At 31.2% G+C, this 72,089-nt stretch overlaps 1 protein-coding gene and 1 long non-coding RNA gene across 2 annotated transcripts; both read left to right on the top strand.

The window, feature by feature from the left end:
- The first annotated feature begins 26,640 nt into the window (after nt 1–26,640).
- Nucleotides 26,641–30,273, top strand: LOC141045346 (uncharacterized). Its single transcript, XR_012217410.2, has 3 exons — nt 26,641–28,977; nt 29,438–29,496; nt 29,808–30,273. It is a non-coding gene; the product is annotated as an uncharacterized LOC141045346 (long non-coding RNA).
- Nucleotides 30,274–33,853: 3,580 nt separating this feature from the next.
- LOC112281611 (stellacyanin) lies at nt 33,854–35,859 on the top strand. Its single transcript, XM_024518265.3, has 2 exons — nt 33,854–34,221; nt 35,233–35,859. Exons 1-2 carry the CDS (start codon nt 34,038–34,040, stop codon nt 35,580–35,582), a joined length of 534 nt encoding a protein of 177 aa, XP_024374033.1. The 5' UTR covers nt 33,854–34,037; the 3' UTR covers nt 35,583–35,859.
- The last annotated feature ends 36,230 nt before the right edge of the window (nt 35,860–72,089 follow it).

Raw genomic sequence — 72,089 nt, forward strand, 5'->3', positions numbered from 1 at the left:
TCTTCTAATTTTATTTGTGGATTTATTAAGTTTTTGCAATAGAAAGAAAAATCATAAATGCTACACACATAGAAGTGAAAATAAATTTGTAACTATCATAGATCTTCATAAGTTTATTGACACTCTTAATGTAGAAATTTTATATATTTCACGAATATCAACTATGGAAGTACAATTCCTACACCTATGAAAGAAGTCCAAAGTCTATGCTAAGAAGTTGTGCAATTGAAATAAACAAGTAGATTGGCCTTATAACCAAATTGAAGAAGTATTGCTTCTATAAGTATAAGAGAGACAAGGATTAATATATTTTAGAAGTTTGATAGAACAAGATTAAAATTTTGAGGATTTCTACAACAAGTCAAGTTTTATTCGAATTTGCATCTTTTTCGATACCTTCCTAGATTTACTCAAGTTGGATTTAATAGTGCACTTCTATCTAGAAGTACTCTCTCTTAGTTTTTACTTTTGAAGGAAAATGATTCACAACTCTTTTATAATTTGAATTTATTCCTAAAAGTATTTATGTCCACATTTAAAGAAAGTGATTAAGAGAGAGTAGCAAAGATAAAGCTCTTATATTTATAAGAAAGATCATAATCAGCTATCATATATGCTACTAAATTCTAAAACCTCACTTGCAAAGTGGACTAGAATGACAAAATTCTTATCAATTAATTTTGATATGGATTAAAAGCTAATGTCCAGATTTATTATTAATAATATCTAAAGCAGATTCTTTAAAATAATTTATTACTCAAGCGATAGCATGCAATATTTGACTATTTAAAAGATGTCAAAAATAAAGATTTGATTAGAGACAAAAAAATCAAATAGTGACTTCAATTCCTAAATTTTCATAAACTTTATTCATTAAGGTTGGAATCAATGCAAATTGATATTGTATATTTTCAATCTCTCACAAAGTAAGAAAAGACTTCGCATTACCAAAAAGGTTTGTACTTATATTATAGAAAAGCTAAGCACATTATTGAATATTATCGAAAGAAGTAATGCAATCACAAAATGAGAAGCATGATTGCAAAAAAAGACAATGTATTGGAAAACAAGTTTTTTTAGCCACAATAGGGACTGTGTAGCTAGAATCATGTGCAATATCTAATAAAGGTCTTATTTTCTTGTTAGATCCTTCACCTTGTTTTACAATAGATGTATGTTGAAGACTTAAAAATGACAAATTCTTTGCATTATTAGATGCAAGAATCTTAGCCTATTTTATAGACAAAGATTTTATCAAAAAATAAGAAATATCTTTAGTTAAGAAAACTAAATCCATACATATAAAAGTCATAGATAGTTGTTTGTTGTCTTTTAGAGATACTATCTATGAAATTATTTCTTTGGATATAAAAATTAAAGATTATAATAGCATAATAATATCTAATATGATAAGATTTTTTTTTTAATTTAATTTTTTTAGGATTATCATGGTTAAAATATAATCTTCAAATAGATTAGATCTTTCATAACCTAAATTTTTTAATATTTTAATTCAAAATCGTATAGTCAAGTAGAAATACGTAAGTCTAGTATATCCAAATTTTTCCTGATATGTGCAAAAGCTTTCATGTATGTTGCAAAAGAAGAATCATCTTTTGTTGTATATGTTATATTTATTTTTAATGATAGAAAGACATCAAGTAGTATTTTTAATTAGTATCAATATTTTTACAATGTTTTTTAAAAAATAATATAAATATTCTCTCAAAGCATCAATCTTATGATTATTTAGTTGATCTACAAGAAAGAACTTAGCCACCATTTAGACCAATCTATAGCTTATTGCAAAATGAGTTGGCTACACTTAAGGAGTATATTAATAAGAACTTAGCTAAAAACTTCATACACGATTTGAAATCTCTAGCAAGAGTTCCTATCTTATTTGTGAAGAAAAAAGATAGATCTCTACAAATGTACATAGACAATCAAGGGCTTAATAAGATCACCATAAAGAACATGTATCTCCTACTTCTAATTTTAGGACTTCTAGGCCAATTCAATTAAGCAAAGATCTATACAAAAATAGATCTACGAGGAGTATACAACTTGGTTTGCATCAAAAAAGAGATGAATAAAAGACTAATTTTTAAATTAGGTATATATATTTTGAATATAATGTCATACCTTTTGGAATCACAAATGTATTAACTACTTTTGAATATTTAATAAATGATATTTTTTGTGAGTTTTTTAATAATTTTATTGTCTATTATTTAGAGAACATCTTAATCTACTCTAAGAACAAAAAAGAACATGAAGTTTATATTTATTGTGTGTTACAAAAACTATAAGATATACGATTATAAAGCAAGATAGAAAAGTATATATTTTACTATATTTAAATTGACTTCTTAAAAATATCTTTTTGTCACGGACACAGAAATACAGACTCGAGATCTAACAAGAAGTTTAAGAAGAATTGGCAAGAACTAGATTAATCAGATGAATATAAGAACAACACCAGACAGGTGAGCTAGAGCTCCAAGAGATGTGTTGTCGAGACTGAAGAACTCTTCAGCCTCGATTCCAATATATACTCTTATTTAAGAAGCTTCTCAAGCAACTTCTACCAACTAGAAAGCTTCTAGAAGGTTCCAGAGACTTGCTTCTAGAAGGTTCTAGAAACTTATCTCTAGAAGGTTCTAAGGACTATGTCCCTAACATCTTCTATCAACTAAGAAGCCTCTAGAAGGTTCCAGAAACTTGCTTCTAGAAGGTTCCAGAAACTTGCTTCTAGAAGGTTCCAGAAACTTGTCTCTAGAAGGTTCTAAGGACTATGTCCCTAATATCACCCCCTCCTTTAGCTTCGAGGTCTCTGAGAAGTAATGTTGTTGTTAATCAGTACCAATGCAAAAAAATGAAGATTTGTCACATAACGTCTGCTATGAACTCTAACTATTGTTCAGGAGGCAAGTGATTCATCGGCCCTTGAAGCCAACGGTAGTGGCCTACTCCTTCAACTTCTGACCAAGCATGAACTTCCGTGTCCTCATTGTGAAATTGTCCCACAAACATACCTTCTGGCTGACCATCGTAAGCAAGCTCGGACTCAAATACAATCACTAGTGATCGGTTACTCGGTATCCTCCATCGTCATCGTGGTGTAGGCGGTTCTTCATCTTGGAGTCGCCTTCGTGAGCTAGTTGATTGAGATAATTTGACTGGCATAGTATCTATCTCTTGGCTATCCATATCAGAAGACCAAACTATGGCTACTGAAAAAATTCTATTTTATCTTGGAGAAAATAACTACATCAAGTACGAATTTTGGTGGTGCTCTCCCCCTTTCTTATATTCTTGGATGAGCAAGCTTCAGAAGAAAGCTATCGTCGAATCGACTTAGGTTTATGAGGATGTTATTGATAAAATTCTTGTACCTTTTGTGGCGCATTGGCGAGATTTTTAGCTGTCTCCCACGTTCGCTCATTAATGTCGTAGCCGCACCAATGAACAAGATACTCCAACTTGCCCCACCTTCATCATGAATCCAACACCTTTTCAACCTCGTATTCCTCGTGGTTCTCGATCTCAATACTAGGTGGTGGACATTGCACTCTTCCAGGAAAAGACGACTCTCGATAAGGCTCCAACAGAGAAACATGAAAGACTGGATGTACCTTCATAGAAGCCGGTAATTCCAAACGGTATGCCACTGGATTGATTTGCTTCTGGATGATAAATGGTCCCAATCTTAAATAGTCCAACTTATCACATGGTCGCTTGGTCTTGATATTCCATCGAAGAAGCCATGCTTTATCTCCAATTTTGAAAGTAGGTGCTTGATTCCAAAATCTATCTGCAGACGCCTTGTAGGATTCTTGAGCGGATTGTAATTGAAGCTTCAACGTATTTTGAAGCTCTGATAGTTGTTTCGCAAATCCTTCAGCTACTGGATTGTTATTTGTTGACGGGCTCAATAAATCAAGCTTTGGATGATACCCATAGTTGGAAAAGAATGGTGTGTATTGAGTCAACGCATGGAGGGTGTTGTTATATGCAAACTCGGCTAGTGGCAGATATGTGGTTCAATCGTCTTGCTGATAGTTGATACTGCATCGTAAGTATTATTCCAAGACTTGGTTCACTCATTCCGTTTGGCCATCAGTTTGAGGATGAAAAGCCAAAGAAAGCTTGATATCCACCTTTAGTATCTCAAAGAGAGATCTCCAAAACTTTGATACGAACTAGGTTCCTCGATCTGATACGATATCATCTGGTAGTTCATGATATCGATACACATTATCGAGAAAGAGCCTTGCTGTGACTTCACTAGACGATGTCTTCTTGCAAGGGACAAAGTGTGCCATTTTTGTAAGCCGATCTACCACGACAAAGATGCTGTCAAATGAGTTCGATGATGGTAGGTCCGTGATGAAGTCCATGGAAATTGAAGACCATAATCGATGTGGAATCAGCAATGGCTGTAGGAGTCCATAAGGACAATGCCAAGGATTCTTGGATCTTGAACAGATGTCGTAGGAGAAGACAAAATCTTTCACATCCTTCCACATTTGGGGCCACCAAAAATCTTGAGAAATAAGCTCTAAGGTCTTGTTGAATCTAAAATATCCTACAGCTGGAAAATCATGGCGAGATTGAAGAACTCGGAGTCGTGCTGGTCCTTTTGGGATATATAATCGCTCTTCAAAGTATAAAAAATCTCCCTCCACCTTGAACTTATTGTCATTGGCAAGCTACTTAATATCAATGGTTACTGAATCTTCAATGGTCACGGCACATACCTGATTCAGGAAGTCAGCATCAATTGGCACAATAGTAGCGCAAAGCTGAAATTGCTCTGGCTTCAACGATATTGTACATTGTTGATCAAACGCTGCTTCTTCAACCTTTGATACAAGATAGGATCTCCTCGATAAGGCATCAGATAGTCCTTGTTGCTTTCCAGGTCGATAAGTGATAACAAAATCGAACCTAGATAGCAACATACTCCACCGAGCTTGACGTCGATTTAGAACTCGAGCTGACATGAAATACTCCAAATTCTTGTGATCTGGGTATACGATCACTGGATGTGCAGCTCCTTCAAGAAAGTGACGCCATTCTTGGAAAGAATCCACTATAGCAAGAAGTTCCTTATCGTGGATCTCATAATTAATTTCAGCAGCAGAGAACTTTCGAGAATAGAATGCAACCAGATGGAGCTTCTTGTCTTCTCCCATTTGTGAAAGTACAACTCCCAAAGCAAAATCCGAAGTATCAATTTCTAAATAAAAGGCCTTTGTAAAGTCTGGATGTATGAAGATTGGAGCCGTAGTAAATGCAGTCTTCAAGTCTTGAAACGCCTTCTCTGCTAGAGGTCCCCATTCTAGCTTATCCTTGCATGTCAACCGAGTGAGAGGAGCAGCAACTTGAGAGTAATTCTTGATGAAGATCCGATCGAAGTTGGCAAAACCAAGAAAGCATTGTACATCTCTAACCGTCTTCGAAACCTCCCAAGACACGATTGCTTCCACCTTCTTGGGATCCATCTTCAAGCCTTCCGTAGTCGCAACGAACCCAAAAAACTCCATCTCTATTTGGTGAAATAAACACTTCTCTAACTTGGCATATAGTCCTCACTCGCATAGTTTCTCCAAGACCAAACGAATGTGCTTTTCATGCTCTTCCTCGTTTTTGGAGAATATCAAAATATCATCCAAATAGATGACAATGAAATCATCAAGGTGCTCTCGAAAAATATCATTCATCATATGTTGAAAGACCGCTGGAGCATTGGTAAGACCAAAGGGCATGACATTATACTCAAAATGGCCATACCTTGTACGGAACGCTGTCTTTTACTCATCTCCTTCCTTGATTTGTATGAGGTTCTAAGCTCCCCTTAGATCAAATTTTGTAAAGATCCTTGCACGTCCAAGTTGTTCTAAGAGACCAAAAATCAAGGGTAACGGATAACAATTCTTCTTTGTTACCTTGTTGAGGCCTCGATAGTCCACGCACATCCGCAACGAGCCATCTTTCTTCTTTACAAATAAGATGGGTGCTCCAGCTAACGATTTTGAATGACGGATGAAATTCTTGGCTAGATTCTCGTCGATGTACTTCCCCAACTCCGCCAACTCCATCTACGATAGATTGTAGATTGGGCCAAAAGGCGGTTGTGCTTCTTCTTGCAAGTCTATGGCGCAATCATATGGTCGATGTTCCGATAGCATGTCGGCATTCTTCTTTTGAAACACGTCTTTAAAATCCTTATATTGCTCAGGTATACTTGTTGTCGAGATCTTCTCCCCGGTAGTTGGAGCCGCATGAATGACAAACGGTGTGCCTTCTTTGGACGATCTGATAAACGCTCTTGCTCCAATGAATAAGGATTTCTCTATTCGGGGTTTTCTACTAGGTTGCTCTTGGGTGGTTTTGTAGGAAAGGTCATCTTTCGCAACTTCCAATCTATGGATGGGTTATGCTTTTCCAACCAAGAAAGACCAAGAATAACAGGATTTGATGGGATTCTAATAATATTGAAAATAATATGACTACTATGACCCTTAAACGTCACTTCTATAGGTTTTGATTCATGGGTGACACTACCAGACAATAAAGGTCGCCCATCTATGACCTCAACGTGAACAGGTTTGGATTTTTGTACTAAAGGGATCTTATGACACTTCATAGATTCTTCGTCTAAGAAACAAGCAGATGCTCCTGAATCTAATAATGCTAAGATTTTCAGTTTCTGAGGGCCAATAAGAAAAGGGATTGTAAAGCAAAGGGCAGGTTGAGTGGAAAGAAAGGAACCTGGTTGTTGTTGCGATATTTCACTATCCAGCCGCACGATTCCTATTGTATCTGGGCATCCTCGTTTTCCTGAATAAATGCGCCCCTAGTCCTGACAATACGTCGATTTTGCTTCTTGGGGCAGTTTCCAACTTTGTGGCCTTCTTCACCGCAATACAAGCATAGACCTTCCTCCATACACCGCTTTTTTTCTTCTAGGGTAAGGAATTTGACACGTACCACATCAATTTGCATGTCTTCTACCTCTGAATGTGAATTCACACTGCTTGCCGACATACTTGGGGCGTGGCAAATCATATGTTGTCTTGAATGTTGGTCTTGGCGATGTTGGAATAGGCGATTATCGCACTTCACAGCTTAGCTGATAGCTTCGTTGAGCATTTGTGGATCAGGAAGAGTTAACAACAAATCCTTCACATCATCCCTTAAATCCCAATAGAATTGACTCATCAACGCTTCTTTGTCCCAATTGATGTCGCATGCTAATTGCTTGAAGTTCGATGCATAGACCGATGTAGAGCGCATCCCTTGTTGTAGTGACCAGATCTTTGTTGTAGCCCATCGAACCTTGTCGTGTTTACCAAATGCTTCCGTAAACGCCTCCAAAAAGGTTTCAAAGTTGTTTAGTATGGACAATCGTTTCTCAAACAAATGAGCAAACCATGATAGAGCTTGTCTTGTAAGTAAGGTTCCAACAAGCCCAACACGTGATTCCTCCGTTGGATAGCGTTCGGGCTGTAAAACTGTTATCAACCTGATTTGATTAACGAATCCTCGAAACTTGGAACGCGTACCATCGAACTTGTCTGGAAGGCTAACTCAGGGCTCCTTATGTTGTAGAACCAACGGTGCTTGTCGAACTTGAGGCAAAGTTGTTTCTCCAAGTACAGAAGTTTGAGGCTGGTGCAAGCTAGATTGTGCCATCCTAGATGTTCTATCATTATGAAGCCTTGCCACGACTCCTTCAATCTCTGCAGTTCTTTGTGATAATGTAGCGAGGGCATTCATAATAGCATCCAACTTGGACTCTGAACTTTCCGTCATACTAATGTCTTGGCCTCCGGCCATTTTAAGAGAAGGACAGAAATGACTCTACAAGAAGACAATATTGGTTTAGAGGAGGGTACTCCGCAACCTCTAAAATGCCTTAAGAGCTTCAAGAAAAGAGGTAATCGACTCTCTCTAAGAAGAATAAGACTCCGATATTGTAACAAAAGAAGTATCAGTTTAGAGGAGGGTAATCCACAACCTCTAAAATGATAGTACACTTCCAAGCAAAGGAATAATCTATACTCTAACGAGGAAGAAACTAACTCTGATATCTGAGGTGAGTGAAGTCTCGACAAACTGTCACGGACACAAAAATACAGACTCGAGATCTAACAAGAAGTACAAGAAGAACTGGTAAGAACTAGATTAATCAGATGAATACAAGACCAATACCAGAGAGGTGACCTAGAGCTCCAAGAGATGTGTTGTTGAGATTGAAGAATTCTTCAGCCTCGATTCCAATATATACTCCTATTTAGGAAGCTTCTCAAGCAACTTCTATCAACTAGGAAGCTTCTAAAAGGTTCCAGAGACTTGCTTCTAGAAGGTTCTAGAAACTTATCTCTAGAAGGTTCTAAGGACTATGTCCCTAACATCTTCTATCAACTAAGAAGCCTCTAGAAGGTTCCGGAGACTTGCTTCTAGAAGGTTCTAGAAACTTGTCTCTAGAAGGTTCTAAAGACTATGTCTCTAACACTTTTCAAATGATAGCCTTATGATAGATCCTAAGAAGATTCAAATTATCTTAGATTGGAAGATTTCAAAAACAATCAAAGATGTGCAATGTTTTTTGAAATTTGTTAATTATTATTAAATCTTCATCAAAAACTTTTCTCAAGTTGTAACTTTTTTTATACATTTGATGTGTAAAAAAAAACTTGAATCAAGCAAAGAAGTTGAAAAATCTTTTGAAGCCTTAAAGATAGCATTTATTTTTGCATCAATCTTATATTAAATCAACTTTTCTAAGGCATTTTTCATGGAAATAGATGCATCGGAATTTGCAATGGATGCAATTTTGTTATAAATGGAAGTACATGACAAACTCCACTCTATATCTTTTCATTCTAAGAAATTTTTAATAGCCAAAATTAACCACAAGATCTACAATAAAGAGCTTCTTGCTACTATGGATTCATTTTAAGAACAACATCATTATTTAGAAGTCGCCTCAAGTTCTATCACCATATGTATGGATAATAAGAACCTTGAATACTTCATGTCGATATGTGTGTTAAATTTTTGCCAAGTCCATTGGAGCATGTTCTTATTAAGATTTGATTTCAAAATCACTTATCTATTAAAAAAACAACAAGGTTTATTAGATGTCTTTTTTAGACGTTCTTATCTTATACCAAAAGAAAAAGATACAACTTTTCATCAACAAAAAATAATTCTCTTGAAGCTAGAGCATTTTCATCTTTGAACAATGAAATCAATATTGACTATTGATTCAACCTTTCTCAAGCAACTTCAATTGAGTATGTCCTTTAATTCTCTTCTTCATGATATTAATAATAATTCTTCTAAGTCTCATGATACTTTTAAATTTGAATATAATCAAGACTATTCATTCTTATGACAAGTTGGACTATTGTAGGCTTGGATCTTTTTGAATTTGTAAACAAATCAATCCTATTGCTTATTAATTATATCTATTAAAGTCTATGAAGATCCACCTTGTATTCCATATATCTCTTTTTAAGCCAAATAAGATAGTGAATATCTTAAGAAGAAGTTAAATGCCACCTCTTCCTATAGAAGTAGATAATAATCAAGAGTTTGACATAGAAGAAGTCTTAAATTTAAAGCAATGCTTAAATAGATTGGAATATTTTGTTTATTGGTGTAGATATGATATTACTAAATTCTTTTAATCAATGACATTAATCAAAATTAATGAGGCTTTTAATCAATGACATTAATGAAAATCAAGATAAAGAATATCAAAATCCATGAAAGATGATGATTACTCCTCATAGAACCATTTCCAAAAAAGTAGATAATATCATAAATAAATATATTTTTTTAAAAAATTATCTATATGATTAGTTAGACATCAATAAATATAAATTAATCTCATAATATCTTCTATAAAAGATTTGTAAAAGCTTCATATTTGTAATTTTGATTGTACACATGTTTGTACTTGATTGGTAGATTAAAAACTTCATTAAGAAGTTAACTACTTATCATACATGTTAATAGCTTGTAAAATATGTGGCATACATATAGAAAACATGCCTTATAAGTTAAGACATATATCTAACAATATTAACATATGTTGGAGATCCTATAGAATATAGTCATGTAGCTCCTAGTTAGATAGTATATATGGAGGCAAGAGTGAAGCCTTCTTCACTCTTTTCAATGCCTTTTTAGTCTTTAGTCTTACTTCAAGACTTTCTAGACTTTTTGTCTCTTGCAATAGCTATTCTAATTCAATATAGTACCATCTTTGATTGACTTTTTAATCTTCTCAAGTGACAAAAGAGTGTATTGAGTTTTCTTTCTTTGAAATTTGTATCCTTATATGTATAAAAACTATAACATGTGAAGTATATATCAAGTACATACATATATGTATAAAAACTATAACATGTGAAGAAATAAATAAACTTTTCTTTTTTTATAATATTTATTACTATTATAGATTGTCAAAGCATATCATATTAGATAGAGGGGCTCAATTTGTACTAATATTTGAAGAACTTTTTTAAAATACTAGAAATGGATATAAAGTTATCTTTAACTTTTTATCTTCAAATTAATAATCAAAAAAATAGGTGAATTAAGTTTCGGAGCAAAATTTGAGATATACTAATAAATATCATTAAAATAATTAGATAACTTTTTTTCTATTAAAAAAATATTATAATAATATAATAATTTTTTTTAATCAACACTTAAATATACTAATTATAATTATCATCTATAATTTTATATTTTATATTTTTTTAAATTGATATCATAAATCAAAAGATTTTAAAGATTGTTAATGAAAGCTATATGTAATAACAAATATATAATTAAATAAAGTTTAAGAACAATAAAAGATCAACAAAGGTGCCCTTGTTAAGGATATACATAGATATTTTAATAAATACCTATATGATTAAGTAGAAGTAAGTAAAAGTATATAAAAATAGGTTAATTTTATAATATCTTCTACAAAAGTTTCCTAGAAGCTTCATAGATGTTACATTAACTTTATATGTATTTGTAGTTGATTAGTAGGTTAGAAACTTGATCAACAAGTTAACCACATGTTGGTAGGTTGTGGAATAAGCTAACTATGTGGTACATATATAGAAAACTTACCTTACAAGTTAAGATATGTGTCTTGCAAAATCAACATGTTTTAGAAGTTCTATAGGACATTGTCACGTAGTTCCTACTTAAGAATATATATGGAGGTAAGAGTGAAGTCTTCTTCATTCTTGTCAATGTCTTTCTAGTCTTGAGTCTTGTTTCAAGATTTTTTAGTTTTTTTTTTTTTTTTTTTTTTTTTTTTTTTTTTTGGCAATAACTATTTTTGTTCAATATTATCTCATCTTTGAGTGACTTTCTAGTTCCTTTTAGTGATACAAGAGTGTATTGAGGATTTTCTTTCTTTAAGATTCATGTCCTTGATAATTTGATAAGAGTGTTAATTTTTTATTTTATTTTGTTTTAGAAGTAAGTAGATTAATCCACTTCTATTGTTATCTTTTGAAGGTTGTGGACTACCTACCTTTAAACAAAAAATCTTATTTTTTTTTTTTAAAGAGAGTGGATTATTCTTCTTTATAAAAAATTTCATTTAGTATTAGAAGTTGCAGATTATCCTCCTTTAATTTAATTTTTTGAATTTATTTGAATTATCTATGAGAGAAAAGATTATGAATACTACTTTAAATGGAAGTAAGAATAGATTTACAACTATTATAGATCTTCATAAGCTTGTTAATATTCTAAGAATAGAAATCTCACATATTTTCAACCTGAAACTTGGAAGTACTATTCCTACGCCTATAAAAGAAGATTAGTGTCTGCGATAAGTAGTTGTGTAATTGAAGGAAGCAAGTAGATCAACTTCACAACCAAAACTAAGGAGTTTTGCTTCTATGAGTAATTTAGGGATAAGGATTAATATGCTTGAGAAGTTTGATAGAACAAGATCAAAATTTTGAAGATTTTTGCAACAAGTCAAGCTCTATCTTAGGTTGCATCTCTTCTAATATCCCAATGGATTTACTCAAGTACGATTCATAGGTGCACTTCTATCACAAAGTGCTCGATCTTAGTTTTCACTTTTAATAGAAAATGATTCATGACTCTTTTATGATTTGAATTCATTCTTAGAAGTGTTTATGATTACATTCAAAGAAAGTACTTGAAAAAGAGTAGCAAAGATCAAATTCTTATCTTTACAGTAAAGATCACGGTTAGCCACTAGATATGCTCTTGAACTCAAAAATCTTACTTGCAATATAGACTAAAATGACAAAGTTTTTATCAATCGATTTTGATATGGGTTGAAAGATAATGTCAAAGATTTGCTATTAACAATAGCAAAGATAAAATCTTTAAAATAGTTTATTGTTCAAGCCATTACATGCAACAATCAATTATTTGAAAGATTTCAAGAATAAAGATTTGATTAAAGAGAAACAAATCAAATAATGACTACAGCCTGCAAGTTTTCAAAAACACATTCATCAAGGCCAAAATCAATGCAAATTGATATGATACATTTTAAATTCTTCATAGAGTAGGAAAAGATTTGATGACATCAAATATATGCTTATATTGTGGAGAAAATAAACATATTGTTCAACATTGTGTAAAAAAATAATACAATTACAAAATGAGAATCATAGTTATCAAAGAAGATGAGGTATTGGAAAAAAAAAAAATCTAGCTACAATACAAATTGTGGAGCTAGAATCTTATTTAATTCCTAGTAAAGGTCCTATTCTTACCTCAGATCCCTTACCTTGTTTTACAATAGAAGTTTATTTAAGACCAAAAAATCACAAAATCTTAGCTTTATTAGATTCAAGAGCCTCAACATATTTTACAGACGAAGATTTTGTCAAAAATAAGAAATATCATTAGTCAAAAAAACTAAACTTGTACATGTAGAAGTCATAGATAGTCATTTGCTATCTTCTAGAGAAGTTATGTATGAGACTATTCCTTTAGAAGTAGTAATTAAAGATCATAATGACATAGTATTATTTAATGTAATAAGATCTTTGTTTAATTTAATTATTTTAGGATTATTTTAATTTAAAAAGTATAATCCTCAAATAGATTGGATTTCTTATAACCTTAATTTTTCTAATAATTTAATCCAAAATTTTGTTACTCAAGTAGAAATATATAAGTCTAATACGTTCAAATCTTTATTAATAGGTACGAGAGCTTTTATGCATGCTGCAAAAGAAGGATTATCTTTTGTTTTATATACCAAGCTTATCTTTGATGGAAAGAAGATGTTAAGTAGTATTTTTAGCTAATAATAAGATTTTTAAGATATTTTTGAAAAATAAAAATACATATATTTTTCTAAAATATCATCTTTATGATTGTTCCATCAAACTTTACAAAAGAGCTCAACCACCATTTGAACCAATTTATAGCCTAGCACTAAACAAGTTGGTTGCATTCAAGAAATATGTTGAAGAAAACTTGGCTAAAAATTTCATATCTCATTTTAAATCTCTAGATAGAGCTCTTATCTTATTTGTGAAGAAAAAAGATGGATCTTTGTAGATGTATGTGGACTATTAAGGACTCAACAAGATCACCATTAAAAATAGGTATCTTCTATCTTTGATTTCAAAACTTCTTCATTAATTGAATCAAGCAAAGATCTATACAAAAATAAATCTATAAAAAATATATAATTTGGTATGCATTAAAAAAAGAGATAAATAAAAAACTACATTTTGAACCAAGTATAAGCATTTTGAATATAATGTCATGCCTTTTGAACTCACAAATGCACTAGTTGCTTTTCAACATCTAATAAACGATGTCTTTTGTGAGTTTCTTGATGATTTTATTATTTATTATTTGAACGACATTTTAATCTACTCTATAAATATAAAAGAGTATAAAGTTCATATTTTTTGTGTGTTACAAAAACTTAAAGATGCAAGACTATATGCCAAATTAGAAAAGTGTGTATTCTATACTATTCAAGTTTACTTCTTAAGATATATCATTTCCAATAAAGGGCTAATGATGGATCTAAAGAAGGTTCAAACTATCATGGATGGAAAGATTTTAAGAATAGTGTCAAGGACAAGAACTCGATGAAAGCTAAAGAGTAAGTGAGACTCTTCTCAAAAAGAAATAGGACAAAATAGAAATATGTATATTAAGAAAGAAACTGGAATGGCTATTGCCAAAATACAAGAAAACTAGAGACCCTTGAAACTAGACTAGAAGCAAGAAAGGAGTTGACAAGAGTGAAGAGGGCTTCACTCTTGCCTCTATATATACTATCTAACTAGAAGCCACGTGGCGATGTTCTATAAGACCTCCAATATATGTTGACTTTCTAGGCCACATGCCTTTGCTTGCAAGGCAAGTTTTCTATGGATGGACCACGTAGTTAGCTTGTTCTTTAAGCTTCCAACATGCGTGGCACATGGCTAACTTGTTGACCAAGTTTCTAACCTAAAAGTCAACTATAGACTCCTATAAAGTCAAAGCAGCGTCTATGAAGCTTCTAAGAAGCTTCTCTAGAAGATATTACACAATTAACCTACTTTTACATACTTTTATCTATTCATATACGTAATTATATGTATGTCCGTGACATTACCCCCCCTTCTAGGGACGAGTTCCACGAGGAGCGGTGATTATATATTGAGAAAATCTAATATGCGGCGAATTGTATTTGCTACATACTCTGATCTTTGTTCTCTTCGAAGATAGTTGATGGGTCCTCTTAGCCATCGATAGTGTCCCATTCCAGGGCGAGAAGACCACCCTGTTATTTGATCACTGTTGAGGCCTTCATAACTTCCTTCAAATAATACATTTGAAACACCATCAGGAGTCGTTCCTATCTCCAATAATATCACCAAACATCGAGAATCTCTTCCAAGGTCGTGATACCAAACGCGTTGTATCTCACCATCTATTCGAGGAAGAACATGTCGTTCTTGAGGGTCTTCATCTCGGTTGCGTCGTCTTGAAGGTTGTGACAATCGCAATGTCTCATCCGGTAAGTCAGCAAACGAAGGTTCTTGAGTTGAATCCGCTGGTTGTTGGCTCTCCATCTAATTAGCGTCACAAAATGTAAAGAATTTATAAACAAGGATAGGAAATTGAATGTTATCTTGCCTCAATCTTGTCTCTTTTATAAGAGAGGTTTTCATCTTGGTTTTGATGGATGTCGTTGATGAAAAACTTTGACTTTAGCTGATGCATTTGCTAGATTCCTGGATGGCTCCCATGTGCGCTCACTAATATCATATCCGCACCAATGAACAAGATATTCCAGCTTATTTCGGTGCCGCCTTGAGTCTAATATCTCTTCCACCTCAAATTCTTCATTATTATCTACTTCTATAGGAGGCGGTGGCATTTGTCTTCTTCCTTGTATATCCACTGTCTTATATGGTTCAAGAAGAGACATGTGGAATACAGGATGGATCTTCATTGACTCCGGTAGATGTAACCGATATGCAACTGGGTTGATCTGTTCAGAAACAGAAAAGGGGCCAAGCCTACGATAGTCCAATTTGTCACAAGGTCGAGTGGTCTTGATATTGCGACGAAGTAGCCATACCTTATCACCCACGTTGAGTTGTGGTTGCTCTTTACGATATACATCTGCATTTATCTTTTGTCGTTCTTGAGCTTTCTTCAACTGCGCCTTCATTATTGCATGTAACTCTGACAACCGATTTGCCATATCTTCTGCTGCAGGATTATCAACTTTTGAAAAATCAAAAGTATCAAGTCGTGGATGATAGCCATAATTGGCAAAGAAAGGTGTTTGTTGCGTGGAGGAATGTACCGTATTATTATAAGCAAACTCTGCCAATGGCAGAAGGTTTGTCCAATCATCTTGTTGGTAGTTGATGGTACACCTTAAATACTGTTCCAAGACTTGGTTTACGCGCTCTGTTTGTCCATCAGTTTGAGGATGGAAAGCTGAAGATAGCTTTATGTCCACTTTTAAAATCTTGAAAAGAGTCCTCCAGAATCTCGACACAAATTGAGTTCCCCTATCCGATATGATATCTTTAGGTAATCCATGATAGCGATAGATATTATCAATGAAAAGCTTAGCTGTTTCTTCACCTGTGATAGATTTTGTACATGGCATAAAATGTGCCATCTTGGTGAAACGATCTACTATCACAAATATAGAATCATAAGATCTTGAGTTTGGAAGATCTGTGATGAAATCCATAGAAACAGAAGACCATGGTTGTTCTGGTATAGGTAATGGCTGAAGAAGTCCGTAAGGTCGATGTCGAGGAATTTTTGATCTTGAACAAATATCACATGATTGTACAAAGTCTTTGACTGACTTCCACATTTGTGGCCACCAAAAATCTCTTGATATGAGTTCCAGAGTCTTATTATATCCAAAGTGCCCTGCTGCTGGAAAGTCATGACGTGCTTGAAGAACACGCAAACGTGCTTTTCCTTCTGGAACATATAGGCGTCCTTCAAAATATAATAGATTATTCTTGAACTCGAACTTAGAAGAATCATGAGACTTGGAAGAATTATTCTCGATATCATGAACAAGAGGGTCTGAGGACATACTGGACTGGATTTGCTTGAGAAAAGTTGAATCAACAGTCAATGTTGATTTCACTGCTCGGAGATGAAATTGCTCCGGTTTCAAGAGGACCGTTCTTTGTTGCTCAAAAGCTGCATCTCCTTCTTTTGGTGCAAAATAAGAACGTCTAGACAGGGCATCGGACAAACCTTGTTGTTTTCCTGGCCGATAAGTGATAATGAAGTCGAATCTTGACAAAGACATACTCCAACGAGCTTGACGACGATTCAACACGCGTGCTGACATGAAATACTCGAGGTTCTTGTGATCTGTATACACAGTGACTGGACTAGAAGCACCTTCTAGATAATGACGCCATTCTTGAAAGGAATCCACGATTGCAAGAAGTTCTTTATCGTGGATCTCATAATTGATCTCGGCTGCTGAGAATTTTCTTGAATGAAAAGCTATCGGATGAAGTTTTTCATCTGTTCCCATTTGTGATAAAATTGCACCCAAGGCAAAATCCGATGCGTCTGTTTCCATAAAAAATACCTTGGAAAAGTCAACACGATATAAGACTGGTGCAGAGACAAACGATGTCTTCAAGGCTTCAAATGCTGCTTCCGCTTCTTGATTCCATTGGAATTTATCTTTACTAGTCAAGCGTGTAAGTGGAGCTGCAACTCGTGAGAAATCTTTGATGAAGATCGGATAGTAATTGGCAAATCCCAAGAAACATTGGACATCTCTTACAGTCTTTGGAATCTTCCAATCCATGATTGTTTGGACTTTCTTAGAATCCATCATAAGACCATCATTTGAAATGATGTATCCTAAAAAGTCAACTTGAGTAGTGTGAAATACACACTTTTCCATCTTGGCGTACAATCCTGCATCTCTGAGTTTTTTGTAATACTTGACGAACATGTATTTCATGTTCTTCAACATTCTTAGAATAAATCAAGATATCGTCTAGGTAGCAGACGACAAAATTGTCTAAGAATTCATGAAATACATCATTCATGAGATGTTGAAAAGCAGCTGGTGCATTCGTGAGTCCAAAAGGCATGACATTATATTCAAAATGCCCGTACCTGGTTCGAAACGCAGTCTTCCATTCATCTCCTTCTTTGATCCGTACTAGATTATATGCTCCTCTTAGATCTATTTTTGTATAGATCTTAGCTTGATTCAACTGGTCAAGGAGTCCTGATATCAAAGGTAATGGATACCTGTTCTTGATTGTGATCTTGTTGAGTCCTCGATAGTCAACACACATTCGTAAAGATCCATCTTTTTTCTTTACGAATAAAATTGGAGCTCCTGCTGGAGATTTTGAATGGCGTATGAAATTCTTTGCTAAATTCTCGTCAATATATGTCTTGAGTTCAGCCAACTCATCTTGCGATAAACTGTAAATTGGTCCAAATGGTGGCAGAGTTCCTTCCTTGAGATCGATTGAACAATCGTATGGGCGATGCTCAGGAAGAATATCTGCATTCTTTTTCTCAAAAACGTCTTGATAATCCTGATATTGACTTGGAATGCCACTTGAAGTCTTTACGCTTTCAGAAATAGGTGCAGCATAAATAGCAAAAGTTGATCCTTCTTTTGCTGCGTGTATAAATGCTTTTGCACCTATAAGTGCGGGTTTTACTATACTAGACTCATGGTTTTTTACTTGATTAATAGAACTGTTACTAATGCTCTGAGGAAAATCAAGTTTACGAGAAATCCAATCTATTCGAGGATTTTACTTTTCTAACCATGATAAGCCTAAAATTACTGGATTAGAGGGAGATCTAATTATATTAAAAATTACGCAACTACTATGACCATTTATTACTACATCTACAGGAAGTGTTTCGTGAGTTACATCTCCAGAAGACAACGGACGACCATCTATGACTTCTACGTGTACAGGTTTAGTTTTTTGTATTAATGATATTCTATGACATCTAGCAAATTCTTCATCTAAAAAACAAGATGAGGCTCCTGAATCTACCAAGGCAGAGGCTTTGTAATTATTAGGTCCTAAACGCACATCTATTATAAAACAAGGAGATGGTTCTGAGGAGAGGATAGGACCTTCATTAGAAGTTGTACAAGATTCCAGCCGCACGGTCCCTATTGTAGCTGGACGTACTCGTTTTCCGACATACTGTCTTCTTTGACAGCCGTACTCCTCATTTTGTAGTTGCGTCGCTTCTTTGGACAATGTTGAGCAGTGTGCTTAGGTTCTCCACAATATAAGCACAATCCTTCTTGTCGACGACGAGACTTTTCTTGCTCAGTAAGAGGTTTGAAACGTACCGCATCAATTTGCATATCCTCTATTTCTGAAGGTATGTGTTGAGGAGACGTCGGTGTTGCCATTGAATTGTAGTAACGTTGAGGCCCACTTGTGCGACTCTCGGATCGAAATTCAAAAAGTCGATTGTCGCACTTCACAGCAAAGTCAATTGCTTGACTCAATGTTTGAGGATCAGGTAAATTAAGCATCAATTTCTTTACCTCATATTGTAATCCGTAGAGAAATTGACTCACAAGTGCGGCATCATCCCACTTGATATCAGTTGCAAGTTGTCGAAATTGCGAAGCATATAATGTTACTGATCGATTGCCTTGTCGCAAAATACGGATCTTGTTGGTTGCAACACGAATTGCATCATGTTCTCCAAACATGGATCGAAACTCCGCCAAAAAAGCCTCCAGATTATCCAATATTGGATCTCGTCGTTCAAGAAAAGATGAAAACCATGACAATGCTGAACCTGAAAGAAGTGTACCAATGAATCTAACTTGTGACCCTGGAGTTGGATAGCTCTGGGGTTGAAGTTCAATCACTAGTTGGACCTGATTGATGAATCCTCGAAACTTGGATCTGGTACCATCAAACTTCTCGGGCAAGGCAACTCTCGGTTCTCTAACACTCGAAGGGTGTTCTATTCTGGGAGAAGGGACATGGTTTGGTGCAGATGTTGAAGCAGCCCCAATCATCTCTATATCTTCACTTCCTACCATTCTTGTTGCTCCTTGTGGTGGTAAATTGAGTTGATGCATCGCAAGCATTAACTCCCTCAATTGTTCTTGCATCTGTGCCATTGCACTCTTCATTTCAACAAGCTCTGCCATAGTAGCACTTAGAAAAGAGAAGATGTCTAATAACGCTCAAAATAGAAGAGAGGAATTGATAACAAAGAAAATACTAAGAACAATATCAGTTTAAAAGAGGGTAATCCGTAACTTCTAATGCGCTTATGTCTTATCAAGAAAAAGGGGTAATCCACTCTTAATCAAGAAAAGACAAAGCTCTGATATTGTAAGTGTACTCTTGTCAATCTGTCAAGGACAAGAACTCGATGAAAGCTAAAGAGTAAGTGAGACTCTTCTCAAAAAGAAATAGGACAAAATAGAAATATGTATATTAAGAAAGAAACTGGAATGGCTATTGCCAAAATACAAGAAAACTAGAGACCCTTGAAACTAGACTAGAAGCAAGAAAGGAGTTGACAAGAGTGAAGAGGGCTTCACTCTTGCCTCTATATATACTATCTAACTAGAAGCCACGTGGCGATGTTCTATAAGACCTCCAATATATGTTGACTTTCTAGGCCACATGCCTTTGCTTGCAAGGCAAGTTTTCTATGGATGGACCACGTAGTTAGCTTGTTCTTTAAGCTTCCAACATGCGTGGCACATGGCTAACTTGTTGACCAAGTTTCTAACCTAAAAGTCAACTATAGACTCCTATAAAGTCAAAGCAGCGTCTATGAAGCTTCTAAGAAGCTTCTCTAGAAGATATTACATAATTAACCTACTTTTACATACTTTTATCTATTCATATAGGTAATTATATGTATGTCCGTGACAAATAGTAAAGAACATGCAATGTTTTTTGGACTTTGCCAATTATTATCATATCTTCATTAATAATTTTTTTCAAATTGTAGCTTCACATACATGTTTGACTTGTAAAGACAAATTTAAGTAGAATAAAGAAGTCGAAGCATCGTTAGATACTTTCAAAAAAGAATTTACTTCTACATCAATCATATATTGTGTTGACTTCTTATAGGTATTTTTCATGGAAATAGATGTATCATATTTTGTTTTAAGTGTAATATTATTGCAAATGGAAGCAAATGACAAACTCCATCTAGTAGCTTTCTATTACAAAAAAAATTCAATAATTATGAGATCCACAATAAAGAGCTACTTGTAATTGTAGATTCATTTGATGAATGGCTTCATTATTAAGAAGGTGCCTCAAGTCTAATCACTGTATATATAGATCATAAGAACCTCAAGTATTTCATGTCAACACATTTCTTGAATCGTTGCCAAACTCATTAGAGTATGTCTTTATCAAGATTTGATTTGAAGATAATTTATTGACTCAAAAAACAACAAAGTTTGTTGAACACATTTTTTAAATGTTCTTATCTTGCACCAAAAGAAAAAAATGCATCTTTTGATCAACAAAGAATGATTCTCTTGAAGTCAAAATATTTTCACCTTCGAGCAACAAAATCAACATTGATTGTTGATTCAATGTCTGCCAAGCAAATTCAATCAAGTATGTCCTTTGATCCTCTTATCTATGATAATAAGATTTTTTTTCTAAGTATTATGATACTTCCAAGTTCAAATTCAAGAGTAATCTACATTATTTTGAAGAATGATTATACATTCCAGAAGATGGAACATGATTGTATATTCTTCAAACTTGTCTTGACTTTCCAACAGTCAAACATTTTGGATATAATAAGACTTTGGAGCTAATATCAAGAAAATTTTGGTGGCTTCAAATATAGAAGGTAGTGAAAGACTTTGTATAATTATGTGATATTTGCTAAAGATTCAAAACTCCTTGCCATTGATTTTATGGACTTTTTAGCTACTATCTATTCTAGAACAATCATGGTCTTTTGTTTCTATGGATTTTATCATAGATCTTCTAATCTCAAGTTCATATGATTCTATATTTATGGTAGTAGATTATTTTATTAAGATGGCACATTTTATACCATGTACAAAATCTATCATAGGTGAAGAATTGACTAAGCTTTTTCTTAACAATATCTACCACTATCATAGATTATCCAAAGATATTATATTAGATAGATGGATTCAATTTATATTAAGATTTTAGAGAATCCTTTTGAATATTTTAAAGGTGGATATAAAACTCTCTTTGGCTTTTCATCCTCAAATTGATGGACAAACAAAATGAGTGAATTTAGTTTTAGAGTAGTATTTGAGGTATACCATCAACTATTATTAGGATTATTGGATAACTCTTTTATCATTAATAGAGTTTGCATACAATAATTTGGTATATTATTCTACTTAATAAATATCTTTCTTTGCCAACTATCATCTACAACTTGATACTTTTGATTTTTCAAAAGTTGATAATCTTATGGCAAAAGATTTAGCAAATTTATTGTTAGAAGTATATGTAAAAATAAATGTCCAATTAAACAAAGCTTAAGAATGATAAAGATTAATGCATATGCCTATTACAAAAAACAACCACAATTCAATGTAAGTAATAAAGTATGATTATTTTGTTGCAATATCAAGACTATTTATTATTGTAACAAATTGGACTATTGTAGGCTTGGACCTTTTCTTATTAATAAACAAGTCAATCTTGTTGCTTATCAATTATATCTATTAGAATCTATGAAGATCCACCCCATATTTCTCATATCCCTTCTTGAGCTATATAAAATAGTAAATATCTTGGAAAGAAGATAAATGCTACCTTTTCCTATAGAAGTGGATAATAAACAAGAGTTTAAGGTGGAAGAAGTGATAGATTCAAGGCAGCAATTATTAGATTCAAATCAAGAGCTTTTATTTGCATACTTACCAAACAAGATATTACAGTTGCCACAACCTTCAAGATAATAAAATCAAAATGAAGATCTTCAAGAACAACATATCTTTCTTTAAATAGATGGCAGGATATAACATGTTTGATATCATGAATTTTGAAGAGACTCTAGATGTTTGGTGGTTTTATTAGAGATAGAAACAACTTTTGATAGTATTCCAAATGTTTTATTTGAAAGAAGTTATGAAGGCCTCAATAATGACTAAAAAATAGGATGGTCTTCTTTCTTTGGTATAAGATACTATTGATGGCTGAGAAGACCTATCATCCATCTTTGAAGAGAACAAAGATCAAAGTATGTCGCAAATATAATTTGCTGCATCTTGGATTTTCCCAATATATGAAGATCGCTCCTTGTGAAATTTATTCCTAGAAAGAAGAGTAATGCCACATATATACATAGGTACTCTAATTAATACCTATATGATTAGATAGAAATAGATAAAAGTAGATAAAATTAGTTTAATTTCATAATATCTTCTAGAAAAGCTTCCTAAAAGCTTCATAGATATTGTTTTGACTTTATATGTAATTGTAATTGATTGATAGGTTAGAAACTTTATCACATGCTGATAGCTTACAAAATAAGCTAATTATGTGGCGTACATATAAAAAACTTGCGTTGCAAGTTAAAAAAACGTGTCTTACAAAGTCAACATGTTTTAAAGGTCCTATATGATATCGCCAAATAGCTCCTAATTAAGAGTATATATGGAGGCAAGAATAAAGCCTTTTTCATTCTTGTCAATACCTTTCTAATCCTTAGTCTTATTTTAAGGCTTTTTAGTCTTCTTGTTTTTAACATTAGCCATTTTTGTTCAATATTATATCATCTTTGAGTGACTTTCTAGTTCTTTTTAGTGATATAAGAATGTATTGAAGATTTTCTTTCTTCAAGATTCATCTCCTTGATATATGAATCTTAAAAAAAGAAGTCCTCAATATACTCTTATATCACTGAAATGAACTAAAAATTCACTCAATGATAATATATTATTGAACTAGAATGGCTATTGCCCAAAATAAGAAGACTGAAAAGTTGTAAAAAACTAGAATGAAGAAGGCTTCACTCTTGCTTCCATATATAGTCTTAACTAGGAGCTATGTGGCAATATCCTACAGGACCTCCAAAATGTGTTGACTTTGTAAGATACATATCTTAATTTATTAGGTAAGTTTTCTATATGTATGCCACATTACTAGCTTATTCCTCAAGCTATCAACACGTGGTTAACTTCTTGACCAAGTTTCTAACCTATCAATCAACTACAAATACATGTTAAGTGAAAGCAACATCTATAAAGCTTCTAGAAAGCTTCTCTAGATGGTATTATGATATTAACATATTTTTATCTATTTTTACCTGCTTCTACTTAATTATATAGATATTTATTAGAATACTTATATATATCCGTAATATCATGTCCTTGAAAACCTATTGCAAAGAATAACATTAATTCCACTTTAGCAATAAGATATGGTTACTTCATCATAATATCAAAACCAATTGCCTTTATAATAAGTTGGATTATTGTGAACTTTGACCATTTCATATTTTTGAACAAATTAATCTATTTACTTACTGATTATATCTAGTAAAATTTATAAGAATGTATATTACATTTTATATTTTTTTTCTTAAGCCATATAAGACAATGGATATTCAAAAAAGAATACATGCCATCTTTTCATATAGAAGTAAATAATAATTAAGAATTTAATGTTAAAGAAGTCTTAGACTCAAAAGAAGTCAAAGTAATTAGAATATCTTTTTTATTGGCTCAAATATGATATTAATGAATGCACATGTAAGCCATGTAAGAATCTAGCAAATACAATATAGAAGGTCAAAGCTTTTCATTGACAACATCCATTGAAACCAAGATAAAGAATTAAACAATGCTTTCCCATAAATAAAACAAAGTTTAATAAAGCTTGAATTCCATACTTCATTTTTAATTATGGTTTTTTTGTATTTGTGGCACTAAAAAGATAAAAATAAAAAATAAAATAAAATAAAAACTACAACTTTTAGATTTAACTCAAAAGATATTATTTGTTGAATTATTGAATAAAAAATTACAATTGTTATAGCCTTCAAAACAACATAATTGAAATAAAAACCTATAAGAATGACATATTTTTCTTTAAATTGATGGCAAGATACAATATATTTGGTATTACGATCTTGGAAGAGATTATAATGTTTGATGATATTAATAGAAGTGAAAATATTTTTTGATGGTATTCCAAAGGTTTTATTTAAAGTTATTTAGGCTTCAAAAATGATCAAATATCCTAATATCAAAGAGTATCAATGGCTGAGAGGACCTACCAACTACTTTAAAAAAAAAACAAAGATTAGATTATGTCGCAAATACAATTTGTTGCATCTTAAACTTCTTCAATATATGAGCACTTTTTTACATGGAATTCATCCTTATAAAGGAAGATAATATTACAATTTTATATATTTATTTCAAAAATTATTGATGTAATATGAATAGGTAGAAGTAAGTAATAGTAAATAAACTTGATAATATCTTATGACGAGGCTTCTTAGAATATAGTTGCAAATTTTATTTTTTTAATAAGTATCTATATATGATTGATAGATTGAAAATTTGGCCAATAAGTTGGCTATATATTATACATATTGGCTACTTATAGTACAAATTTGACATATAGAGCACATATAGAAAACTTATCTTGCAAATTAGATATATGTCTTGTAAGTTGGACAAGTGTTAGAGGTCTTATACAACATCATTACATAACTTATGTTTGGATAGTATATGTAGAAGTAAGAGTGAAGTCTTTCTTATTCTTGTCAATTTCTTTCTTATTTTTAGTCTAGTTTCAATGTCTTTAGATTTCTTATCTTTTGGCAATAGCCATTTTAATTTCTTCTAAAATATACATATTTACTTATTTCTATTTTTTATATTTTTTTAAGAAATACCACACTTATTTATTTATGATTGTTGAATTTTTTTTCTAAACAATTTGTTGATTAAGATCTAAGATATTAATCACAAGATTAAAACTAAATATATTAACAACATTATAATGTCCTAGAATAAAGGCCCAAATCTTGTGAAATATAAGATAGGAATTTGTAGGATGATGAATTTCTATAAAAATTTGAAATACCTAATAAGGTTACAAAATCATTACATACATTATTATGTTGTTATATGTATGTATTTTAAAGTTTATTTTAATATGAAGTAAAAATAAAGTAATTAAATTAAATTAAATTAATTATATTTTTCATGAATTATTTTAATAAAAAAATAATATCATATCTTTTAAGGAGAAAATATGTTTTTAAGCATCATATATTTTTAATTATATCTCAAACTAATATATAAAATTTGATAATTAATATTAAGTACTTTAGTTTAAATAATAAAAATACTGACATATATATTTTTATATATACATATATTTATACATATATACATATATTTATATATTTATACATATATTTATATATTTATACATATATTTATACATATATACATATATTTATATATATATACATATATTTATACATATATACATATATTTATATATATATACATATATTTATACATATATACATATATTTATATATATATACATATATTTATACATATATACATATATTTATATATATACATATATTTATATATATACATATATTTATACATATATACATATATTTATACATATATATATATATTTATACATATATACATATATATATTTATACATATATACATATATATATTTATACATATATACATATATATTTATACATATGTACATATTTATACATATATACATATATATTTATACATATGTACATATTTATACATATATACATATATATACATATATACATATGTATATTTATACATATATACATATATACATACATACTTTACAATCTTATTTATATTTTAATTATTTTTTATTTTAATAAATTTTATATTATAATTTTTAAAATAACTTTAAAAATAACATCTATTTTTTTGAGATAAAATAAATATTAAGTTAAGAGATTAAATAATATAATTATTCACATAGTTCCAATTATGATATTTAAAAAAATATATATATTTATCAATAACTAGAAAATAAAAAAATAAATAATAAGAAAAAATATGTACTTAGATTATGTATTTTATTTTATAAAAAAAATATGGTGTTATTTTATTTTTTAAAATTATGAAGTTTATAGATTTTGTTTTTAAATATGTGTTGGCTATTTATATATATATTTTTTTTATATTCAATTTTATTTTTGGAAATGATGATATATATATAGAACATATTTTAAGTAGATTCATAAATAATTAACATAAAATCAACTATAAAATTACATAAGATTTTTTTTTTATTAATATCAATTACAGGTTGGTTGTTATAATATACTTTGAAAAAAAATACTTGTTTAAAAATTATAAAATTTCTTACATTTTCATTCTTATGAATTATTTTTTCTATTTATAATGAAATGTTATTTATATTGATAATATTTTTAAATAATTGTGGACTGTTCATTTGTGTGTGTGTGTGAGAGTGTGTGTGTATATATATACTAAATTCATAGAGTTGCAACAGAAAGTTGTCAAAATAAATTCATGCTTTATCAATCTATTTATTGCATATCCTTATTATCTTTTCAATGACATTTATATTATTCTATTTGAATCCAAATAATGAAATTGTAAAATTATGAGTTTTTAAAATAAATTTTGAATTTAATTGTAAATATAACAATAAAAATCTTCAATACAAAAAAAATATCTCATACATAATTTTCATTTCAAAAATATATTTATGTCTAAAAACTATGTATATGCAAACATACACGTCTTAACAACCTTAAAAATTATATATTCAATTAGAAATTTATATATTTTCTTAAAGAAACTTTTTAGAAACATTAAAATAATAAAATATTTTAAGCATGGATTTTTGCAGCAATTTTGTTAATTCTTGTGACTTTATTTCTTTTCAATTAGCTCATGAGACTTAGCAAGAATTTTATCAAAAAAATTTATTATTATAACGTTTGCAGGTTTGAAATTATTTCTTTAATTTTAAAAAGAAATTAAGTAATTCTCAAGAAAAAAGCATCTATTTTTAATCTGTTCATATTTACTTTAATTTCAACAAGTCATTCAAACTTGCTTCTTGAAGTTATTTAGTATTTCAATCATAATAACACCGTCAGAGTATTTGAGTCATTCTTTTAATACATATAAAACATAAAATGTAATAAACTAATCATTTGATAAATATTCTTTTACTCTACCTTTAGAATGACTACGTGTTTAAAAAACTTTATTTTATTAGAAATGATTACTTAAATAATTACATCACACAAGACTATAACCATCTTGCACTTATTGATTACTATGGCTATTTTGGTCCATTACATTGCATACTCTCAACTTTCACACAAAACTAAAAACTTTACTTCCATAAGCAAAAAGTCAAAAATCAAAGAGGATATCCTGGTCTTCACCTCTTGCCTCTTCGTATACTAAATTTACACCAACTTTCCAAGCCTCTAAAACCTTAATTCTTCATACATTTCCATAACCCACCAGTTTTTGTTGACTTCCATGTCCATTGACTTTTATTATCACTTCTTAATATATGCATCCATTGATTTTTGCACACAATTGGCTTCTACCTTTGGTTGATTTGGCATGTGGGCATTGGAGCAAACACTTGCTATGATTAGTGAATATTTCATTGTGGCCTGTACCTCAGTGGAACAAGGACTCTCTGCTCTTGGAACTGATGTTTTACCCATTCTTTAATCTGTGATATTTCTCAATTAGGCACATTGAAAAGGAGATATGAAGAGGCTGAGCGGCCATTGACTATACATGCAGTGTTTGATGTCATTGCTTGCCTCTGTCAAACCCTTCATCCCAGATGTAGTGTGAAACCATCATCTGGCTTGCTAATTGTTCAACTTCAAGTTTGACCTAAAATAAAGATGGAGAAGAAAAAGTTTCAATTCATTGACTGTTAACAAATCCATTCAGCAACTTCCTATGAAGTTTATTGCATGCCATCATTCTCTTGGCCACCACCAGTCAATAAACAAACAAACAAACATATAATAAGCATTGAAAAAATGAATGAGAAGAACACAACTTTCTTCCTCCTCTTTCAAAAAAGTCACAGAAAGAATGTTGAAAATTTTACAATTCTTTGGATATAAGTAGTTTCAAAAATGGTTGATAAGAATCTTTTAGAATCAAATAGAAAAGTCCATCAAAACTTGGTCCAACATTGACAGAATTCAAATCCACATTTGCCACATGTAGAGAGAACTTGAAATGACATCATACTCAGGCAACACTTGTGAGGCAAAGGACCACATCCATGTTTGGTGAGGAAATAGGACATTCCAAAGTGCAGGAAAAGCAGCAAGTTAAAAGGAAAATGAGGAGGGTGAATCACTCTGATCAGAGTGATGACATGAAAGGTAGCTACTTTGAAGCTTAAATTTTGATATATATATATAGAGAGAGAGAGAGAGAGGTTTATGACCACATTGCTGAGATCAGCAAAGTTGGCTAATATGGGAATATAATTGAGTAAATGCATGCCATTCCTATTACCCCCTTGTCCAATTCAATCAAAACCATCCCATGGGCATCAGATTTGCTTCTTAATTTTCAATTTATACTTTTGATGTTTCATCAATCGAAATCTCGTCTTGTGAATTCTAATTCTTACCATATGTGTTTTGCCTTCTCCAATTCATGAAGAAAAAAAGGTGCTCCAGTGAGGGAAGTATGTGGCAGTCAATTTGTTCAACTAATTATAGGCATTGATGATTGTAGATTAAAATATATTTTTCCCATGCATGAAGACCTGATGTTTCCTGTCCCTGTAATTTTGGAACTGACAACACTACTTTCTTTTTTGTGGATAAAATGCAGTGAATGATAGAAAAAAAAATGTATGTGCATGTACACATAGACAAATTGAAAAGAAACATGTAAGAAGCAAATAAATGAGTCACACATGTGTCACACATAGTTAAAATTAGACTTGTATCATTTATGTTGAATAAGTGATAATGGCATGTGTTTGGGAGGCACATTGATCTTTTGTTTTGAGCAATAATACATTTAGAACCATCTGAAAATAATATACTGCTAAATTTACAAACATGCTGTGTCCCACACTTTAACATGTGTGTATGGCAAACCTTGTTAGTATTGTTATCACAACTACAATATCTAGCTTATGATGATGTTATTAATTTGGTATTTTTTCTGGTGTGCACTGATTTGGGAAAAAATGTAGCCATCCTCAAACAGCAGTAAGACACTGAATTGTGAAGAAATCAATCAAACTAGCAAGCAAAGACAAAGACAAAAAGAACAACAATAATAACGAAAAAAAACCTGACAATGAAAATAAAAAGTTCATGTAAAATAAAAATATAAAATTCTTGTGATATTCTTGTGTAATAATGGTCTATTGTGAAGAAGAATAAAATGAAGAATGATCGTTGCGCATGCAAGAAAGAAAATGAATATATTGAAGAAGTTGAAATTTGGAATAACTCAAGGCAATCAACACACACACACACATACAAATATATATATATATATATATATATATATTTATTTATTTATTTAAGCAGAAACTTGTGTTGTTGGGCGCCACAATCTCTTGCACTGTCATTCATCCATTGTTCATGTATATTTGGCCAACAAGAAGGCTTCTTTATGTCTTTTATCTTGTACCCAAGCTGTTATATATAATAGATATATTTTTGGGTCCTCTGAGAGCGGAGTGCAATTCTGTAAGCCAATTCAACGCCACCGTAACTGCAGCCTTCAGGCATTTGGGGAGGATCCTTGACCACTCACTGCCATTAACCGCTCACTCACTCACCCTCCTCACTGTAAAGCAAAAGCTGAAACTTCGCAACTAGGACGTGGGTGACGTGGAGTGATACCCCTAACAAATACGCGATCGAATCTTTGTATGGATTTCAATATCCCCTAAGACGTAAATTGTACGTATCAGAACCTCGGTATAATGTTGTGTATGCCGACCTTTCAGAAAGTGCCAAAATTGTATTGTCATCAAGGTTGCGCCTTTTTGCAGGTGAGCTTGCATGCTCCTCGTGGCTCCTTCCTTCTCCTTGACCTTCATTCATCCATTCATCATCCCACATTCACCAGTATGCATTCATCCACGTTTGGAAGGAAGGAAGGAAGGAAGGAAGTGCCCCTATGTCCGCGAATTTGCCTTCCATTGGCTGTTGCTTTTTCTTGCCCCTTGTTGGCTCACTTTTCAACGTGACTTTTTTGTGGAGTCCTGATTCTATATGGAATCGGTCGCCTCAGTTTGACTTGGAGAGTTCTAGGGTTTGAAACTTGTGTCGGGGATTGCCTTTGGGATCGTGGTAATTATACATGCTTGAGTTGTGCAAAGGGGGAGAATTTAGAAGAGGGTTTGTTGAGACTTGAGATGTATTTTTTTAAATGGTAGCTTTATTTTGAATATAGTAGGAAAAAAAACATCAAATCGTTTTTGTAGTTTTTTAAAGATTAATTAGATGAATGTATGAAGAAAAAATTATTATTTTTGTGATATGCTAAAAGATAATATAATATATATGTTTTTCTTATATAATATATTTTTATTTATGTAGTTGATTTTTTTGAGTTTGATGATTTGGAAATTCTAACTTTGAACGTCATATCTTTCTTCTTATTTTTCTATTTAATCTATATACTATGAATTATATTCAAATATTTATAAATATATTATATCTGATACACATTCTGATAAAATTCTAAATGCTTATCTGTTTACGAATTTTTTTTAGCTCAAAATTATTTTAATTTTAAAATTTTGTTTTTCTCTTATCATTTTCATAATATTAGTATTTATTTAAAATAATTTATATTACATATGAAATTTACACAGTTTCTTACTATTACATTTAAAATTGGAGTATTTATAATTGTATATATCACAAAAATATCTACAAAAATGTAAATATAACATATTAGAAATGATGTTAAAAAATATAACCTTAAAGACATAAAAATATTATTAGAAAAAAATACAAATTACTTATTATGTATAGAATTTGGTTAAGTAGGGAAAAAAAGAAAAAAAGAAAAAATGATAAATCCATAGAAACAATTATTTGGTGAACATAAATAGATAAGAATTTGAGAAAGGAAGTTAGTGGTATCTATTCAACTCCAACTACTACCAATTTACACCCTTTCAAACCCTTCTTTCTTTAGGACCAAATGCAATATTAATAGAAGATAGAAGCATTGAGCCTTTGCTGCACTTTGGGCATGGCAAATTCATTAAAAGACAGAAAAATCTAACAAATGAATACCAAAATAATACTATCAAAAAGTTTTGATAATAAAGATCATGTGTTTGTACATATTTACAGAGTGTAAGTTTGAAACGTTTAGAATGCATATATATATATATATATATATATATTCAATTTTCTTAATTTTTTTCTTAAAAAAAATATTTTAGAAAATCTGATTTTATCAATCTAATTATATAAAGATTTTCATTAAATTTCTACAACATTTCTACAAAATCTTCTATAAATAATTTTCAAGAATTTTAAAATAAAGAAGATACTATGTTAATATTTTTTTAATAAGTGTTTCCATTAAATATTCTTTTCTATTTTATTTGAATACATTAATTAATTTATAGTTGTTAAAGAATGTTCCATCAACATATGGATATAAAGATTATTATTTCTTAATATTTTATAATATCATATTCTAATATTTTGATATATTTATTTTAAAATTGAATACTATTTGTGATTAAAAATAATTATTTTATTTTATTTTTGATATGTGTTTATTATTATTTCTTCAGTATTGGATTAACATAATAAAATATTTTTTACTTTTAGTTATATAATTTAAATTATGAGTTATTGTATATATATATTAATGTCTTTTTAACATATTATTTTTTAAATATCCATTTTTGTATAATAAAACTATCCATAATTATCAACATTTTGCATCATTGATAAAAAATTGTTACAGCAACAAAGAAATATTGTAAAAGAATGAATTATTTAATATGACATTGTATGACACAAATAATTGAGTAGATTGATAAAATAAAAAAATTAGTAGAAAGAGAAAGAAAAATAATTTCTTTGCATCTAAATAAAATTTAAAAAAACTTTTGATATCAACATGTGGAGTGACACACATGTGAAGAAAACGATTTAAAAAAAATATTTTGAAACACAAAAATAGTCTCAAAGTAAATAACGAAGAAAAAAAAATTTAAAAAGGGAAAACTCAGAGTGCTAAATTTCTTTATGAAGATAGAATAGATCTTCTATGGTCAAGAAAACACTAAAATTTAGAAACCAAATGAAATGTAATTAAAATTAAAAAAGAATCCGCAACTTTAAAATAATGCTCAATAGAATCATAACACACATTTCCCCAAACCCATTGTACTCAAATAACAAGAAGCAGATACTGACATTTATATTCTAAACTGCACCCAAAGGGAAATAGGATGTTAAGACACTAGCAATTCACAATCCTCCTATTCAGTAATGTAATGCGGCATCTTCACTCTATCCATGTCAACAAGAGAAAAAAGCATAAAACGATGGTTGAGTAAACAAGAGCATCCTACAAACAAGAGCGGAGCGTTTTATTTTAATAACAAACGCCACATTTGGACCAAAGCTTTGTTGTTTCCGGGGGACAGTGAAGACGTAGCCGAGGTTGCAAAACTCAGAGAGGCGCGACGCTAGAGCAGCGTTTCCGATGGCGCGATGCGAGCAACCTGAGACGCGAGGGCGGGCCCCGCGCGTGAGCAATCTCGTCACCGGCATCGAGGATTCACCTGGTGATGGACCCAACTGAGGGGGGTGGTCGTGGCTTGGGATCGCGGACCCCACCGGAATCCTTCGCAATTGGTTCGTGGTAGTGAGTGGCTACTAAACCGGGCGCGGCACTGCAAGCACCCGCTGGATATTCCCCGAAAGTACAGTCTCCGTAACGAAGCTAAACAATGGGTCACGACAGGAGGTCCGGAACCACACTGGAAAGTGTTCTCCGTCGAGGGTCAGAAGGTGGGGACTCATTCATTTCGCCATAAAAGCTTTAGATTCATGCGGTTAATAAAAATGCCAAGGCCGCCAATTGTATTTACTCCCTCTTCATCCACCAGCTCTGGAATACTAATCTCTCTCCCCGCTGAGTGATTGAGTGCGTCCTTTGACGTGCAAGACCACTGACCGGGCCACCGAGCCTGCCGGCCTCATAAAAGCGATTCATCTGCCCCATCTCTACTGCATTACTTCCCCTGTCAGGTCTCTGACGATTCACGAGTCGCTAGTCTCGGTTGTGTGAGGATAGTTTCTTAAGTAGTACCAGTTGAAGCCTTTGGTTTTGATTTAGTGGCAGTCGGTGGTTGTCCATTTGTTGTGGGTTAGCTCTGTGCAGATACAGCTGTAGTGGAGTGCGGTGGTGCTGAGAGGTAGTCGCCATGGCTCAGGGAAGATGCAGTGCAATGCTGGCTGTAGCGCTTCTCGTGGTTAGTGCCGCGGTGGTTGCTCAGGCTGTCACTTACGACGTGCCGCGGTGGACCGTCCCTGCGGCTGCAAACGCAGATGTTTATACTACTTGGGCTGCGAATGTTTCCAATTTCCTTAAGCCAGGAGATGTATTGGGTAAGTTTGCCTACAGTTCGGCATCTGAGTTTTGCTACTAATGTGGGTCGATTACGTTTTTTTTAGTAATTCAGTTACAATTTTTATCGCCATTTTTATTGCCTTTCTGTTTTATTAATAAAAATTTCCTCCCTTTTCCTTCCTGGAAGAGTAGTGTCTTCCTCTTATTCTTGTAGGGTTCCACGCAGTATGGGATTGCTAAATCTCGAGATCAAGTTCTCGTTATTCGGCCTACTCATACAGAAAAATAGTATTGAACTATAGGTCTTAAATCAAAGGCGCTGAAAGTTTGTAGCGGAGCTTATTGGTGGTTGTGCAAGTAGTGAGGGACGCACTTGTTGATGTCGTTCGCAGGCACTGCGCTATTGCTGATGTGCGTGTCAGTATGAGCGTTTAGATTTTTACCTTGGGCGAAAGAGAGTTGTTTTGGTTAGACTTCTGGTGTAGGTACGTACTCCGAGAGCACTTCTTGTATCGGTTGTAGGGAAGTAGTGTGCGCGCTGCCTCGTACATGCCGTCGCAGATGAGAAGGAAAGAGTAAGCCACTTGAGATGTGTGTACTATCTTCGTGGTGGCGCGGCGCATCCTCATCCATGTTCGAATCGGCAGAGTAGTTCTCATCGCTTTAGCTGCGTCTCTTAGCTGTGACAGTGCACATAACGTGGCCTCTAATTCACCTGCATGGAGCCACACCAGTGTTTCGCCATCCTACCCAGATTGCCTAGAACGGAATATATGGACCGGTAATCTGAATCTTTTAAGTATATGAAATGGCTATCAAATTTTCTGTGAACTGTGTCTCCGACACGAGCTCTCATCTTCAGAAATGTTTAAAATATCACCGAGTGTTGGCAGGTTAAGGTCTTCTCATGGCATTTCTGTATTCATGTGCGAGGTCTTTGACGCTGATTGCATTAACCTGAGTTACTGTCTTGCGTTTCCATTTGCATCCTGTCTCTTGCAAATGTGAATTTATGAGATCTCTAATCAGTGGGTTTTGATCGTGGGCAGTCTTCCAGTATTCGGCAGCAGCGCACAACGTGCTGACCCTTGCAACAAAAGCGAACTACGACAATTGCGTTAAGACATCCCCTCTCAACACGACCAGCACCGGGAACGATGCACTCGTAGTCAAAGCGGGAGGTAATTATTTTATCTGCGGTATTCCCACGCATTGCGAATCAGGTCAGAAGGTGGCTGTCAACGTGTCCGCAGCCACCGGAACTCCTGAAACCCCCGGAACTCCTGCAGCTCCCGGAACTCCTGCACCACAGGGACCTTCTTCTGCCACTTCCTTGACTGTTCGTCAGACCTTTGCTGCTGTATCAGTTGCCCTATCCGCTTCTCTCATCATCTGGTAGGCATCAATTAGTTTCTCTGGACGGATAGAACCAGCCTTGGAGGGTCTTATTCCGTTTCAGGGGTGTAATCTCGCTTAGAGGATGTGTGACTGGTGTGCGGACACGAATGTCCTCGCGACCAGGTTAGAGTTTCGATGTGAATTGTGGTGACCTGGCTGAGGTTCAAGTCTTTTGGCGAGGGAGATGGTTGACACTTCTCCTGTATGTCTGTCTACCCTCAGAACATATGAATAGTTGAAATGCAATCGTCTCTGCTTGAGGCTGGTTATTCTCATCATCATGTGCTTGTGGTTTCTGAAGTTGCGTATGAAGAGGACTGTATGTACGAAAAGAAATGCCTATCTCTATGCATTGTGTACGAGCTGAAGCAGACCATTTCACTGTGTCGCTAAGATCAAACTTATGTAGAGCCTGTGCATGGGTGTGTACTCTCATTATGCATCAAACGAATGTGGGCTAATTGAACTTCCGTACCCTTCGCCTGAAGGGGGAAACAGTGTCGTCGTTTAGTGTCCTACCACATTTATTGTCCTTTAAATGTATCCCTGCTTGAAATTCACTACTTGTGATTACTTTTGAAGAAAACGTTCTTGAATGCAGTTAATACAGGTCGAGATGAAATCTTACATGTGAACAATGTGTTGAATAATAGTTTCCGACCAAAATCTCGTAGATACAGCTGCAACGAAGTCAATACACATTGGCATTCGCAATCTTATAACTCTTTCAAATACAATTGTTTATGCAATAATAAGACTAAGCAAATGGCATCGTAATTTTTTCTCAACTTACTGTTCCGAAGTGCGTCGCTCTGTTCACCTAGCACAAAGCTTGCGACAGTTGACCAGTTATGTACTTATCATACAACACATTGTACAGCTGACATCTTCTTCCATGAAAATTTCTCTTGAATCTCACGACGTGTGAAATGGGTGAAGGAGATTCTTCCAAGGAACAGTTGAAATATCGGTATAATGTATTCAGCTCTTACGTAGGAAATTATCTACGACAAGAGGACTGTCCATCTTTCCACATTTCCATTATCACAATTTCGTCAAGTATCAAGTGATTAGACTGGCAACTGGGTACCACAGTAATTGTTCCTTTAGCAGCCAGGGGTTGCTCATGATCTTTGGCGCTGTCCGGCCACCCTCAACAATAGTTTTAATGAGTCTCACAGCCAGCTACCTTCGATAGGTTTGGTGGCTTCTACAAGCACGCTCTGTTTGTGGCGATGGGCTGTGCAATTGTAGCGCACAGATCTACTGAGTCCTGGTCAACATCCAGACTTCAACAAACAAAAATAATAAAAAAATATGGTGCGCCACAATAATTCAACACCATCTTTTCCAGACATATTTTATTCACCACACCCCTGAGAGGTAGGTAGGTGGGCTGCCTACGAGAGTCAATGCAGTGAAACATCTGTTCTGAGGTACAGACGCCATAGCTTCGGCACAAGATGCATTTTGGTGATCTGTTCTCGAAGTCAATCTCCTTTGACCGCGGTTTCCAGTTACCCTTCCTGCTGCAACTACCTGCTACTGTGTATGAAAAAAGAACGATGGGACGAATCATGTGTAACCAAAAGCGTGACAGAAGTACGAATTAGAATGAAAATTAGATAGAATACTGGGGTCCTACAATGCAACCTCATAGCTCATGTTGTTGCAGAGAAGAAGCTAGTAGAACTATTTAAAATTCTATTATGGCTTTGCAACTGTGTGTTTTGTGCCTGTGCTTGGTTCCGCCCTAATCTAATCTAAGGGAGTAAATAGTTGAAAACATTTGTTTTTGTTGAGAATGTTTAAAAAGACACAAGAGTAGTAGTAAGTAATACACACACAAGAGAGTTTCTAAGAAGCAAGAGCTTCAAACAAAATCTATTGATCTGGTTGTGTATTGTATACAAAAGGAGAAGGGGAGAAGATAAATAATTCCTCTCCGCTACATTCTAAATATTGTAGCTATAATATTAACTATAGACTATAGTAAATATTGTGGAGAATGTCAGTTATATTTAATATTCTCAACACTCTTCCTTGCTCATCATAATATTTACATAATATAAAATTTGTATAGAATTATGATCTGTCAACTACTATATATGCTGCCAAATTCCAAAACCTCGCTTATGACATGGATTGAAATGATAAAGCACTTATCAACCAATTTTGATATAGATTGAAGGATTGCGTCAAAGATTTGTTATTAATAATGTCAAAAGTAGAAACTTTGAAATAATTTATTATTCAAGCCATTGCATGCGACAATCATTTATTTCAAAGGCATCAAGAAGAAACATTTGATTAAAGAAGAACAAATCAAGTAATGGTGGCAGCTTCCAAGTTTTGTGAAACGTATTCATCAAAGCCGGAATCAATGCAAATTGATATGATACATATTAGACCTTTCACGAAGCAAGAAAAGATTCAATGTCACCAAGAGAGGTTGTTTTTATATTGTAGAGAAGCTAAATATACTACTCAACATTATTCAAAGAAGTAATGCACTTATAAAATAAAGAACACTCTTACCAAAGAAGATATTGTGTTGGAAAACAAGTTTTTCTAGCTACAATAGAGACCGTGCGGCTGGAATCATGTGCAACACCTAGTAAAGGTCCTATCCTCTCTTCTAACCCATCACCTTGTTTTATAATAAAAATATATTTAGGACCTAATAATCACAAAGTCTTTGCCTTGTTAGATTCAAGAGCCTCAGCATATTTTATAGACAAAGATTTTGCCAAAAATATCTTAAGTGAAGAAAATTAAATCCGTACATGTAGAAGTCATAGATGATCGTTTATTGTCTTTTGAAAATGTTATCCATGAAACTATTCCTTTAAATGTAGCAATTAAAGATCATAACATCGTAGTAGTATTTAATGTAATAAAATCTTCCTCCAATCTAGTCATTTTAGGATTATCATGGCTAAAAAAATATAACCTTCAAATAGATTAGATTTCTTGTAATCTTAACTTTTCTGATAGTATAATCCAAGATTGCGTTATTAAAGTAGAAGTATGTAAGTCTATTAAGTCCAAACCTTTACTAGTAGGTGCAACAGCTTTCATGCATGCTACAAAAGAAGGATCATCTTTTACTATATATGCTACATCCATTTCTAATGGTGAAACAACGTCGAGTGGTATTCTTAATCAATATCAAGAATTCTAAGATGTTTTTGAAAAGAAGAATGTAGATATTCTCTCCGAGCATCAAACTTATGATTGTTCAATTGATCTGCAAGAAAGAGCTCAACCACCATTCGAATCAATCTATAGCTTATCACAAAATGAGTTGGCTGCATTAAAGGAATATATTGATGAGAATTTGGCAAAAAACTTCATACGCCATTCTAAATCTCCAACCGAGGCTCCTATCTTATTTATGAAGAAGAAAGATGGATCTCTACAAATATGTATGGATTATCGAGGACTCAACAAGATCACCATAAAAAATAGGTATCCTTTGCCTTTAATTTCAAGACTTTTTGACCAACTCAATCAAGTAAAGATCTATACCAAAATAGATCTATAAGAAATATACAACTTAGTTCGTATCAAAGAAGGAGATGAATAGAAGACTACTTTTTGAACTAGGTATGGACATTTTGAATATAATGTCATGCCTTTTGGACTCACGAATGTACCGGCCACTTTTTAACATCTTATGAATGATATTTTTTGTGATTTTTTAGATGATTTTGTTGTTTACTATTTAGACTACATTCTAATCTACTCTAAGAACACAGAATAACATGAGCTTCATGTTCGTTGCGTGTTACAAAAACTTAGAGATGTAGGATTATATGTCAAGTTGAAAAAGTGTGTATTCCATACTACTCAAGTTGACTTTTTAAGATACATCATTTCTAACAAAGCTATATGATGGATCCCAAGAAGGTTCAAACTATCATAGATTGAAAGATTTTAAGAATAGTATGAGATGTGCAATGTTTTTTGGACTTTCTTAATTACTATCAAATCTTCATTAAGATTTTTTTTCAAGTTGTAGCTCCACTTATACGTTTGACTTGTTAAGACAAACTTGAGTGGAATAAAAAATAGAAGCATCACTTTTTGCTTTAAAGGAGTTTATTTTTACACCAATCTTATATTGCGTTGACTTCTCTAAAGCATTTTTTATGGAAACAAATTCGTTAGATTTTGCTATAGGTGCATGTTATTATAAATGGGAATAGATGACAAATTCCATCCAATAGCTTTTTATTTGAAGAAATTTTCACCAATAAAGATTAATTATGAGATCCATGATAAAGAACTCCTTGCAATCATGGATTCATTTTAAGAATGGCATCATTATCTAGAAGGCACTTCAAGTCTAGTTATCATGTATACAGACCATAAAAAACTCAAATACTTCATGTCAACACATATCTTGAATTGTCGTCAAGCTCATTAAAGCATGTCTTTATCTAGATTCAATTTCAAGATGACTTATCGACCTAGAAAATAACAAGGTCTATCGAACGCTCTTTCTAGATGTTTTTATCTTACACCAAAAGAAGGAAAAACATCTTTTGATTAAAAAAGATCAATTCTCTTGAAGCCCAAGCATTTTCATCTTTGAGCTATAAAATCAACATTGACTATTGATTAAATATTTGTGAAGTAAATTCAATCAAGCATATCTTTTGATCCTCTTATTCAAGATATCAAGGTTATTTCTTCTAAGATCCATGATACTTCCAATTTTGAATTCAAGAATAGTCTATTATATTTTGAAGGACGCCTATATGTTCCAAAAGGTGAAGCTCGATTACGTGTTCTTCAAGCTCGTCATGACTTTCCAACACTAGGATATTTTAGGTAGAATAAAACTTTGGAACTAATATAGAAGGATTTTTGGTGGCCACAAATGTAAAAGACAGTCAAAGATTTTGTACAATTTTTTGATGTTTGCTCAAGATCAAAAATTCCTCGTCATCGACCTTATGAACTTTTTGAGCTGTTACCCATTCTAGAACAACCATGGTCTTTTGTTTCTATGGATTTCATCATGAATCTTCTAATCTCAGGTTCTTATGACTCTATATTTGTGATAGTAGATCGTTTTACTAAGATGGAATATTTTGTACCATGTACAAAATTTATGACAAGTGAAGAAACAACTAAACTTTTCATAGACAATATTTATCGCTATCATGGATTGCCAAAGGATATTATATCAAATAGGGAGACTCAATTTGTATCAAGATTTTAAAAAACCCTATTCAAGATTCTAAAGGTGGATATAAAGCTTTCTTCAGCTTTTCATCTTCAAATTGATAGACAAACGAAATGAATAAATCAAGTTCTGGAACAGTATTTGAGATATACTATCAATTATCATCAAGATAATTAGACAACTCTTTTACCATTGGTAGGTTTTTATATAATAATTCGATACATTTTTCTACTCAACAAACACCTTTTTTTGCCAATTATGGTTATCATCCATATCTTGATATTTTTAACTTTTCAAAAGTTGATAATCTTGCGATGGAAGATTTAACAAATTGCTTGTCAAAGTTACATACAACAATGAAGATACAATTAAAGAAAGCTCAAGAACAATAAAAGACCAATGCGGATGCTTATTGCAAGGAACAACCACAATATAATATGGATGAAAAGGTATGGTTATTTCATCGTAATATCAAGACTACTCATCCTTATGATAAATTAGATTATCATAGGCTAGGACCTTTTCCTATTTGTGAACAAATCAATCATGTTGCCTATCAATTACATCTACCAAAGTCTATGAAGATCCAACTTGTATTTCACGTATCTCTTCTAGAGCCTTATAAGATAGTGAATATCTTGAGAAGAAGACAAATGCCACTTCTTCATATAGAAGTGGATAATAACTAAGAATTTGAGGTGGAAGAAGTCTTAGACTCAAGGTGGCACCAAAATAGGTTGGAATATCTTGTTCATTGGCATAGATATGATATTAGTGAACGTACATGAGAGCCATCAAAGAATCTTATAAATGCAACAAAGAAAGTTGAAGTCTTTCATCAACGACATCCATTAAAACTAAGATGAAAAATAGCAAACCTTTACTATAAAAAAAATAAGATCAAAGGAAAATAACATTCTACCTTCTATATTTCATTGTAGCTTTTGTGTATTTGTGATGAGATGAAGCACCAACAACCAGCAGATTCAACTCAAGAGCTTTCATTTGTGGACTTACTAGATGAAACATTATGATTGTCACAACCTTCAAGATGACAAAATCGAGATGAAGATCCTCAAGAACGACATATGTTTCCTTGAATAGATGGCAAGTTACAACGTATTTGATATTACGACCTTAGAAGAGACTCTTGATGTTTAGTGATTTTATTAGAGGTAAGAACAATTCTTGACAATGTTCCGAATGTTTTATTTGAAGGAAGTTATGAAGGCCTCAACAATGACCAAATAATAGGGTAGTCTTCTCGCCTTGGTATAGGACACTATAAATGGTTGAGAGGACCTATCAACCATCTTCAAAGAGAGCAAAGTTTGGAGTATGTAACAATTACAATTTGTCATATCTTGGACTTCCTCAACATATGAAGATCGCTCCTCATAAAACTCGTCTCTAGTAGGGAAGGTAATGTCACAGATATATATATTTATCTCAATAGTTACTTATATAATTAAATAGAAGTAGGTAAATATAGAATAATTTTATAAAGTCTTTTAGAGAAGCTTCTTAGAAGCTTCATAGACGTCGTTTTGACTTTAGATGTATTTGTAGGTTAGAAACTTGGCCAAAAAGCTAACCATGTATTGATAGCTTGTAGAACAAGTTATCTTTGTATAGTAGTTTGTGGAACAAGCCAACAACGTGGCACATACATAGATAACTTACCTTGAAAGATAAGATATGTTGTTAGCAAAGTCAACACATGTTGAAAGTCTTATAGGACATTGCGACATAGTTCTTAGTTAGATAGTATATATGGAGGCAAGAAAGAAGCCTTCTTCTCTCTTATCAATGCCTTTCTAGTCTTAGTCTTGTTTCAAGACTTTCTAGTTTTCTTATTTTTGACAATAGCCATTCTAATTAATATTACATCACCTTTTGAGTAACTTTCTACTTCTCTTCAGTGATAGAAGAGTGTATTGAGGATTCTCTTTCTTCGAGATTCATGTCCTTGACATTGGGTCAAAATCAGATCCCAGGACACAAAACTGTACATCTATGGCGACTTTGGAATTACTTTATAAATCAAGAGTGGAATTTAAGAGAAGACTTCATATAATTTCTTAAAGCATTGGTTTCAAGAAATTTGAGTTAGTAATGACTTTATAAGAGATTTTGAAAGTCAGGGTTGTTTTGGATGACTCTTAATTTTGTGAAATAAAATAAAATAAGATTTATAATTTGGATAATTTTGTGAATTTTATAACATATTCATAACTGAAATTTTGTAGAATTGTGAATATAGTTTTATTTAGTATATTTTATAAATTTGAGCTAAATCAAATAATTAGATTGAAGATTATTGAAGTTTAAATAGATTAGAGTATTAGAAATTGGATTTTTAAATCTAATAAGGTTATCTAAGATTTGTAACAATTTTCCAATTGAATTGAAATAATTTTTTATTAGAATTAATAATTGATTTGATTTTTGATACTTGAATAAAATTTGAGAGCAAGTTAATGACACTTAGGAATTATTGATACTTAAAGATCAATATTAAGATCAAAGATGGAGGCTAGCCAATATTGGAGTAGATTTTGATATTTTTCTTTAATTTTATAATTTCAATTCTTGTCAAATATATTGTGCTTATTTTTAATTAAGAGATTGAAAGGCATATAAAATTTTAAGTAAGATCAATAATTTATTCAATAATTAATAAGATTCTTAAATTACCATAGAATTGGTTTGAATTGATTAGATTTTAATTAGGATTGGTTTGAATTAGTTGGATTTTGATTAGGATTTATTTAAGAGTTGATCAGAATTTTATTTAGGATTTAGGATTTAATTAGAATTGATTTATAATTTAGAATCTAATTAGGATTGGTTTAGGATTTAGGATTTCTTTAAGATTTCTTTAGAATTTCATAAGGATTTTTTTAAGGCTTTTATAGATTTTTTTAGATTTTTTAAGGATTTTATAAAGATTTCTTTAGAATTTTTTAAAATTCTATAAACTTCTTTCATATTTATTTTGATATTCTTTAAGGATTTATTTTTTTATTATTTCTTTATGATTTTTTTAAAAAATCCTTTAAGATTTCTTTATATTTTTCTTATAATTTATTTAAAAATTTACTTGATCTTGATTAATGTTTGATTATTTACGTTAAGCTTTAATTGTAATTTATATATGATTTTATTAGAGTTGTTAGAATTTATTGTTGCAAAATTCTTTTATCTTCCATAATCAAGTGCCCAACATATTTTCAAGTAAGACTTCATATAATACAACTTAAATAGTAAACCTAATATGAAAGCTTGAGGTAGGAAGTATTAAAATTTATTTATTTTAATTTTTATTTAATAGAAAAAAAAAAAGAGTTTTAAAGGAGCTTTGAGAAGAGCTTCAAGCAAATTTTCTAGTAGAGTATCCACTAAAGGATAAGATATGTACATGGATCCAGCCATTATAAGCATGTTTTAAGTTTTTATATTTTCTATGCAGTAACAACAAAGCAATGATCATAAGGAAGCTTTGGCAACTAAAGCATTGTAAGTAGTAATTAAAAAAGTTGACTTATTTAATAGAATAGACATTTTAAAATATTTAAGATATTATATGAAAAAAATAGAATTAAATTTGATTTTTGAAAAGAAGATGATTGAATTATGAGTAAATTTAATGATATGGTGCAATAGAGTTATTTTTTAGAAAGATAGAAAGATAGTATTAAAAGATACAAAGAACCTCTTTTAAATCAATTTTGGCAAGGGAGGTATGAAATTTGGATTAGAGATATTGCAGCAAAGTATCAAGGATAAGAACTTGATAAAAAAATATAAACAAGTGAGACTTTTTTCAAAGAAAGATGACAAAATAGAAATAAGTAAATATGTATATTAAAAAAGAAATTGGAATGGCTACTGCCAAAAGACAAAAAAACTAGAGACTCTTGAAACTAGACTAGAAACAAGGAAGGAGTTGACAAGAGTGAAGAAGGCTTCACTCTTGCCTCTCTATATACTATCTACTTAGGAGCTATATGGCGAAGTTCTATAGGACGTCCAAAAACGTGTTGACTTTGCACAATATGTATCTTAACTTGCAAGGCAAGTTTTCTATGTAGGTGCCACATAGTTAGCTTGTTTAGCAAGTTATCAACATGTGTGGCACGTAGTTAACTTGTTGACCAAATTTATAACCTATTAATCAAGTATAAACACATGTAAAATCAAAGCAGCATCTATGAAGCTTCTAAGAAGCTTTTCTAAAAGATATTATAAAATTAATCTACTTTTATCTACTTCTACCTATTTATATTACCTAAGTAACAATTATAGTAAATGTATGTCCGTTACATTATCCCCCCTTCTAGAAACAAGTTTCATGAGGAGCGGTGATCACATGTCGAGGAAGTCTAAGATGCGACAAATTATATTTGTCACATACTCTGATCTTTGTTCTCTTCAAAGATGATTGATAGGGCCTGTCATCTATCGATAGTATCTCAGATCAGGGCGGAAAGACTACCCAATTATTTGATCGTTGTTGAGGCCTTTATAACTTCTTACAAATAAAATATTTGGAACACCATCAGGAGTTGTTCCTATCTTTAGTAAAATCACCAAACATCGGAAGTTCCTTCCAAGGTTGAAATACCAAACACATTATATCTTGCCATCTATTCGAGAAAGAACATGTCATTTTTGAAAATCTTCATGTCGATTGCATTGTCTTGAAGGTTGTGACAATCGTAATGTCTTGTCTGGCAGGTGAGCAAATGAAGGCTTTTGATTCAAATCCATTGGTTGTTGGTTTTCCATCTTCTTAGCTTGACAACTATAAAGAAGCTACAAACAAAGATTGAAAGTAGAATGTTATCTTGCCTAGATCTTCTTTCTTTTCTAAGGAAGGTTTTCATCTTGATTTTGATGGATGTCATCAATGAAAAGCCTCCACTATCTTTTTTTCATTTATGAAATTCTTTACTAGCTTCTATGTGCGTTCACTAATATTATATCCATGCCAATAGACAAAATATTTCAATTTATTTTGGCGCTGCCTTGAAACTAGGACTTCTTCCATTTCGAACTCTTCATTATTATCCACTTCTATAGGAGGAGGTGGAACTTGTCTTCTTCTTGAGTTGTCCATTATCTTATATAGTTTAAGAAGAGACACATAGAATATTAGATAGATTTTCATTGACTCCGATGTCGTATTACATGCTATCTAGTTTGAAAATACACCGGGTATTTGGCTATGGAAGATAAAACAAGGTTTTGCAAGTATCCAAGTAGTCTAGTAGGTTTCAACCATCTAAATACAAACTATTTCGGATTTCAATGTAAAAGCTTAATCCCAATACACAATGCTTAGAAACACTATTTTTAATAGCTTTTAGATATTATAAGCATATTTTTTTTTTATTATTTGTTATTTTTAATTTTAATTTATTTATTAATTAATTTATTTTTTACTTTTATTTATTTTATTTTATTATATATATATATATATATATATATTTTAAACTCTAACCCTAGAAAGCGAGCTTCGACAAGCTGTAATTCTCAATCTGACCGTTCGATTATTGTGAGACTTTTATCATTAGTGTCTTTACGAGTCTTCTAAATGCTCAAGAAGTTCAATTCAATCCAACTTATAGATTGCAAGAAAATACCGTAAATCCACACTAATGTCTCTTGACCGTCGCTTAGAAGTTGACGACAAACTTTGACTCGCAATTTCTCCTTCTCTAACCGTTAATTGTCATTCAAACCTTGTGTGCAGCTCCACCTTTAAGCCCTCGACTAACCGCGTCAAGATTTATATTATTCAAGTTGATAGATCTCAAATATTACAAAATCATAAATAATCCCAATATGCCAACTTTTGATACCTCTTTACACTAATGATCAAATATCCTCTATCCATACCATTAGATTAATACAATTTTTTTATGTACACTTGGCATACTCAACCATCTAGACACTTCTAAAATTTCAACCACTGATGTCTCTCTAATTTTGTCAAATAGTCAAGAGTACTAGCCTTTATTTTATTACAAAAATCCAATTCTCCAATACAAACACTAGCTTTGAGCAACGATTGCAAAGTCCTCCCAAACCCTATGAAATCCAATTCTACACCTTTCAAAGGAGCTTGAAGCTAACTCTTCGATCCCAAAATCTTGATCTCTCGAATGCTTCTTCCTTTTCCTCTCTTTTCCTTTAACTTCGTGAAGTCCCCTATTCTTCTGCCTTGGACTCCGAATTGGAACAACAGACCGTGCTTCCATAAAATTCCTGCCTCTAAGAGGATCTTTCCACAGAAAGGACGTTTCTCCAAAACGGAATAGCTTGAATGGAACTGAAGCCTATGTAATTGAAACCTCATTGGGCTACCCAACCAAGTCACGTCTCATACTGGATAAGAAACCCATAACAAGACCTGGATTGGATGTCCCCATAATTGGGTCAAATTGGTCCTTCACATCAAGCTCACCTAATTGTTGAATTGGTCCTTTTCCCTTTTGTCAACTCTTGATAAGAATGGCTTAGACACATTCCATCCAATTTATTGAAGTATCTTAAGGACCTCGATTTATCCCCTCAATTTTTTCTTGGCTTTGGATCTGTTGATCCCAATTATTGAAATTAAACGGAGCATTATATTGCTGATAAGTATGCCCTGACTGCTTGCTACTCCCACACATTGGCACGTAATTGTCACTGGCTCTGGGATTAGATCATTCACTAGCATAATGATCAATCTGTCTGCAACAGAAACAACGAAGTAGTCTTCTTGCACCTCCACCAGGCATATTGGGTGTCTCCACCAATATATATCTATTAGGCTTGTTCTATGTAGGATTAGAAAATGATCTTGGTCGTCCCATTGGTATGGAAGGTGTTTGGTTTGATGACGTTGGTGAAGCATATGTTGTTATCACGTTTGGTGGTACAGCTTGCAATGGGGTGATATTAACTGGCCCTTGAATATTGGCATTGAAATTGGCCACTCTTTCTAACATCAAAGATGACTAAATATTAATAAATCTTTTTTATTTATATTTTCAACATGTAGTCATGTTACAATATGACATCCACCTCTTCTGAACTTGTGCATCCTCTGGTATGCACCAAATAATCTTGTTGTTGTTTGATTTATTATATGTTCTCCGAGTCTTCGTCCAAATCTTCTTTATCACTTTTGCTATCCAAGTCAAAATTATCTTCTTATTGATGAATATATATGTCTTTATCAAGGTCTTCTGTATTTATTTCTGTGTATCTTTGTTTAATTATTTTTTCTTGCTTCCCTGCAATTGGTATTTTTAACCTTGTTCCATCTAACTCCCACAATGAGTAAGTTGCATTATCATGAATAGTTGTTACCACATACGGTCCAAACGATTGCTTAGAAAACTTCTTTAGAGTACTATGTTGATTGTCTAAGCTACTTTCATAGACCAAAATCCAATCACCTTCTTCAATTGCTTTAGGCCTCAATCGATGCTGCTTATTAAATCGTGCCTTATTTTGTAACCTTGATCTTTTTAATCTTTCTAATGCTATTTGCACATCTTCCGATCTTTATTCTAATTATTGAATTCTAATAGTTAGAAGTTCTTCTCTTGTCAATCCATCTTTCCATGATAGTACACTCTAAGTAGGTATTTTTTCTTCAATTGGCATAATTGGTTTTTGACCTGTCATAAGCTCAATAAGCATATATCTCGTTATTGAGCTATGAGTTGTCCGATCAGCCCATAATACAAATAACAAAAGTTGTGGCCATTCTCTAATCTTATCATTACAAGCTTTAATTAATGCTTTCACAATCGATGGGTGACCATGTTCACTTTTTGCATTTCTTATAGGATCATAAGCAATAGTCAGTGATAGTTTAATTTCATAACTTTCAAAGAATTCATGAGCTTCTTGTGCATTTAATTCTCCATGATCTGCAACGATTTTTCCTAGACATTCGTAGCAGCAAATAACATCTTCAAGCAAAAATCTACAAATTCCTTCCGTGGATTTTGTTCTCAATGCTCTTTCTTCTACTTGATTTGATAAATCTTGATGAGCTAAGACCAAATGTCTCATTTTTCATAACCCGATTGGCATAATAACCAAATCAACAAGCCATTTAAAATGAATAGCTAGAGGATATGTAGAATAAAGACCATCTCGATGTCGTATATTAGAATATGCTTGACAAATTTCACATGACTCTACAAATAAGTGTACATCTCGATACATATTTTTCCACCAATAATGTTCCTTTAGTTTAGCAAAAGTAGCCCAAATTCCTCTATGTCCTGTCCATAAACTATCATGAAATCCCTTTAATAATTTTTGTTTCTCTTCCTTATTGCCTATCACTCTTTGTGGCATTCCAATTCCTTTCTTTAGTTTCTTCCATAAGAATCCTTCTTGAATCAAAAATCCATATGCCTTTTTTCTTATTTATTTAAATTTTTCTGTAGACCAATTTTCTTGCTTAGTCAAGGTATTCAAGTAATCACCAATATCCAATAATTCTCCTTCATAAAATTCTTCAAGAAATAGCTTGTCTTCTTTGTTAAGATTTAATACTGAATAGAATTTTGATCCAACATCATCAATGTCTTCAACCATTTCATCTTCTCTTTCATATCTTCCTCGAGATAGCATATCTGCTACTAAATTGTCTTTTTCAGCAACTTGTTTAAATTCCAGATTTAATGACTTAATATAAGCCATCCATCTTAACATTGCAATATCTGGCGTTGAACAATTAGTAATCATTCCAAGTAATGGCAAGTACTCTGTTTCAATTACTATTGCTGTACCAATCAAATAATCCCTTTCAGCTTTCATAACCAAAAGAACTCTCCAAAGTTCTTTTTTGACTTGCAAATATGCAAGTTGACGAGTACTTAAAACTTTAGCTCCAAATCAAACTGCAAATCTATTTCTACTTGAATCATCTTGATCCACAGCCCATCCAATAATAATAGGACTAGTATCCACAATAAGAATTACTTGTCTATTACAGTCATAATCAATTTTTCTTAAAATTGAAGGTATCACCAATAACACCTTTAGCTTCTGCATTACTTCAATATGCTTTCTTTTCTATTTAAATCAATAACCTTAAGTAATAATTCATACAATTGATCAGCTACATGAGTAAAATGAGGAATCCATATACAATAAAATATAGAAGCTCCTAAAAACTTACGTACTTCTGTTAAGGAGACACATGAATCTCTCATCCTTCTAATTGCATCAACTTTTCTTAGATTTGGCTTTCTCCCATAAAACCCATACAAATGTCCAACAATAAGAACTTCCTGCACTCCAAATATAGATTTTGCTCCTGAAAGTGTAAGATGAACCTCTTCAAGTCGAGTTAAAATCTTTTCACAATCTTGCATATGATCAACAACATATTTGTGACACCCCCTCTCATCAAAAGTTTGATCTTTTTCTCCTTCTTTACATCCTTTGATAAGAACATCATCTAAAAAGGGCATAGTTTTTTCAAGAATGAAGTCTCTTAATACTTTGTTCATCCCATTCATCATATGTGCAACTAAGTTAGTAACATCCTGAGGGAGAGTACACATTTTAAGTAATCCAAGTGGCATTCTTATTGTTGTTAGATCTCTACTCCGTTGCGCAAGTTGAAATTGATCATAATCCGAATATAAATCACCCATTGAATAAATTTCCCTTCCCACAAACGCTTCTGCAAACTCGTCTTCTAATGGTCCTATGCCTCGTTTTGCAAGTATTTTTTAAAAATATTCGATTTTTGTTAGAAATAAAGAACCATTACATCCGATCTTCAATTCTTCAAAAGTCTCCTTTGTAAACTGATGTCCAATCTCCTTTGGATCTCTTAAAATCTCTTCTTTTGATGCTTCTTCTATTTGTTCCTTAGAATCTTCTGGTAAAGGTCTGGCAATAGGTTTTATCTTTTTATGTACTATTTTATATTTTATCTCTATAATAACTTCTGGTGCTTGAAAAGATTCAATTATAGAATAAACCTCCCTCGAATGAATTTCCACAATCTTATCATTGTCTCTTAATCCAATAGATGCAATTAATTCCAAAGAATCCTCCAATCCATTTTCTTCATAAACACCTAAAATCTTCTCATCATCTTCTAATGTCCCTAACTTGCATAATTCTCTTTCAATACTATATAATCTTTTTTTTCTTTTCTTTTAAAATCATCAACTTTCTTATACATAATATTTCTATTCTCAAAAATACCAATAAAACTCGCATCAAACGCACCTTCATCTCATAAGAGTATCTCCTCTTTTGTACCTCCATAATCTTGCTTTATAGTGGTACTTCCTCAAAATCTTTAAATCCTTCAACAACCCTTGGCAATGGTTTCTCCCTCAACCTATCCTGATTTCGTTCATGATTAGGAGGTACTATTAGAAATTGTACAGCTTTCCTTCCATCTTCACTACGTACCCTTGCATATGCAGAACCATTGTCAAGTACTCTTGTTTCCATCCATGTTGCCATAATATAAGGTTGTCTTAAAATCAATGGATAAGACGTTGTATGTTAAACAAAGAAATGTTGTTTTGTCGCAATATCATCAATTCAAATTTTGAAATCTGGATAAGCTCCATATAATTTATCTCATGTATTATTAGCTGCTCATATTGCCCATCCATGTTCTATATCAATTGGCCATTTCTGCTTCTTATAAAGATCCTTAGACATAAGATTTATTTCAGAACCATGGTCAACTAAAGCAACAATTGGTTCTTCTATATCTCTTACTTTCACCAATACTTTAGTAGTTACCTTATCCAATGTTTTTGATTATAATGGCTTGAATCTTCTATTTCCTTATTACTATAATCTTCGAAACGTACTCGTTGATTATATCCATTCTTTTCATTTGTTGATTGTTTGTAACCATTATCAACCTCTCCTTCATCTTTATATAATCTTGCATCAATACCATGCCTCATTCCAACTTCGCCCATAAATTACCTCTTTGGCTTAATGTTGTCAATGATAACATCATGAAACTCCTTCTTTGCAATTTTCAAAATTTCTTTCAATGTAAATTCGACCTTAGCATTTAATATATGTTCTTCCAACACCCTTTTTAAATTTGTTGCCGCTTCAATATCAGAAAGTAGCTTATAAGCAATTGACTTACATTTATCTTTTGTCTCTTTTGTTATTTCTTCCAATCATGTTGAAATATCCTTTATAAGTAATTCTTGTGAAGCCACCTTACGAGCCTTGTCTCCTCGAGTTTGCATCTTAGAAGAATTTCCTTCTCTTGTATCATCAAAATTTCCTCGCCTCTTCTCTTCCATCAAAGCTTCATATTGGCTCTTAGCAATATATGCATGAATTGAAAAAGACTCAATAGAATCTTTTCAACCTGTTGCACCTCGTATTATAGCTACAATCTTCAATAACGCTTTTCAAGGCATTTTTTCCTTTTGTATTGTGGAAATGGCAGAAGCCCAAAGTTCATTAGTTTTTATACTTCCGCCAAAGTCATCATCTACTCTAACACCATAACTTGCACTCTCTCGTATTGCTATTCCATGTTCTATTAAGTAATCTTGAACCAATGCTCTCATACCTCCTTTGCCAAAATTGGTTTGAAGGAGGTCCTCTGTATCTTTTAATGCAATCTTTCCATCTTTCCAGTAAATAACTCCTTGTTGTATCATATTATTAAATTCATTGCAATTTGTTGTTCTTGTTGCGTTCAAGCTTCGATATACCAAAGCAATTGAACTAATAGAGGTGGATTCGAACACGGAGAAAAATTGGTTATATAAATTGGATCTATTAGTGTTACAATTGACTGTACTCTGGCTATCTAAAATCAATTATCAAACTATAAAACACCAAGGCTTACTACTTCCATCTTAATTTAACACATAATCCATTCTACAACTATTAATTCAACAATACTTTCATATTCTTATTAGTTCATCTCTCACTTACTCTCTTTTGGTTTTTATATATTCAATTATTGATCTCCAACTTACTTATTATATTTAGTTTCTCAATTTATCCCACAAAATTCAATATCTTCACTTTATATAACATAATTTGATAATCTCAATTCTTAAGGTCACAAATTTTTTCCAAAACGATCAGTCCAAAATCATATTCTACAATATTCTAATCACAATTTCAACAATACTTCTCTCAATCACAATTCTTCATCAAAAAATAATAAAAGCAAAGAAAACAAAGAGGTAGCATCAAGCTTACCCCAACTTATGATTCTCACAGTTTGGCTCTCGACTTACTTTCCTCAACCTATTTATCCTATCAAAAAGATGATCTATCAGCCAGCGAATTCCAAAGATTATGACCCTTTGAATTCTTGACCATTTATTCCACTAACAACCTACTGTTATCAACTAAACTGCTTAATCATCAATCTAATTCTCAAGATTATCAATAATCAACCAGTAACTTATCACAAAGTTTATTTACTTATTCTACACAATCTTTCCTAGTATATAAAGCATTATTACACTAGATACATTTTGTACATATCCTTGTTTTGAAACATTCTTCAAATTATTTGTAGAAGTATTTTTTTTAAGTCTTGCCAATTTGATTTGAAGATCTCGCATTCCACGTATAATTTCTTCAATCTCCATATCTCCTTTCTTCAATAAAGATGTTGAAGGTTGAACAGTAGGCATTGTTGGTCGTATTGTATGTATTAGAATTTTAGGCACTTGTACTGCTTTTGGAATATTACTCCTATCCTTCCTCCTTTCTCTTTTTTCAAGCAAACCCACCGTATTTTCAACATTTTTTCACTTTGTTGTCAATCCTTCATCTTTTTCTTTGTCTTCAAGAAGCAACTCCAATTTCCCTTGTAGTTCTCCATCATCACCTTAAAAAAATAATTCAACCTTGTTCGGCTCTAATGTCAATTTTTCTACCTTTAATAATTGACAATACTGCCTCTCAAATTTCCTTAGTAGCTCTTTTGCTTACAAATTCTTATTAGGCTGTTCAATCCATTCTAGAAATAGTTTCTTAGTAACATGATCAGTGTCCTCTAAGAAATATTCATCTTTTAATGCATGTGAAAAAATCTTCCTTGAATTTCCATAATGCTCTATAATTGATGTAATATGCTCTCTTATTTCCGGTATCATGGCAAGTCCAAATAATTCAACCATCTTCTTCTCAGAAACCCGGTTTAATTCCATTTCTCAAACATAATGTCTTAAATACTTTGAAATATCCCTTCCATCAAATTGATCAATTTTATTGACCACTGCTTGCAATACTTTGGTTGCTAAAGCTTCTTTGCGATCATAATTTTACTGTTGCTGCATAGATAATGATAAGGCTTAAAATATACCAGCAACGGACGGATCCATGTACATACCTTGTTCTTTAGAAGAAACTCCACCAAAAGCTCCACTTGAAGTTCTTTCAAAATTTTTATTCTCGTTCTCCATAAAATAAAATATGAAAATAAACAAATCCCAATACCTCCTACCTCAAGCATTTCACATCAGATTCACCACTTATGTCGTATTATGTGCTATCTAGCTTGAGAACGCATCGAGCGTTTGGGTATGGAAGATAAAATAAGGTTTTGTAAGTATCTAAGTAGTCTAGTGGGTTTCAATTATTTAAATAAAAATTATTTTGGATTTCAATTTAAAAGCTTAATCCCAATACATAGTGCTTAGAAACACTATTTTTAATAGCTTTTAGATATTATAAGCACAGATATTTTTTTATTATTTATTATTTTTATTTTTTATTTTATTTTATTTTATTTTATTTATTTATTTATTTACTACTTTTATTTATTTTATTTTATTATATTTATTTATTTATATATATATATTTTAAACTCTAACCCTAGAAAACGAGCTTCGACAAGCTGTAATTCTCAATTTGATCGTCCGATTATTGTGAAACTTCTACCATTAGTGTCTTTACGAGTCTTCTAAATATTCAAGAAGTTCAATTCAATCCAACTTATAGATTGCAAGAAAATGCCATAAATCCACACTGATGTCTCTTGACCGTCGCTTAGAAGTTGACAACGAACTTTGACTCGCAATTTCTCCTTCTCTAACCGTTAATTGTCATTCAAACCTTGTGTGCAACTCCACCTTTAAGTCCTCGACTAACCGCGTCAAGATTTACATTATTCAAGTCAATAGATCTCAGATATTACAAAATCATAAACAACCCCAATATGCCAACTTTTGATACCTCTTTATACTAATGATCAAATATCCTCTATCCATACCATTAGATTAACACAATTTTTTTACGTGCACTTGGCATACTCAACCATTTAGACACTTCTAAAATTTCAACCACTGATGTCTCTCCAATTTTGTGAAACAGTCAACAGTACTAGCCTTTATTTTATTGCAAAAATCCAATTCTCCAATACAAACACTGGTTTTGACCAACGATTGCAATGTCCTCTCAAATCCTATGAAATCCAATTCTACATCTTTCAAAGGAGCTTGAAGCTAACTCTTCGACCCCAAAATCTTGATCTCTCGAATGCTTCTTCCTTTTCCTCTCTTTTCCTTTAACTTCGTGAAGTCCCCTATTCTTCTGCTTTGGACTCCGAATTGGAACAACAGACCGTGCTTCCATAGAATTCCTGCCTCTAGGAGGATCTTTCCACGAAAAGTACGTTTTTTCAAAATGGCATAGAGAATGGAACAGCTTGAATAGAACCGAAGCCTCTGTAATTGAAACCTCATTGGGCTATCCAACCGAGTCACGTCTCATACTGGATAAGAAACCCATAATAAGACATGGATTGGATGTTCCCATAATTGGGTCAAATAGGTCCTTCACATCAAGCTCACCTAATTGTTGAATTGGTCCTTTTCCCTTTTGTCAACTCTTGATAAGAACGGCTTAGACACATTCCACCCAATTTATTGAAGTATCTTAAGGACCTCGATTTATCCCCTCAATTTTTTCTTGGCTTTGGATCTGTTGATCCCAATTATTGAAATTAAACGGAGCATTATATTGCTGATAAGTATGCCCTGACTGCTTGCTACTCCCACACATTGGCACGTAATTGTCACTGGCTCTGGGATTAGATCATTCACTAGCATAATGATCAATCTGTCTGCAACAGAAACAACGAAGTAGTCTTCTTGCACCTCCACCAGGCATATTGGGTGTCTCCACCAATATATATCTATTAGGCTTGTTCTATGTAGGATTAGAAAATGATCTTGGTCGTCCCATTGGTATGGAAGGTGTTTGGTTTGATGACGTTGGTGAAGCATATGTTGTTATCACGTTCGGTGGTACAGCTTGCAATGGGGTGATATTAACTGGCCCTTGAATATTGGCATTGAAATTGGCCACTCTTTCTAACATCAAAGATGATTAAATATTAATAAATCTTTTTTATTTATATTTTCACCATGTAGTCATATTACAATACGACATCGATAGGTGTAAACGATATGCAATTGGATTGATTTGTGCAGAAATAAAAAAATGGTCTAAGCCTTTGATAGTCCAACTTGTCACAAGGACGAGTGGTCTTGATATTACGATGAAGTAACCATACCTTGTCACCTATATGGAATGGTGGTTGTTTCTTTCAATAGACATCCATAAGGATCTTTTGCTATTCTTGAGCTTTTTTTAATTGTACCTTCATTGTTGCATGTAGCTTTGACAAATGATTTGCTAAATCTTTTGCCGTAGGATTATCAACTTTTGAAAAGTCAAAAGTATCAAGTCGTGGATGATAACTATAATTGGCAAAGAAAGATGTTTGTTTTGTAGAAAAATGTATTGTGTTATTATAACCAAACTCGATCAATGGCAAAAGAATTGTCTAATCATCTTATTGGTAGTTGATGGTACATCTTAAATATTACTTCAAAACTTCATTAACATGCTCCGTTTGTCCATTAGTTTGATGATCGAATAAAAAAGATAGTTTTATATCCATTTTTAGAATCTTGAAAAGAATCCGCTAAAATCTTGATACAAATTGAGTTTTCTTATCTGATATATTATCCTTGGATAATCCATCATAGTGATAGATATTGTCAAAAAAGAGCTTAGCTATTTCTTCACCGGTGATAGATTTTGTATATGGTACAAAACAATCTACTATCACAAATATAGAGTCATAAGAATCTAAGATTGAAAGATCCGTGATGAAATCCATAGAAACAGAAGACCATGGTTATTTTGGAATGGATAATGACTGAAAAAGTTTGTAAGGTTGATGATAAGGAGTTTTTGATCGTGAGAAAATATCACAAGATTGTATAAAATCTTTCACTACTTTCTACATTTGAGGTGCCTAAAAATCCTTGGATATTAGTTCCATAGTTTTATTGCATCCAAAATGTCATGTTGTTGGAAAGATATGATGAGCTTGAAGAATACGTAATCAAGCTTCACCTTTTGAAACAAATAATCATCCCTCAAAATATAGTAGATTGTTCTTCAATTCAAACTTAGAAGTATTATGAGACTTTGAAGGATTTTTTTTAATATCACAAATAAGAGGATTAGAAGACATACTTGACTGAACTTGCTTAATGAAAGTTGAATCAACAGTTAGTGTTGATTTCATTGCTCAAAGATGGAGATGCTCTGGCTTCAAGAAAATTGTCCATTGTTCATCAAAAGCAGCATCTTCTTTCTTTGCTATAAGGTAAGATTTTCTAGAGAGTGCATCTGACAAACCTTATTTTTTTTCCAATCAATAAGTGACCTTGAATTTGAATCTTGACAAAGTTATACTCTAACGGGCTTGACAACAATTCAAAACATGTATTGACATAAAATATTTAAGATTCTTGTGATTCGTATACATGGTGACTGGATTAGAAGCACCTTCTAGATAATGGCATCATTCTTGAAATGAATCCATGATTGCAAAAAGTTCTTTGTCGTGGATCTTATAGTTGATCTCGGTTGCTGAAAATTTTCTAGAATGAAAAGCTATTAGGTGAAGTTTATCATTAGTTCTCATTTATGACAATACGGCACCCAAAGCAAAGTCTGATGTGTTTGTTTCCATAAAAAATGGCTTAGAAAAATTGTTGCAATACAAGGTTGGTGCAAAAAAAAGACTATCTTCAAGACTTCAAATGCTACTTCTACTACTTAATTCTATTGAAGTTTGTCTTTACAAGTCAAACGTACAAGTAGAACTACAACTTGAGAAAAGTCTTTGATGAAGATCCAATAATAGTTGGCAAATTCCAAAAAGCATTGGACATCTCTTACTGTTTTTGGGATCTTCCAATCCATAATAGCTTGAACTTTCTTAGGACCTATCATAAGTCCATTACTTGAAATGATGTATCCTAAGAAGTCAACTTGAATAGTGTGAAATACACATATTTCTATCTTAGCATAGAGTCCCGCATCTCTTATTTTTATAACAGACAATAAATATGAAGTTTATGTTCTTTTGTATTCTTAGAATAGATTAAGATATTGTTTAGGTAACAAACAACAAAATCATCTAAAAACTCCCAAAAGACATCATTAATTAGATATTGGAATGTTGTTAGTGCATTTGTAAGTGAAAAAGGCATGACGTTATATTCGAAATATCCATACCTTATTTGAAATGCAGTCTTCCATTCATCTCCTTTTTTGATGCGTACCAAATTGTATGCTCCTCATAGATCTTTTTTTGTATAGATCTTAGCTTGATTCAACTAATCAAAGAGTCCAAATATCAACGATAGTAGAATCTTGTTCTTCATGGTGATTTTGTTGAGTCCTCAATAATCGACACTCATCCATAATGATCCATCTTTTTTCTTCACAAATAAAATTGGAGCTCTTGCTGGAGATTTGAAATGGCATATGAAGTTCTTGGCTAGATTTTCTTCAATATACTCCTTGAATTCAGCCAACTCATTTTGTGATAAACTATAGATTGGTCCAAATGGCGATTGTGCTACTTTTTTAAGGTCAATTGAATATTCATAGGAATAATATTCTAGAAGAATATCCGCATTCTTCTTCTCAAATACATCTTAAAAATCTTGATATTAGCTTGGAATGCCACTTGAAGTCTTTCGACTAGTAGAAACAAGTGTGACATAAATGACACAAGGTGATCCTTCTTTTACAACATGCAAGAAAGCTCTAGCACCTACAAATATAAGTTTAATTATACTAGACTTATGACTTTCTACTTAACTAACTATGCTCTTAGTTATACTTTCAAAAAAGTTAAGACTATGAGAAGTCTAATTTGTTTTAGGATTATATTTTTCTAGCCATGATAAACCTAAAATAACTAGATTAGAAAGAGATCTAATGATATTAAATATTACAAAGCTACTATGATCATTAATTGCTACTTCTATAGGAAGAATTTCATGAGTAATATCTCTTGAAGACAACAGACGACCATCTATGATTTCTACATGAATAGGTTTAGTTTTCTTCACTAAAAGTATGCTATGTCTTTTAGCAAATTCTTCATCTAAGAAACATGATGAGGCTCCTAAATCTAACAAGGCAGAGCCTTTGTAATGTTTAGGTCCTAGAATAATATTTATCTTAAAACAAGGAGAGGATTCTTGAGAGAAAATAAGACCTTTACTAGGTGTTGTACAAGGTTCCAACTGCATGGTTCATATTGTAGCTGAACAAACTCGTTTTTTGACATACTATCTTCTTTGATAGCCATACTCTTCATTTTGTAGTTGTGTTGCTTCTTTGGGTAATGCTGAACACTGTGCTTAGGTTCTCCACAATATAAGCACAATCCTTCTTGATGACAACAAGTCTTTTTTTGCTGAGTAAGAAGTTAGAAACGTACCATATCAATTTGCATATCCTCTACTTTCGAATGTATGTGTTGAAGAGATGTTGGTATTGCTATTAAATTATAGTAACGTTGAGGTTTACTTATACGGTTCTCAGATGAAAATTCAAAAAGTCGATTGTCATATTTCACAGCAAAGTCAATTGCTTAACTCAATGTTTCAGGATCAGGTAAGTTGAGCATTAATTTTTTTACCTCATATTGTAATCCATAGAAAAATTGGCTAACAAGTGCAGCATTATCCCACTTGATATCAGTTGCAAGTTGTTAAAACTTTGAAGCATACAATGTTACTGATCAATTGCCTTGTCACAAAATATAGATCTTGTTGGTTGCAACACGAATTGCATCATGTTTTCCATACATAGATCAAAACTATGCCAAAAAAGCCTCCAAATTATCCAATATTGGATCTTGTTGTTCAAAAAAAAATGAAAACCATGATAATATTGAACTTCAAAGAAGTGTACCAATGAATCTAACTTGTGATCCTAGAATTGGATAACTTTGGGGTTGAAGTTCAATCACAAGTTCTACTTGATTGATAAATCTTCTAAACTTTGATCCGGTACCATCAAACTTCTCGAGTAGGACAATTTTTAGTTCTCTAATACTAAAAGGGTGTTCCACCAGAGGAGAAGGGACATGATTTGATGCAGAAGTTGAAGCAGCTCGAATCATTTCTATATCTTCACTTCCTCTCAATCTTGTTGCTCCTTGTGGTGGTAAATTGAGTTGATGCATCACAAGTTTTAACTCCCTCAATTCCTCTTATATTTGTGCCATTACACTCTTTATTTCAGTTAGTTTTGCTATGATAATACTTAGAAAAGAGAAGATGTCTAATATCGCTCAAGACAAATAGAAGAGAGGACTTGAAAACAAAGAAAATACTAAGAACAATATCAGTTTAGAAAAGGATAATCCACAAATTCTTATACGCTTATGTCTTATCAAGAGAAAGGGGTAATCCATTCTTAATCAAAGATTAGACAAAGCTCTGATATTATAAGTACATTCTTGTTAATTTGTCAAAGACAAGAACTTGATAAAAACAAATGAACAAGAGAGACTTTTTTCAAAGAAAGATGACAAAATAGAAATAACTAAATATGTATATTAAGAAAGAAATTGGAATGGCTATTGCCAAAAGACAAGAAAACTAGAGACCCTTGAAACTAGACTAGAAGCAAGGAAAGAGTTGACAACAATGAAGAGGGCTTTATTCTTGCCTCTATATATACTATTTACTTAGGAGCTACATGGCAACGTTCTATCGGACCTCCAAAAAAGTGTTGACTTTACACAACATGTATCTTAACTTGTAAGGTAAGTTTTCTATGTAGACCCTACATAATTAGCTTGTTTCACAAGCTATCAATATGTATGGCACATGATTAACTTGTTGACCAAGTTTTTAATCTATCAATCAAGTATAAACACATATAAAGTCAAAGCAGCGTCTTTGAAGCTTCTAAGAAGCTTTTCTAGAAGATATTATAAAATTAATCTACTTTTACCTACTTCTACCTATTCATATCACCTAAGTAACAATTATAGTAAGTATATGTCTGTAACACAGAGTAACATTTTTTTGTTCAAGATATAATATTTTATTCAATTATTTTAAGACAACCATATATTATAGCAACTTAGATAGAAATAAAAGTGCTTGATGATGGTTCAGTCTATGTACAGATTTAAAGTGAAGATAGAAGAAAAATAATATAATTTCTAACTTTACCTTCTAATTGTGAAAAAAATAAAGATAAATTAAAAGAGAAATTATTTCCAAGAATAATTGAAGAATTTAAGGATTTTGAAGAAGTACCATTATAAAGCAAAATTATGGAGGTATTTATGTAAGATGTAGATGCCTTTGATGTAAGTTTTATTAGTATTTTAAAAAATAGAAATATTATATACAAAAAAATTGAAGATTTAAAAAAAAAAAAAAAAAAAAAAAAAAAAAAAAACATACATTGTTAAAAAAGAATTATGTGGATTAGGGACATTAGAAGATGATGAGAAGATTTTAGATATTTATAAAAAAAAAATAGACTAGAATATTTTTTGAAATTAATTACATCTATTAGATTAAGAGATAATGATAAGATTGAAGAAATTCATTCAAGAGAGGTTTATTTTATACTTGAATCTTTTCAAGTATTAGAAGTTATTTTAGAGATAAAAATATAAAACAATAAATAAGAAAGTAAAACTAGTTACTGGACCTTTACTAAAAGATTCTATAGAAAAAATAGAAGAGGCATTAGAGGAAGAAAAATTAAGAGATTGAAAGAATATTAGACACTAATTTATAAAAGATATTTTTGAAGAATTATAGATTGGATGCAATTATTCTTTGTTATGAGAAAATTTTAATTATTTTAAAGAAATACTTGTAAAACAAGATAAATCATTTATCTTTGGACCTTATTAAATAGGATGTGTAGATTCTAATATTGTTGCTTATATCGTTATCTTTACAATATCCCATCTGCCTTAGAATTTAAGGCCAATTGTTGTATTAAAGATTTATTTGCCTAAATTAGTAGAATTATTAAAAGAAAAGATGTAAATGAAGATTTTGGAGCATTTTTTGTTCCATATTTTAGTCGTTGGTTTATAGTATATAAGAAAAATGGATCATTATATTTTATTCAAGATATGTAGCCAATGAATGTAATAACTATTAGAAATATAAATATAGGATCTTTAATAGATGAATTTATTGAAGCATTTGCAAGAAAGATAATTTATTCAATGGATGATTTATATTTGAGCTATAATCAATTTCAACTTGTACATAGAAGTAGAGATCTAACAAAAATAAAAATACTACTTGGATTTTTTAAAATATACATTCTTTCATAAGATGCTACAAACTTAGTTACACACATGATGAATAGGATAAATAAGGTATTGAGAGATTTTATTCTTGAAAAAACTATGCTTATTTTAATAATGTTGCTATCAAAAGATGTAAAAAAAGAAAAAAAGATGAAACTTTAGATGAGAGGAGATGTCATAAGTATATTATTGATTATATACAAGATTATAAAAAGATTTTAACTCAACTTGAAGAAGTTTATCTTATACTTTCAAAAGTAAAAATTATAATTGAAATATAAGAATATGTAGCTCTTCAAAAAAAACATATCTTAGTTGTTAAGATTTGGTATTAAATAGAATCTTGATCCAACATTATCAACATCTTCAACGATCTTGTCTCCTCTTTCATATCTTGTTTGAGATAACATATTTGCTACTAAATTATTTTTTCTAAAAACATGCTTAAATTCTGGATTTAATGATTTAATATAAACAATCCATCTTATTATTGGAATATGAAGTATTAAATAATTAATAATCATTCTAAGTAATGGCAAGTAATCTATTTCAATAACTATCATTCTACCTATCAAATAGTCTTTTTTAGCTTTCATAGCCAAAACAACTCTCTAAAATTTTTTTTTAATTTGTGAATATGCACGTAGACAAATACTTAAAACTTTAGCTCCAAATCAAACTGCAAATCTATTTCTACTTAAATCATCTTTATTCATAATCCACCTAATAGCAATAAGATTAGTATCTATAGTAAGAATTATTTATTGTATACATGTCTATAAGTGATCAATGTCTATAATATATAAGTGAATAATATCTATACTTATACTTATTCTATATAAAATCTATACATTATTTTATATATATATCTAGTAAATATATAACATTGATCACTTATTTAATTAGATTTTGGAAGTGTTAATGGGCACATTTGAAAAAAATGATGAAGAAAAGATAGTACAAATAAAATTTATATCTTCATAATTAGAATTACAATCAACTATTATATATATGGTTAAATTTTTAAACCTTGTTTGCAACATGGATCAGAATGAAAAAGCTCTTATTAATCAATTTTTATATGAATTAAAAGATAATATTAAAGATTTATTGTCAACAATATCAAAAGTAAATTCATTGAAATAATTTATTACTTAAGCCATTGCATGCAAAAATTGGCTTTTTAAAAGATACTAAATTAAGATTTGAATGAAAAAAATAAAGTTATAATAATATTTCTCAAGTTTTTACAATATTTATTTGTTAATCTTAGAATCTATACAAATTTCTATAGTACATTTAACGTTTCTTATTCTTTTATTAAATAAGAAAAGACTCAATGTTATTAAAAAAGATTGTGCTTATATTATAGAAAATCTAAATACATTGCTTAATATTAACCAAAGAAGAAAAATATTAATAAAATAAAAAATATAGTTGCTAAAGAAGACAATGTGTTAAAAAAACAATTTTGTCTAGCTATAGTTGGAAATTATATGATTAGAATCTTGTACAATAGTTAATAAAGGTTATATTTCTTTTCTTAGATCCTTTATCTTACTTTATAATAGATATTTTTTAAAGACCAAAAAATTACAAAGCCTTTAATATATAAGATTCATAAGCTTTAGCTTATTTATAGATAAAGTCTTTAATGAATAATAAAAAATATCTTTAATCAAGAAAATTAAGCCCATACATGTAGAAATCATAGATGTTTTTTTTATCTATTAAAGATATTATTTGTACAATTATTTTTTAAAGTATAAAATTAATAATTATAATAATATAATAATATTTAATATTATTAGATCCTCTCTTAATTCATTTATTTTAGGTTCGTTAGAGATAAAAAAATATAATCCTTGAATTGACCTAATTTTTTATAATCTTGATTTTTTTCATAGTATAACCTAAATTTTTGTGTTCAATGTAAGAAGTTATAAGTCTGATATAACTAAACTCTTATTGATAGGTATAAGAGCTTTCATGCATGTTATAAAAAAAAGATTATCTTTTATTATTTATACCACATTTAATTTTTAATGGTAAAAGGCTTCAAGTGGCATTCCAAATTAATATAAGAATTATCAAGGTGTTTTATAATAGAAGAATTTAGATATTTTTTAAAATATTATTTTTACATTTAATTAATTGACTTTTAAGAAGAAACTCAATTGTGATTTGCATCAATCTTTAGCTTATTACAAAATAAATTAGTTGTAATGAAGAAGTATATTAATGAGACTCTAGCCAAGAAATTTATATACCATTTAAAATCTCTAGTAGAAGTTTTTATATTATTTGCAAAGAATAATAATAATAATAATAATAATAATAATAAATTTAAAAAAAAAAAAAAAAAAAAAAAAAAAAAAAAAATCATTGCAAATGTGTCTAGATAAAAACTCAATATTATCACCATCAAAAATAAATATCTTTTTTTTGTCATGGACACACATATTTATTCTAATAAATTACCTATATGATTAAATAGAGGTAGATAAAAGTAAATTAATTTCATAATATCTTTTTAAAAAGCTTTTAAGAAGCATCATGGATGCAGCTTTGATTTTTTATGTATTTATAAGTTAAAAATTGGGTCAACAAGTTAGCCACATGTCACTCATATTGATAGCTTGTAGAATAAGCTAACTATATAGAGCTTATATAAAAAACTTGCCTTACAAGTTAAGACATGTATCTTGCAAAACTAATCTATATTAGAAATCTAATAGAATGTTGCCACATGCCTCCTAGTTAGATAATATATATGAGAAAAGAGTAAAGCCTTTTTTACTCTTATCAATGCCTTTTTTGTTTTTAATCTAAATTCAAGAATCTATACTTTTCTTGTCTTTTGCAGTATTCATTCTAATCTTAATACAATATTACTTTTGAAGTGTATATTTATTCTTCTTTAAGATTATTTTTGTTTTGATTTTTTAAAGCATTATTTTGTTCTAGAAATTATCTTTGATATTAAGACTTTTTAATCAATTGAATCAAGCAGTGATCTATACAAAATTATATCTATAAGGAATATATAATCTAATATATATTTTAAAAAGAGATGAATAAATGATTGTATTTTAAATCAAGTATGAGCATTTTGAATATAATATCATGCATCATAGACTCACAAATGCACCAATTACTTTTTAATATCTAATGAATAATACTTTTTGAAAGTATTTAAATTATTTTTTATTTTTTTTTATCTAGACAAAATTTTAATCTATTCTAAAAGTATAAAAGTGCATAAGATTTATATTTGTTATATATTATAAAAACTTAAAGATGCATGATTATATACCTAGATAAAAAAGTGTGTATTTTACACATTTAAAGTTGACTTCTTAGGATACATCATTTCAGATTATGGTCTAATAATAGATTCTAAGAAAGTTCAAACTATCATAGATTTTAAGATTTTAAGAATAGTAAGAAATGTCTAATTCTTTTAAGAAAATTAGACATTATTTTTAAATCTTTAATAAGATTTTTTTTCAAATTGTAGCTTCATTTATATGTAAGAAAGAACTTAAAAAGAAAAGGAAGTTGAAATAGAATTTGAATCTTTAAAAATTACTTTTGATACAACTCCAATTTAAATTCTATTAATTTTTTTAAGGTATTTTTTATGGAAATAAGTGCATTAAAATTTATCTTAGATGTAGTATTTTCATATAAGACAATAGATAACAAATTTTACTTAATAGCTTTTTATTTTTAAAAAAAATTATTATTCAAGATTAATTATAAGATTTATGATAAAAAAAATTCTTGAAATTATGGATTCATTTCAAAAATAGCACTATTATCTAAAATAAAATTTTAGTCTTATAATTACTTATACTTATCACAAGTATCTTAAGTATTTTATCTCAATACATATTTTGAATTGTAGCCAAGTTCCACAAAAATACATATTTATTCTAATAATTATCTATATAATTAAAAAGAAGTACTTAAAAATAGATTAATTTTATAATAACTTTTTACAAAGCTTCTTAGAAGCTTCATAGACATTTCTTTGATTTTACATGTGTTTGTAATGAATTAACAACTTAAAAACTTTATCAAAAAATTAGCCACATATTATACATATTGGTAGCTTATAAAACAAGCTAGCTATATGGAGCACATATAGAAAATTTGCCTTGCAAGAAAAGATATATATCTAATAATGTCAACACATGTTGGAAGTCTTATAGAACATCGCTATATAGGTCTTAATTAAATAGTATATATGGAGGCAAGAGTGAAGTCTTTAGTCTTTCTTTTTCACTCTTGTCAATGCCTTTCTAGTCTTTAGTCTTGTTTCAAGACATTTTAGTCTTTTTATCTTTGGCAAAAGCCATTCTAGTTCAATATATTATTATCTTTGAGTAACATAAGAATGTATTGAATTTTCTTTCTTTGAGATTTATGTCCATGACACCAATTCTCTTGGAGCATATCTTTATTAATAATTGAATTCAAAATCACGTATTAATAAAATAAAATAAATAAATAAAACTTTCTAAATGTCTTTTCTAGACATTCTTATCTTGCAAAAAAAAAAAAAAAAAAAAAAAAAAAAAATGTAACTTTTGATCATGAAGAAATAATTCTTTTGAAGCTCTTGCAATTTCATCTTTGAGCTATAAAATCAACATTGACTATTAATTCAACTTTTTAAAACAAGTTTAATCAAGTATATCTTTAGATTCTTTTATTTTTGATATTTAAAATAATCCTTCAAAATTTTATGATATTTCTAAATTTGAATTTAAGAATAATCTATTCTATTTCAAATTAAATTTAATTAAGTTTAATTAAAATTCACCAATACAAAATGATTTATTGTTTAAAATTTTTTATCTATGAATAAAAATTCATCTTTAAATAATAATTCATCTTCAAATAACAATTCACCCTTGAATGATACTTCATATTTGAATGAAAATTCATCCAATCCTAGTTCATTTAAAACTTAACTTAACTTCATCCAATACAAAATTCATCCAAGAATAATTTATCCATCTTAGAAACTTTCACCAATGGATTACAATTATCTAAGAGAGGTAGTAACAAGAGTAAAATTTTCAATCTCTTATATCCCACAATGTGTCAAATGCCGTCTAGCTCAATGCATTTGTCCTCTATCTTAAACTTTCTTTTTCATCCATTGACAATGTTTTTGCATTAGTCCTCTATCTTAAACTTGATTTTTCATCCATTGACAATGTTTTTGCATTTGTCCTCTTAGAACTCCTCAACAAACTTGTCATGGGCTTGCTCAGTTGCAGGTAGCTCATTCTTCAGGACTTCTACGAGTTGGTCTATCAGGTCCTCAACAAGCACGTTTATGAATCCAGAACCCTGAGCATCTGACCATACGTCTCGACGCTATGAAGGTCGTAGCCTCTTTGTTTGATGTATGAAGCAACCGCTCTGATGGAGTACTTGGAGCAACTTTTGCATGCCAAACTACTAACTGAGGACCAGGTTCGAGCTCCTCCTGAACTGATGCCACGGAAAAGAATCTAACAGCACCATGCCACGGCTGCCACCAAGAATTGATTCACCACCACCGCGGCTTGGCTCTAGACACGCAGGTACCCTGCTGGTTCCTTGCGACTGGAGCGGAACAACGTCCCCGATGTTGGAGATAGCAACGCTCGGACTGTGCTACAGTTACAACGAAAGAAGACAATGGGATATAACAATAGCCTGATATATATTTTTTTGGGTTCTCTTAACACAATAGAAAGGGAGGACATGGAGTGGCCTTGCAGTTGATCATTGCAACTGGAAACAAGTAACTCTACTAGGACAACACATCGGTTGGAGGAGAGCAATAGTTAGCAACCAAAAAAAAAGAAAACACGCCACTCCAGCACCGCGCAGTACCGAGCACAAGGTAGCACAAGTTAGCAGCGTCCCTCTTAAGGAAAACTAGTACCAAACAACAGAAGAGGAAAGAACCAAAGCTTCTGAACTGTCTTTGAGTCACATAAAAGAAGGAAAAAAAGGAACAAGATCACTGTGGCTACCACCAGTGGTCGACAACGCCACAACACAAATAACGCTGCAAAACAGCTAAAGATTAGAAGATGTTGAAGATCAGAGATAAGGAAGAACAGGGCAAAGTAAGTTCAGAAGCAAGCAAAAATTGGGAAACAATGCTAATGGAGATCAGCAACGACATCAACACGAAGAACAGTAGAGAGCAGACTTCGACAAAGTCAGCATCCAATATTGAAGACACAAGTAGGAGAACAATACAATAGCAAAATGAATGTACCGCGACAATAAAAACAAGCAATCGAGGATGGCAATTTGCAACCCAACAGGAAGAGTAGCCACCTGCTTCTAGAAAGAGTCAACCAAGCACGACCACAGAAAAGAAAACAACACTAAGATTGTTCAGCTGCCGACCACGGCATCAACTCGACGGAATTGTAGCGCCGCCTTTTGAACAGCAATCCAGCAAAGAAAAGAAAAGAAAAAAAAAAAAATCACTTGAAGATCCGCCATCGCAGCACCAAGAACAACAAAACTTGGAGGAGAAGTCAAAATAACACAACAGTAACTGTTGCCGCAAGACAAGAAGCAAGAGAGAAAAAATAAAACCAGACAGATGTTGACGATAGGAGCTGCAAAAGAATGGCACTTGGAACTGTCCAAATCCAGCCACAAATTGTTGGAAGTCGTCACTCCAACAGCCTCAACACTATGCAACTCTACCAGCAAGAACCCCTGCCAAACACAAGAGACACCACCTTGCTCCAGCCGCAACAATTGCGGAATGCGGAGCTCCAAGATTTAGAACCAAAAAATTATAACTGTTTAAAACCAATAAAAAATTCTATTTTTTTTACATATATCTATAAAAAAAAATCATGATGTTTTTTTTCATGCTTTTTCTTTCTACTAATTATCAATTCTTAGTTTCTAATAAGTAATAAATATATGTAGAAGACCACTTTAGACATTGGTTTCAAAAAAAAGACACAAATTTTCACAATTAAGAGAAAGCTCTACATTAATTGGAATAATTACTTCCAAGACTTACCAAGGTTCTATTTTTATGATCTTTTTATTCACCAAGACTTTTGTATTAAAGAATATTGAAATATAATTTTTAATTAATCTACTAATTAAGATGCATTTATAAGACTCACAATTATTAATAATGATCTTTTTACATAAGTTCATATAAATTTTTAAAATGATTGTATTATATTTCTAAAAAGCATGAATAAATTATAATAAATTTAATACTAAAAATCGGCTTTATAAAATATTTAATGTATGTTGTGAAAAAAAAATAATTAATATATTGCTACTACTTACTTCATGGATTTTAAATTTATTTTATGGTATTATTAGTAATAAAAAACCTCATATTAATTACATCTATTTACATAAAAAAAATTGTCATTACAAATTTGGAAGCAAAATGGTCTATTATGAAAGGTGGCTCATTGATAAAGATCAATTAAGCATAATATGTATTTAAACTTCAAATATTTCCTATTATATTCAAATATAGAAATTATGGTTGAAATCCAAGTATATCATATGAAGGGATTTAAAACATAGAAATTAAAAATAATAATAATTTTAAAAAAAATCTATATTAAAAGTCTTAATATAAAAAAAAGTATATAAAGACAATAAATTATCTATCATACTACATACATTTTAATAAACCTATAGGCAATTATATCCGATACTATGGAAGATTTTTTAAGCAATATATTGATGATTAATATACTAAAGTTAATTAGGTGTATTTTTGTTGATTCTATTTAAATCAAGTCATAGAAAAGAATATCTATGTAATATTCACTTTATTATTCGTAATATATGTAGATAATAATGCAACCAAAATCTTTTATATAATAAATTTGTAAAACATAATAATTTTAATAAAAAATAGTAAGGTATACAAAAGTTTGGTGAAGATTCTATTTTGGATCAAATATTTGATTACAATCCTTGACAAAAAAGAATTTATTACTTATATTTTTATGTTTTATATTTAGCATCTCATACTAATTTTTTTGAAATGCAAGATATTGCTAATAAAGAAATATCAAGTATAATAAGATTATTATTTGTATAATTTTTATTACAATACTTAATTATATAAAGGCTACTATAAATGTGATGAGAATAAATTCCTTCTTTCTATCACTAATAGACTATCTCAATCTAATCTATGCTTCTTCAATCTAGTTATCTAGACTAAAACTAAAAGAATAAAGTACTTTTTGACCAACTATAATATCATAGTTGGTGATAATAGTTACTATACACTTTAGGAACAATTGTGAGTAAAGTGGTATAGGTCTAGTATTTAAAATCAATTGCAATAGCTATTTGGTATAGCCAATAGCACATTCCATGCTTCATATTAAAAGAAAAAGACTCTAGATTTGTAGTAATAAGACCTAATTCAAATCTTAAATCTTAAATCCTAATCAAATTTTAAATTCTCAATCTTAAAAAAAAAAAAAAAAAAAAAAAAAAAAAAACTTAATTAAATCTTAAATCCTAAATCTTAGTCAAATCTTAACCAAATCTTCACCAAATTTTAAAGAATAAAATACTAATAATTGATAATTTGACCACCAATTTCAATTCAAAATTTTTATGTCTTTCAATCTATTAGTTAAAAGAAAAATTATAAAAAAAATTATAAAAAAAAATCAACATATCAATTGAAAAAAAATCTTTACAATCCACTTTGATATTGGTCGGCCTTCTTTTCTAATCTTGATATCAATTCCTTAGTGCCAATATCTCTTGATTCTACTATTTAATATTTTTTAATTTAGAAAGTCTTAGATGAATAATTTTGCTACTAATATAAAAATTTAATCTCACTCAAATTCTTACAAATCTTAGAAATTCTTACTAGTCTTTTAAATTATAATTTTTAAAATTTCAATATATTATAATTTCAATAATTTTTAAATAAACCATTTAATCAAGTTCAAACTACAACACATATTTAATACAATTATAATTACACAACTACAAAATTACACCTCTAGATCCACTATTATTCTAAAAGTCTCCAAAGTATAAATCTTTTATATTTTTTAAAAATAAAGTCACTTCAAAATAACTTTAACTTTATAAAGTCTTTGTAAAGTCATTACAAATTCAAATGACTTAAAACCAACACTCAACGAACTTTTTTCTATTTTTCTCTCAAAACTTGCTCTTTGATAAACTAAACAATCTTAGAATTATCATAGGTATATAATTTTGTACCTCAAAGTTTGATTTTGATCCTACTTCATAATTGGTTCTCTGTAGGTATTAATTTTTAATTTCTTAAGATAATATTTGCTATAAAATACTCTTAACTTCTTCTTAAATATGTTTCTATCAATTTTTTTTCTTATCTATTTTGTTTTGCCTCATTTATGGTTGTACAAAGTAAGTAGAAGCCTATTTTGCAAAGAGGCAGCATTAACACTTATTAATTTTATTACCTCATTCAATATTATCTATACTTTTAGAATAATATTTTAGAATATTTTTAATTAAGTAATTTATAATATTATTTTTTTCTCTTTCACTTAATAGCCATATTATAATATAACAATACTTGCCAATCATAATTAATT

This window comes from Physcomitrium patens, chromosome 4, assembly GCF_059467195.1.
Source record: "Physcomitrium patens ecotype Gransden chromosome 4, ASM5946719v1, whole genome shotgun sequence".
Taxonomy (NCBI): Eukaryota; Viridiplantae; Streptophyta; class Bryopsida; order Funariales; family Funariaceae; genus Physcomitrium; species Physcomitrium patens.

Coding starts and splice junctions, on each gene's coding strand:
- LOC112281611 (XM_024518265.3), top strand. CDS start 34,038: ATGGCTCAGGGAAGATGCAGTGCAATGCTGGCTGTAGCGCTTCTCGTG. Junction 34,222..35,232: donor TAAGCCAGGAGATGTATTGG/GTAAGTTTGCCT, acceptor GATCGTGGGCAG/TCTTCCAGTATTCGGCAGCA.